Source organism: Lethenteron reissneri, chromosome 72 (assembly GCF_015708825.2).
Source record: "Lethenteron reissneri isolate LAM-NWPU_2019-01 chromosome 72, ASM1570882v1, whole genome shotgun sequence".
Classification (NCBI taxonomy): Eukaryota; Metazoa; Chordata; class Hyperoartia; order Petromyzontiformes; family Petromyzontidae; genus Lethenteron; species Lethenteron reissneri.
The window spans coordinates 6,560,785-6,632,873 of record NC_083850.1 but is presented as its reverse complement, the minus strand read 5'-3'; the positions used below and the strand labels follow the sequence as shown (position 1 = coordinate 6,632,873).

At 46.8% G+C, this 72,089-nt stretch overlaps 1 protein-coding gene and 1 pseudogene across 3 annotated transcripts; one reads left to right on the top strand and one right to left on the bottom strand.

Moving 5' to 3' along the window:
* Window positions 1–23,061: 23,061 nt before the first annotated feature.
* LOC133361271 (zinc finger protein OZF-like) lies at window positions 23,062–60,076 on the bottom strand. Of its 3 annotated transcripts, none has more exons than XR_009757348.1 (4): window positions 43,978–44,688; window positions 43,626–43,692; window positions 26,400–29,654; window positions 23,062–26,337 (listed from the first exon to the last, which is right to left on the bottom strand). XR_009757348.1 is itself a non-coding variant. In XM_061580189.1 (4 exons), the coding sequence occupies exons 3-4, from the start codon at window positions 56,135–56,137 to the stop codon at window positions 28,043–28,045; spliced, it is 2,172 nt and encodes a 723-aa protein (XP_061436173.1). In that variant the 5' UTR covers window positions 56,138–56,165; window positions 57,119–57,182; window positions 60,031–60,076; the 3' UTR covers window positions 23,062–28,042. The 3 variants fall into 3 exon arrangements, 2 of the variants coding, with proteins under 2 accessions (XP_061436173.1, XP_061436172.1); XM_061580189.1 differs by lacking the exons at window positions 43,626–43,692; window positions 43,978–44,688 and adding exons at window positions 55,485–56,165; window positions 57,119–57,182; window positions 60,031–60,076 and having other exon boundaries at window positions 23,062–29,561; XM_061580188.1 differs by having other exon boundaries at window positions 23,062–29,654.
* On the top strand, window positions 59,099–66,424 carry LOC133361356 (uncharacterized; annotated as a pseudogene).
* Window positions 66,425–72,089: the final 5,665 nt, after the last annotated feature.

The window sequence follows — 72,089 nt, the reverse complement described above, 5'->3', positions numbered from 1 at the left end:
GCCCCCCTCTCTCAAGCTTTTTACACCTTGCCACTCACCGTTTCCACTCATGGACATGCTAATTTCTCTAACCCCTCCCTCTCTCCCCGCCCCCGCCCCCCTTTCTCTATTTAAGGCCTCAACACAGAGGCTTAGTTTCTCATTGTGCCTATGTTTGCTCTCTCTCTATGCATCTCTGTGATATCTGTCTGCTTATATGTCTGTCTATGTTTCTGGTTCTGTGTTTAATCTCTCTCTCAAATTTAGCATTCTCAGGAAGAAGGTAATCAACCAGATAGGGTGTTGACTGTTATGTTATCCGACTCTCTGTTGTATTACATTACATTTCTAAGTATACTAGATTTGTGTTTCTATTTAATTTATACCCGATGAAGATTGCTTGTGTTGCAATCGAAACGTCGTATGCTAGTATTTCATTTTATTTATTATTTTATCTTTATACGTGACTTTACCGAAAGAACCAAAGAATAATCTCTCTTTCCTATTGTCACCACTTGTCCCTTAGTAGATGCGCTGTCTTTACATCAACAACAGTTTTTAGAAGCCAAGTGCATCAGGGCAGCAGCTGTAGCAAAATTTCCTGTCGCCCAACAATCACAATCTTAACAGGCAACTGCAAGGGGTAAGCGGTGTGACCACACTCACTCGACAACATCAACAAACCAACACAATAACCACAACAATACATCTAATACATTTCCACGTTGTCCAAAGGAACCCTTCGATAATTCGTGGGTTGGGAGTGGAGCTTACTAGCGCAACCTTGCGCATTTTGACCTGGTTCTCAATGCCAGTCCCTCGCCCATTATGGAATATTGTGCCTTTCCGTCAAGGACTCACATCACAGCCTTGAAGGCTTAGGCAGGTCCTTGGCTTCTTTTGAAGAATATGACTGGGCACCTCGCACGTGGCGGATCCTTGAGGCACCCCGGGCCTCAGGGGCTCGGAAACTGTGGGCGCCACAACACATTTCATTTGGCGTACGGTTTCCGTTGCCGAGCGCCCCACCACGTCGGACACACCAGACTTGGGCTCTACAGGACATGGGGATGAGCTGTCTGGGTGGGGACGGACATAACTACATGCGTACACACTGCGGCCATTTCACCTCCATGACTTCTACCAGACCCCGCCATGGGCGGAGCAACTTGGGGGACGTACCCGGTGTCACCTTTGGGCAATACAACCTGTCTACGACCGCCCATGGAAGCACGTGTTCCCGCCGCCCCGTGTTCTTTTCATTAGCGGCTTGCGCTCTGGCAGGGAAAGTTCCTCGTTGTAAATCGTTTCACAACGTTCTGGTCCCGAAACCCGAAGTATACGGGGGATCACCTGTACTCTATAACATGTAAACTGATAACACTATGAACAATAACACTAAACATTAAACGACTTTAATTTTTTTTTATAATAGATTCCACCCTAAACGGAGTTACGGTATGAGAATGTCATTAGAAGCATTCTAATCGCTCATATGTATGTAAAGTGTAGGTTCAATCAAATCGGGGGACGGATATGCGAACTGTGGGGGTTTGCAGGGTTAGAATCGCATTAAAATTATTCTAGTAACAATATGTTCGTATGCGCATTTTACTGTGCTTGAATATATGATATGTGCAAATGCGAATCGTTAGTCATAAATGCTAGGCAGGGTTTAAAATGTGCATGTTTAATCCAGTGTTAACGTTAATCCAGTGTTAGCATTATATTATATTGTTAATATCAATTCGTCTGGACATGGCACGTGCCTTGTTCTAATCGATCAACCAAAATTAGTACAATGTCGGTCATACAGGAGTGTGATTTCATTCATGAGAAGTATTCACACAGCCCCGATGACACTAACCTACCTAAAGTTATGGTTAAACAAAGTAATCTTGAGTGACTTAATTCTCAGCTCAGACATGATCATCGCAATAATTTCCAAAGACGTGTGGGGTCCTGCGAGAGCAGGTCCCGACTACAAACAGCTGGGCAGCAGAATCGGAAGTAGCTGCGTCGCCCTCGAAATGTGATGTTGCTGCTGTTGTTGTCGCTGCTGTTGTTGCTGCTGTAGTTGCTTCTGTTGTAGTAATAAACGCAGGGACGTGGTGTTCCGTGATGGGATGACGCCTTTGATTAAAGCCTCTGATCAAACTCACCCGATTGACGCCCTTGATCGTCGCATTTGATCAACTCTGATATTGTAGACTCTCACATGTTAAGCTCTATCATAGTGAAACATAAAATTATAACCTATTAACTACAACCTATCCATTGTAACGCTGTAAAAGAATATTACCTATTGGGTTTCACTTCCTCGTCGAGAAGGCCGCTCTCTTCCTTTTCTAAAGTTACATCCTAATTTCTCTGCATTCACTTTAAATCGAGGACAAAGTTTTTCCATTTATTCAAAATAAGCGCACAATTACAAACTGAGATGCACTTACATATTCATGCATGAAGCACAATGGGCACATTACTCTTCGGTATGTTAATAAACATGCGGATTGTACCTTCAAAAATTAACAATCGAATGCAAATATCCTGAAAGACAAAGGATTTGATCCTAGGGGGGGAGTTATAAGGCGGCTCAGAAGCAGAGCTCAATGCCATTTCGAGAGGGAACTTGACGAGGTTGGACGCTCGACTCGTCGCTCTGCTGATCGCCCTTCAACCGCGAGACAACGCAGCCTGGCGAGCACAATTGCTGTGTCGACAGTTAGGCGACTTTGTGTCTGGAGAGTTCGTGGCGACATCTTCAGACGGGTTCTAGACATCGATATACCGTGAATCTCCAAGTAAGTGTCTATTTTCGCGGATGAACTCTTAAACGTGTTCGTCGTCAAATTAGCGGGATTTTTTTGCGTCTCGGTTCGACGCGAGTGTCGTTCTTGTTTTAGCAGTTAACAAAATCCAAAACTCAACGCTAAACATCCTTGCGGCCGATAGCGTACTTTTGACTCAATAACACCGCTACTGTTACTACGCTCACATGGAGCAGAGACGCTCTCCACAGCCCCACGCACACGGAGGCAAGAAGCCATTCAATTGCTCTGTGTGCGGGAAGGCATTTTCAAGGCTATCACATTTACAGAGTCACCAGAGAACACACACGGGCGAGAAGCCATTCCTGTGCCCTGTGTGTGGGAAGACATTTGCACACTCATCAACTCTTCAAACTCATCAGAGAACACACACGGGCGAGAAGCCATTCCTGTGCCCTGTGTGTGGGAAGGCATTTTCACAGTCGTCAAATCTTAACACGCATCAAAAGGTCCACAATGATTGGAAACTGAAATCAAAAGCTGAAGTTCAAGGTGCTGCAATGAGTCCTGAAAAATGTTCCACCTTCGATCCCATGCAGTTGGATCCCGAGAGATGGCTGGATGTAATGGAGTGGCTCGACGATCAAACCGAGAGTCAGGGATGACTGAACAAATATTACGTCAGGTAATATTTGTTAGTTTTACAGTTTTTGTGAGAGTTTAATGACGTGCACAATGGTGGTTTGTAATGTTATCGGATTACTTGCCGAAGTGGCGTGATGAGCAGTGGTTGTGATATGATTCAATTCCGGACAATATTGTAGTGGTTAAGTCTTCCTGTTGAGCTAAAGTTGGAATGCATCTTCAGTTAGATCTTTTCTCAACATTTTAAACGGGTTTTTTCAAGCACATAGCTTTTTTTGGTTGGTATTAATCGACTTTAGATAACCGATATCAGGATGTACATTGATAACGCGATTGTTGGATATATGACATTGACTTCAACATAGACGCACAGTGAACAAATGTGGTAAATTAATAAGGAAATCATGGGGAATGAAACTTTAACGCTTTGGTATTCCTGGAACGGAAATGGTTTGCATTTTACTGGAAATGTGTGAACATAGGACATAATAAATATTCCCTTCGAGTTTTGACGTAAAAATGATTGCAGATGAATAAAAAAGTTTGTTTTAACAAATGTGTGTCCGTTTATTTATTCATATCAACAACGTGTTTTAAGCGAGTTTCAGGCGGAGGATCTTCGTAACACAAATCTGCCCTTAACCGGCAGCATCTTGGCTGTCTCCCCATTAACATGTGTTCCTGGAGGGGAAAGGGCCCCATTATTAATCGATTCACAACGTTACGGTCCCTAATCATCAAGTATACAGGGAATCCTGTACGCTAAGACACGTGAACTGTAACACTATAAACGATAACACGAAACATTAAATACTATAAACTAGTTTAATCATTTATAACACCAAAAACAGAGGTACGGTATTATAATCTCATTACAAGCAGTAGAATTTCAACGTGATCGTATTAAAATCACACTCTGCGCATATGTATGTACAGCGTACGTGCAAGCGAACTGTGCTCGTATGCATGTAATATGCATCTATGGCCTTTGGACATGCGAACCGGTGGTCGGATATGCGAATTGGGGGGTGCAGGATTATGATCGGATTAAAACGATTAGAATATCACTTTGGTAGTATTATAATTACACTGAGCTAGAATGTATGTTAAATGTAGATGCACATCGGGAGTCGTAAATGCGGCCTGGGTGGTGCCAGATTTAGAATCGCATCAAAATTATTAAAATCGCACCATGGTCGTATTAGAATCAAGCTGCCCACTGCTGGTAGAATGTTCCATCGCAATGGCACCGAATAGCAATATACAGCATTGATATTGGGCGTGGAGCCTAAAAGCGCAACCTTGCGCATTTTGAACTGGTTCTCGCCGCCGGTCCCGCGCCCATGGTAGAATCTTGTGCATGTCGGGGCGTCAAGGGTTCACACCACAGCCTTGAAGGATTAGGCAGGTCCCTGGCTTCTTTTGGAGAATTTGACCAGGCTCCAGGCACCGGTTCCTCGCACGTGGCGGATCCTTGAGGCACCCCAGGCCTCAGGGGCTCAGAAACTGTGGGCGCCACAACACATTTCTTTTGGCGTACGGTTTCCGTTGCCGAGCGCCCCACCACGTCGGACACACCAGACTTGGCCTGTACAGGACATGGGGATGAGCTGTCTGGGTGGGGACGGACATAACAACATGCGTACACACTGCGGCCATGTCACCTCTATGACTTCTACCTGTCGCCGCCGTGGGCGGAGCAACTTGGTGGACGTACCCGGTGTCACCTTTGGGCAACACAACCTGTCTACGACCGCTCATGGAAGCACGTGTTCCCGCCGCCCCGTGTTCTTTTAATTAGCGGCTTGCGCTCTGGCAGGGAAAGTTCCTCGTTGTAAATCGTTTCACAACGTTCTGGTCCCGAAACCCGAAGTATGCGGGGGATCACCTGTACTCTGTAACATGTAAACTGATAACACTATGAACAATAACACTAAACATTAAACGACTGTAAAAATGTTTTTCTAATAGATTCCACCATAAACGAAGTTACGGTATGAGAATGTCATTAGAAGCATTTTAATCGCTCATATGTATGTAAAGTGTACGTTCAATCGAATCGGGGGACGGATATGCGAACTGTGGGGGTTTGCAGGGTTAGAATCGCATTCAAATTATTCTAGTAACAATATGTTCGTATGCGCATTTTACTGTGCTTGAATATATGTTATGTGCAAATGCGAATAGTTAGTCATAAATGCGAGGCAGGGTTTAAAAATGTGCATGTTTAATCCAGTGTTAACGTTAATCCAGTGTTAGCATTATATTTAAGGACAATATTGTTAATATCAATTCGTCTGGACATGGCACGTGCCTTGTTCGTCTCGATCAACGAAAATTAGTACAATGTCGGTCATAAAGGTGTGCGAGTTCATTCATGAGCAGTGTTCGCTGATCCCCGATGACACAGACCTATACACACAAACAAAGTACTCTTTATTAATTTAATTATCAGCTCAGACATCTTCATCTCAATCATTTCCAAAGACGTGTGGGGTCCCGCGAGAGCAGGGCCTGGCAACAAATATCTGAGCAGCGGAAGCAGCAGAATCAGAAGTAGCTGCGTCGCCCTCGAAATGTGATGTTGCTGCTGCTGCTGTATTTGTTTCTGCGTCGATCAAGATTGAGGCCCTTGATCAACTCTGACATTGTAAACTCTCACATGTTAAACTCTAACATAGTGAAATATAATATTATAACCTATGAACTACAACCTAGCCATTGTTACGCTTTAAAATACGATTAACTGTTATAGTGCAGAACCACATAATTGGAGGTGTGGGATTATAATCGCATACTAATCATTAGAATCGCACTGAGCTAATTAGAATCACACTGTGGTTGTACGTATGGTAAGTTAATATGCCAACCGGGGGTAGGATATGCAGGATTAGAATCGAATTACAATTATTCGAATCCCACTCGTATTAGAATCACACTTTCCACTGTTGGATGAATGTGTAGTATCAATGGAATCGAATAGCCATATAAGTATATACAGTATACGCAAATAAAGAATATAACTATCACACATTGTAACATAGATACAAGAAACATTATTTAAAAAACGTATTTACAAATATATATTCCACTTTTTAAAACTCAGAATGTCGTCGTCCATGTGGGGAGATGGAGCGCAGTGGATCGTATCGTCTAAGCTGCTTTTCGGAATCCGTGTGATAACCCAGTCAGACCTCCAGTTGCAGCACCTTACCAAAAATACTTCTCCCCAACAAGGCAGCCTTACCCATGCTGTGTATTGTGTTTATGGGATAACAGAGGTGTGTATTATCCCATACGCCTTGACCAAAACGACTGATTATCCGCTTAACACCATAGCCCGTAAACCACTATTCGTGACAGTGTTGTTTAAGAGCAGCTATTTTTTTTATTTTTTTTTTATGTTTTTACATACGTAACTTTACCGAAAAAACCTAAGAATATGAATCATTGCAGTCACGAAAGCTTCAAATCTAGAATGTAATTCGATTCTAATCCTGCATATCCTATACCCGGTTCGCATATTCACTTACCATACATACGACAACAGTATGATTGTAATTTGAGCACAGTGCGATTCTAATTATTCTTATGCGATTATAATCCCACTATAACAGTTAATAGTATGTTACAGCGTTCATAGGTTGTAATATTGCGTTTCACTATGTTAGAACTTAACATGTGAGAGCTTACAACTATCAGAGTTGATCAAATGCGACGATCAAAGGTAAGTTTGATCAGAGTCTTTGATCAAAGGCGTCATCTCATCATGGAACACCACCTCCCTGCGTATATAACAGCAACAGAAGCGAGTTCATTCATGAGTAGTATCCACTTAGCCCCGATAACACTAACCTACACACACAGTTATGGTTAAACAAAGTCATCTTTAGCCACTTAATTCTCAGCTCAAACATGATCATCGCAATAATTTCCAACGACGTGTGGGGTCCCGCGAGAGCAGGGCCCGGCTACAAAATAGGCGCTGAAATGAGTCCTGAAGAAGATTCCACCTTCGAGCCCATGAAGTTGGATCCCGAGAGATGGCTGGATGTAATGGAGTCGCTCGAAAGTCAAATCTAAAGCAACGGATAACTGAAATTATTTTGAGTTTGGTGAGACCTATTAAGCCACATTGTGTGCAATTGTGTATGTTTTAGACCAAGTAATACGTTACAATTGATGTATCAGTGATTTTGATACTCGAGTTTTGCAGTTTGTTAGAATATTTCGTCACGTGCAGTTGGTGGTTTGTGATATCGAATTACTTGCTGAAGTGGTGCGAGGAGCAGTGTTTGTGAGACCGTGCAATTCCTGACAATATTGTCGTGGTCAAGTGTTCCTGTTGGAATGAGTCTGTTGTTACAACTTTACTCGATATATTTTACTTGTTTTTTCCTTCATATCGCTTTTTTGGATGGTAATAAGCGACTTTAGATAACTGATTTCAGGATTCCACCTTCGATCGTATTTAAATCACACTCTGCGCATATGTGCTCGTATGTATGTTATATGCATCTATGGCCTTTGGACATGCGAACCGGTGGTCGGTGCAGGATTATGATCGGATTAAAATGATTAGAATAACACTTTATAATAACACTTTGGTAGTATTCTAATTACACTGAGCTAGAATGTATGTTAAATGTAGATGCACATCGGGAGTCGTAAATGCGGCCTGGGTGGTGCCAGATTTAGAATCGCATCAAAATTATTAAAATCGCACCATGGTCGTATTAGAATCAAGCTGCCCACTGCTGGTAGAATGTTCCATCGCAATGGCACCGCATAGCAATATACAGCATTGATATTGGGCATGGAGCCTACAAGCGCAACCTTGCGCATTTTGACCTGGTTCTCGACGCCCGTTCCTCGCCCATGGTAGATTCTTGTGCATGTCGGGGCGTCAAGGGCTCGCACCACAGCCTTGAAGGATTAGGCAGGTCCCTGGCTTCTTTTGAAGAATGTGACTGGGCTCCAGGCACCGGTTCCTCGCACGTGGCGGATCCTTGAGGCACCCCGGGCATCAGGGGCTCAGCAACTGTTGGCGCCACAACACATTTCGTTTGGAGTACGGTTTCCGTTGCCGAGTGCCCCACCACGTTGGACACACCAGACTTGGGCTGTACAGGACATGGGGATGAGCTGTCTGGGTGGGGACGGACATAACTACATGCGCACACACTGCGGCCATTTCACCTCTATGACTTCTACCTAGTCGCCGACGTGGGCTGAGCAACTTGGGGGACGTACCCGGTGTCACCTGTGGGCAACACAACCTGTCTACGACCGCCCATGGAAGCACGTGTTCCCGCCGCCCCGTGTTCTTTTAATTAGCCACTTGCGCTCTGGTGGGGAAAGTTCCTCGTTGTAAATCGTTTCACAACGTTCTGGTCCCGAAACCCGAAGTATACGGGGGATCACCTGTACTCTATAACATGTAAACTGATAACACTATGAACAATAACACTAAACATTCAAGACTTTAATTTTTTTTATAATAGATTCCACCATAAACGGAGTTACGGTATGACAATGTCATTAGAAGCATTTTTATCGCTCATATGCATGTAAAGTGTAGGTTCAATCGAATCGGGGGAGGGATATGCGAACTGTGGGGGTTTGCAGGGTTAGAATCGCATTAAAATTATTCTAGTAACAATATGTTCGTATGCGCATTTTACTGTGCTTGAATATATGTTATGTGCAAATGCGAATCGTTAGTCATAAATGCTAGGCAGGGTTAAAAATGTGCATGTTTAATCCAGTGTTAACGTTAATCCAGTGTTAGCATTATATTTAAGGACAATATTGTTAATATCAATTCGTCTGGACATGGCACGTGCCTTGTTCGTCTCGATCAACTAAAATGAGTACAATGTCGGTCATAAAGGTGTGCGAGTTCATTCATAAGCAGTGTTCGCTGATCCCCGATGACACTGACCTACACACAAACAAAGTACTCTTTATTAAATTAATTATCAGCTCAGACATCTTCATCTCAATCATTTCCAAAGACGTGTGGGGTCCCGCGAGAGCAGGGCCTGGCAACAAATATCTGAGCAGCGGAAGCAGCAGAATCAGAAGTAGCTGCGTCGCCCTCGAAATGTGATGTTGCTGCTGCTGCTGTATTTGTTTCTGCGTCGATCAAGATTGAGGCCCTTGATCAACTCTGACATTGTAAACTCTCACATGTTAAACTCTAACATAGTGAAATATAATATTACTAGCTGTACTACCCGGCTTCGCCCGGGACTTGTATCTACCACGGCCGGCCGCCTTTGTCTCCCCAGTGGCGATGTTAATACGCTACAGTAGTTAAGTTACTCGTTTGAGGCAGAGTCGACCTAGGGGAGGTTCAAATAATCGTCACCGGTGGTGGCCGTGAGCGGGAATCGAACTGGGTTTGCCGGGTTGGTAGCGCAGCGTAGCGTTAAGCACTACACCCACCGCTCCTCACACACCACACACGCACAGACACACACACAGACACACACACAGACACACGCAGACACACACAGACAGAAACACACACACAGACAGCACGCTAACCACTACACTACCGCTCCCCACACACCACACACGCACACACACAGACACACACACAGACACACACACAGACACACACACACAGACACACACACACAGACACAGGCAGCACGCTAAGCACTACACTACCGTTCCCCCTACACAACACACGCGCGCGCGTCCATAGGTACACATACACGCGCTTGCTGCAGACACACACGACTTTCAGGGTGCATACGGCAGTAAACGACTGAAATAATAAAGCGGCAATGCTGTGTAAGGAACGCCTTAGACCCGCATTATACATTTGTGTAATGCGAGCGTAAACACACAAACACACACAAACACATACACAATACACACACACATACATGCAGACACACAGACAGACACATAACACACATACATACACACACATACAAACACAGAAACACATACACACACATACATAGACACACACATACATACACACAAACACATCCACAGACGTACATACACACATACATACAGGCACGCAGACATACACATAAACACATAGAAAAAAACCCACATACATACACACACACATACATACACACAAACACATGCACACACATACATACACACATGCATACAGACACACAGACATACACATAAACACATACACACATACACATGACCCGGCTTCGCCCGGGACTTGGATCCACCACGGCGGCAAAACCGACATACATACACACACAGACATACACACAAACACATACACACACATACATACACACATGCATACAGACACACAGACATACACATAAACACATACACATGACCCGGCTTCGCCCGGGACTTGGATCCACCACGGCGGCAAAACCGACATACATACACACACAGACATACACACAAACACATACACACACATACATACACACATGCATACAGACACACAGACATACACATAAACACATACACATGACCCGGCTTCGCCCGGGACTTGGATCTACCACGCCCAGCCGCCTTTGTCTCCCAAGTGCCGATGTTAATACGCCACACCAGTTACTCGTTTGAGGCTGAGTGGACCTAGGGGAGGTTCAAATAATCGTCACCGGTGGTGGCCGTGAGCGGGAATGGAACTGGGTTCGCCGGGTTGGTAGCGCAGCGTAGCGTTAAGCACTACACCCACCGCTCCTCACACACCACACACGCACAGACACACACACAGACACACGCAGACACACACAGACAGACACAGACAGACACACACACACACAGACAGCACGCTAAGCACTACACTACCGCTCCCCACACACCACACACGCACACACACAGACACACACACAGACACACGCAGACACACACAGACAGACACAGACAGACACACACACACACAGACACAGACAGCACGCTAAGCACTACACTACCGTTCCCCCTACACAACACACGCGCGCGCGTCCATAGGTACACATACACGCGCTTGCTGCAGACACACACGACTTTCAAGGTGCGTACGGCAGTAAACGACTGAAATAATAAAGCGGCAATGCTGTGTAAGGAACGCCTTAGACCCGCATTACACATTTGTGTAATGCGAGCGTAAACACACAAACACACACAAACACATACACAATACACACACACATACATGCAGACACACAGACAGACACATAACACACATACATACACACACATACAAACACAGAAACACATACACACATACATAGACACACACATACATACACACAAACACATCCACAGACGTACATACACACATACATACAGGCACGCAGACATACACATAAACACATACAAAAAAACCCACATACATACACACACACATACATACACACAAACACATGCACACACATACATACACACATGCATACAGACACACAGACATACACATAAACACATACACACATACACATGACCCGGCTTCGCCCGGGACTTGCATCCACCACGCCCGGCCGCCTTTGTCTCCCCAGTGCCGATGTTAATACGCAACACCAGTTACTCGTTTGAGGCTGAGTCGACCTAGGGGAGGTTCAAATAATCGTCACCGGTGGTGGCCGTGAGCGGGAATCGAACTCGGTTCGCCGGGTTGGTAGCGCAGCGTAGCGTTAAGCACTACAGCCACCGCTCCTCACACACCACAAACGCACAGACACACACACAGACACACACACAGACACACGCAGACACACGCAGACAGACACAGACAGACACACACACAGACACACAGACAGCACGCTAAGCACTACACTATCGCTCCCCACACACCACACACGCACACACACAGACACACACACAGACACACACACACAGACATAGACAGCACGCTAAGCACTACACTACCGTTCCCCCTACACAACACACGCGCGCGCGTCCATAGGAACACATACACGCGCTTGCTGCAGACACACACGACTTTCAGGGTGCGCACGGCAGTAAACGACTGCAATAATAAAGCGGCAATGCTGCGCGAGGAACGCCTTAGACCTGCAACACATTTGTGTAATGCGAGCGTAAACACACAAACACATACAAACACATACATACACACACATACACACAAACACATACACACACATACACACACATACATACACACAGACATACACATACACACAAACACACACATACATACACACAAACACATACACAATACACACAGACATACATGCAGACACACAGAGACACACATAACACACATACATACACACACATACATACACAGAAACACATACACACACATACATACACACACACATACATACACACAAACACATACACACACGTACATACACACATACAGACACACAGACATAAACACATACAAAAAAACCCACATACATACACACACAGACATACACACAAACACATACACACATACATACACACATGCATACAGACACACAGACATACACATAAACACATACACATGACCCGGCTTTGCCCGGGACTTGGATCCACCACGCCCGGCCGCCTTTGTCTCCCAAGTGCCGATGTTATACGCCACACCAGTTACTCGTTTGAGGCTGAGTCGACCTAGGGGAGGTTCAAATAATCGTCACCGGTGGTGGGCGTGAGCGGGAATCGAACTCGGTTCGCCGGGTTGGTAGCGCAGCGTAGCGTTAAGCACTACACCCACCGCTCCTCACACACCACACACGCACAGACACACACACAGACACACGCAGACACACACAGACAGACACAGACAGACACACACACACACAGACACAGACAGCACGCTAAGCACTACACTACCGCTCCCCACACACCACACACGCACACACACAGACACACACACAGACACACACACAGACACAGACAGCACGCTAAGCACTACAGTACCGTTCCCCCTACACAACACACGCGCGCGCGTCCATAGGTACACATACACGCGCTTGCTGCAGACACACACGACTTTCAGGGTGCGTAAGGCAGTAAGCGACTGAAATAATAAAGCGGCAATGCTGTGCGAGGAACGCCTTAGGCCAGCAACACATTTGTGTAATGCGAGCGTAAACACACACACACATACATACACACACATACACACAAACACATACACACACATACACACACATACATACACACAGACATACACATACACACAAACACACACATACATGCACACAAACACATACACAATACACACACACATACATGCAGACACACAGACAGACACATAACACACATACATACACACACATACATACACAGAAACACATACACACACATACATAGACACACACATACATACACACAAACACATGCACACACGTACATACACACATACATAGAGACACGCAGACATACACATAAAGACATACAAAAAAACCCACATACATACACACAAACATACACACAAACACATACATACATACACACATACATAGAGACACACAGACATACACATAAACACAAACACACATACACATGACCCGGACTTGGATCCACGATGCCCGGCCGCCTTTGTCTCCCCAGTGACGATGTTCACACACGACAGCAGTTACGCGTTTGAGGCTGAGTGGACCTAGGGGAGGGCCAGGTCCGTTTCAAATAATCGTCAGCGGTGGTGGGCGTGAGTTGGAATCGAACTGGGGTCGCTCAAGCAGCTTAATGACTGTTTGTACAAAGAACATATAAAGAATCGATTATAATAACCAGGCAAGAGTCCACATTATAGACTGCCAGTACACGCACTCAGCTTCATAAGCAGGCTAGAGTGTACATGATAGAGTGGCAGTACGCTCACCGAGCTTAATAAGCAGGCTACAGTGTACATGATAGACTGGCAGTACGCTCACCCAGCTTAATGAGTATTTGTACAGTGAACATTAAAGTAATCGATTGTTGGCGCGTTGGGTTTAAAAGTAATATTAATAGCACACATTGTGGTGGGGGTGTAGTGAAGAGTAGGAAAAACTTTGATAAATTTACCTCAGAGTGGCGTGGTGGGTGTCGAGGCCTAGTAGCGTGCAAAGCCTGCGGCCTCGCCTAAAATTATCGGCTTGGAAGAGGCAGGGTATGGGTGGCGTTCCTTCCCCCCCCCCCTAGCGCTCCAACAATACTGTGTAATGGGTATTATTTAATTAAATACGGAGCTTATGAAAGTGGCGAAGGCGTGGCTAGCCGTTGGCAGGGGCAACCGCCGTCCAATGAAACTGCAGCCCTTGGCGAAGGCGTGGCTAGCCGTTGCCAGGTCCAATGAAAGCGGCGAAGGCGTGGCTAGCCGTTGCCAGGGGCAACCGCCGTCCAATGAAAGTGCGTATGGGCCAAAGTCCACACACACACAGACAGACAGACAGACATGAACGATTTTATATATATAGATAACCTATGAACTACAACCTAGCCATTGTTACGCTTTAAAATACGATTAACTGTTATAGTGCAGAACCACATAATTGGAGGTGTGGGATTATAATCGCATACTAATCATTAGAATCGCACTGAGCTAATTAGAATCACACTGTGGTTGTACGTATGGTAAGTTAATATGCCAACCGGGGGTAGGATATGCAGGATTAGAATCGAATTACAATTATTCGAATCCCACTCGTATTAGAATCACACTTTCCACTGTTGGATGAATGTGTAGTATCAATGGAATCGAATAGCCATATAAGTATATACAGTATACGCAAATAAAGAATATAACTATCACACATTGTAACATAGATACAAGAAACATTATTTAAAAAACGTATTTACAAATATATATTCCACTTTTTAAAACTCAGAATGTCGTCGTCCATGTGGGGAGATGGAGCGCAGTGGATCGTATCGTCTAAGCTGCTTTTCGGAATCCGTGTGATAACCCAGTCAGACCTCCAGTTGCAGCACCTTACCAAAAATACTTCTCCCCAACAAGGCAGCCTTACCGATGCTGTGTATTGTGTTTATGGGATAACAGAGGTGTGTATTATCCCATACGCCTTGACCAAAACGACTGATTATCCGCTTAACACCATAGCCCGTAAACCACTATTCGTGACAGTGTTGTTTAAGAGCAGCTATTTTTTTTATTTTTTTTTATGTTTTTACATACGTAACTTTACCGAAAAAACCTAAGAATATGAATCATTGCAGTCACGAAAGCTTCAAATCTAGAATGTAATTCGATTCTAATCCTGCATATCCTATACCCGGTTCGCATATTCACTTACCATACATACGACAACAGTATGATTGTAATTTGAGCACAGTGCGATTCTAATTATTCTTATGCGATTATAATCCCACTATAACAGTTAATAGTATGTTACAGCGTTCATAGGTTGTAATATTGCGTTTCACTATGTTAGAACTTAACATGTGAGAGCTTACAACTATCAGAGTTGATCAAATGCGACGATCAAAGGTAAGTTTGATCAGAGTCTTTGATCAAAGGCGTCATCTCATCATGGAACACCACCTCCCTGCGTATATAACAGCAACAGAAGCGAGTTCATTCATGAGTAGTATCCACTTAGCCCCGATAACACTAACCTACACACACAGTTATGGTTAAATAAAGTCATCTTTAGCCACTTAATTCTCAGCTCAAACATGATCATCGCAATAATTTCCAACGACGTGTGGGGTCCCGCGAGAGCATTGTAACATAGGCGCTGAAATGAGTCCTGAAGAAGATTCCACCTTCGAGCCCATGAAGTTGGATCCCGAGAGATGGCTGGATGTAATGGAGTCGCTCGAAAGTCAAATCTAAAGCAACGGATAACTGAAATTATTTTGAGTTTGGTGAGACCTATTAAGCCACATTGTGTGCAATTGTGTATGTTTTAGACCAAGTAATACGTTACAATTGATGTATCAGTGATTTTGATACTCGAGTTTTGCAGTTTGTTAGAATATTTCGTCACGTGCAGTTGGTGGTTTGTGATATTGAATTACTTGCTGAAGTGGTGCGAGGAGCAGTGTTTGTGAGACCGTGCAATTCCTGACAATATTGTCGTGGTCAAGTGTTCCTGTTGGAATGAGTCTGTTGTTACAACTTTACTCGATATATTTTACTTGTTTTTTCCTTCATATCGCTTTTTTGGATGGTAATAAGCGACTTTAGATAACTGATTTCAGGATTCCACCTTCGATCGAATTTAAATCACACTCTGCGCATATGTATGTATAGTGGACGTGCAAGCGAACTGTGCTCGTATGTATGTTATATGCATATATGGCCTTTGGACATGCGAACCGGTGGTCGGTGCAGGATTATGATCGGATTAAAATGATTAGAATAACACTTTATAATAACACTTTGGTAGTATTCTAATTACACTGAGCTAGAATGTATGTTAAATGTAGATGCACATCGGGAGTCGTAAATGCGGCCTGGGTGGTGCCAGATTTAGAATCGCATCAAAATTATTAAAATCGCACCATGGTCGTATTAGAATCAAGCTGCCCACTGCTGGTAGAATGTTCCATCGCAATGGCACCGCATAGCAATATACAGCATTGATATTGGGCATGGAGCCTACAAGCGCAACCTTGCGCATTTTGACCTGGTTCTCGACGCCCGTTCCTCGCCCATGGTAGATTCTTGTGCATGTCGGGGCGTCAAGGGCTCGCACCACAGCCTTGAAGGATTAGGCAGGTCCCTGGCTTCTTTTGAAGAATGTGACTGGGCTCCAGGCACCGGTTCCTCGCACGTGGCGGATCCTTGAGGCACCCCGGGCATCAGGGGCTCAGCAACTGTTGGCGCCACAACACATTTCGTTTGGAGTACGGTTTCCGTTGCCGAGTGCCCCACCACGTTGGACACACCAGACTTGGGCTGTACAGGACATGGGGATGAGCTGTCTGGGTGGGGACGGACATAACTACATGCGCACACACTGCGGCCATTTCACCTCTATGACTTCTACCTGTCGCCGACGTGGGCTGAGCAACTTGGGGGACGTACCCGGTGTCACCTGTGGGCAACACAACCTGTCTACGACCGCCCATGGAAGCACGTGTTCCCGCCGCCCCGTGTTCTTTTAATTAGCCACTTGCGCTCTGGTGGGGAAAGTTCCTCGTTGTAAATCGTTTCACAACGTTCTGGTCCCGAAACCCGAAGTATACGGGGGATCACCTGTACTCTATAACATGTAAACTGATAACACTATGAACAATAACACTAAACATTCAAGACTTTAATTTTTTTTATAATAGATTCCACCATAAACGGAGTTACGGTATGACAATGTCATTAGAAGCATTTTTATCGCTCATATGTATGTAAAGTGTAGGTTCAATCGAAACTGTGGGGGTTTGCAGGGTTAGAATCGCATTAAAATTATTCTAGTAACAATATGTTCGTATGCGCATTTTACTGTGCTTGAATATATGTTATGTGCAAATGCGAATCGTTAGTCATAAATGCTAGGCAGGGTTAAAAATGTGCATGTTTAATCCAGTGTTAACGTTAATCCAGTGTTAGCATTATATTTAAGGACAATATTGTTAATATCAATTCGTCTGGACATGGCACGTGCCTTGTTCGTCTCGATCAACCAAAATGAGTACAATGTCGGTCATAAAGGTGTGCGAGTTCATTCATAAGCAGTGTTCGCTGATCCCCGATGACACTGACCTACACACAAACAAAGTACTCTTTATTAAATTAATTATCAGCTCAGACATCTTCATCTCAATCATTTCCAAAGACGTGTGGGGTCCCGCGAGAGCAGGGCCTGGCAACAAATATCTGAGCAGCGGAAGCAGCAGAATCAGAAGTAGCTGCGTCGCCCTCGAAATGTGATGTTGCTGCTGCTGCTGTATTTGTTTCTGCGTCGATCAAGATTGACGCCCTTGATCAACTCTGACATTGTAAACTCTCACATGTTAAACTCTAACATAGTGAAATATAATATTATAACCTATGAACTACAACCTATCCATTGTTACGCTTGAAAATACGATTAACTGTTATAGTGCATAACCACATAATTGGAGGTGTGGGATTATAATCGCATACTAATCATTAGAATCGCACTGAGCTAATTAGAATCACACTGTGGTTGTACGTATGGTAAGTTAATATGCCAACCGGGAGTAGGATATGCAGGATTAGAATCGAATTACAATTATTCGAATCCCACTCGTCGTATTAGAATCACACTTTCCACTGTTGGATGAATGTGTCGTATCAATGGAATCGAATAGCCATATGAGTATATAGAGTATACACAAATAAAGAGTATAACAATCACACATTGTAACATAGATACAATACACATATTTAAAAAACGTATTTACAAATATATATTCCACTTTTTTTAAACTCAGAATGTCGTCGTTCATGTGGGGAGATGGAGCGCAGTGGATCGTATCGTCTAAGCTGCTTTTCGGAATCCGTGTGATAACCCAGTCACATCGCCTAACTCCAGTGACAGCGCCTTACCCAAACTACATATCCCCAACAAGGCAGCCTTACCGATGCTGTGTATTGTGTTTATGGGATAACAGAGGTGTGTATTTTCCCATACGCCTTGCCCAAAACGACTGATTGTCCGCTTAACAGCCTAGCCTGTAAACCACCATTGGTGATAGTGTTGTTTGAGAGCAGCTATTAAAGTCGCTGCGGCAAACGAGGTGGTGGCTGGCCAAATCATTTCTCGCTGTTTGTCTGTATTGCAAGTGTGGTCACTACGCGTCTGTATGCGTTCACTCCAGAAGCTGGGTAGTTTTTGGTCAACGCCACGGGGCTGCATTCACTTTAAATCGAGGACAATGGAGGGCATGGGAAACGTGTTTTTTCAGCGATAATCCCATTTATTCAAAATAAGCGCGCAATTACACACTGAGATGCACTTACATATGTAACACGATAACACTCATGACTATAAACTGGTTTTATAATGTATACACCACAAACGGAGGTACGGTATTAAATATCATGAGAAGTATTTGAATCTCACTGTGGTCGTATTACAATCTAACTCTGCTCATATGCATGTGTAATGTACGTGCAAGCGAACCGGAGGTCGGATATGCGAACTCGTGGGGGGGGGGGGGGTCTGTAGTGCAGGGGTAAAATCGCATGGAAATTATTAGAATAACACTGTGCTCGAATGTATGATATTTGTAAATGCGCATCGGGAGTCGCTAATGTGACTTTGGATAAGCATGATTAGAATTCCAGTACAACTATTACAATCGCATGGTCATATTAGAATCAGGATTGTGACTGCTAGATGAATGTTCCATCTCAATGACATCAAATAGCAATATTCAGTATGAATATGTAAAATAATCGCACAAACCCAATATTAGCCCGTGAGATAATGAATCGTTACAATTGTAATGACTCCAGACTCAGACTGCAGAGGGTTCTTTTATTTAGCCTTTAACGCGGTTTCAGACCCCAGGCGTCACGATATAGCAACGATGACGACGAAACAGCAACCAGCCAACACAGCCCCAAACCTCGTTCCTCCCCCTCTCTCATTCTCGGCGTGAACCTCCGCCCACACTTGGTCTCGCCTTCCCTTCTCGAACTCTCTCTATCTTGTTGTCACCACTTGTCCCTGAGTTGATGCACTGTCTTTACATCACCCACCTCTATGACCTCTACCTGACCCCGCCATGGGCGGAGCAACTTGGGGAATTTTACCGGTGGCACTTGTAGGCAATACACCATGCCCTGTCCCCCACTGCCCATGGAAGCACGTGCTCCCGCTGCCCCGAGTTCTTTTCATTAGCGGCTTGCGCTCTGGTAGGGAAATGTCTTCGTTAGGAATTGTTTTGCAACGTTCAGGTCCAGAATACCGAAGTATACCGGGGATCACCTGTACTTAAAAACACGTAAACTGATAACACTATAAACAATAACACTGAACATTAAACGTCTATAAACTATCAACTGGCTTAATAATTTATACCACCATAAACGGAGGTACGATATTTTAATCTCATTAGAAGTATTAAATCGCACTCTATACATATGTATGTAAATTATCTGTTAAATCGAACCGGGGGTCGGATATGTGAACTGTGGGGGGTACAGGGCAAGAATCGTATTAAATTTCGATTCAAAGCTTTCGTGACTGCAGGGATTTATCTTCTTGGTTCTTTCGGTAAAGTCACGTAGAAGGGAAGTAATAAAATAATACAAATAAAACATGATTAAAATTCAGCCACAACGCAAGCAGCCGTCCTCAGGTGAAGAACGAAACACCACCAAGCTTGGAGCGTATATTTAAGCTGGGTTGGAGGGGGGGAGGTGGGAAGAAGAGCGCCTTGACAAAATAATTTGCATATCAAGAGGATTTTAACATATTTATGGTAAATGCGTAGGAGGTGGGCGGGGGGTTTCAAAGTCATATTATGTCCGTGCATTATGCAGGACCAGTAGCATCAAAGGGAGGGGATGGGGGTAGCATTAACAAAGGGATGGAATGTTAATAGTATGTAGCTGCAGTTACTAAACAACCACGTAAAAAAGACCGCAGTACACTCACTGGCATTGACGAAATATCTTGTATTCTCCACAGCGAATGGATTCTTTGCTCCCCTGCAAGTCTCCTTTCACCACTCTCCCATTGACATATTTCGTTGCTTCCTCTTAGTATCTTTCACGCGATGGTCAATGGTATAGCAGATTGTATAAATAGTATAAAATTGTAATGTTTAATACAATGTATAAGGTAATACACAGTATCGTAAATGTATAGTGAATATACAGCAGTGTGGTATACAGTAGGGTGGCTAGAATAATACTTAGGGTAATATTATAGTCGAAGGTATAGAGTGGTGTATAGTAATACAGTATATAATTTAATGTTGAGTTTGTCTATGGTAGTATATAGTACGGGGTAGACCCGTGTGATGTAAGAGAAAAAAGTTTAGCTGGAAGCATATTATATTTTTTGCGACGTAGAATTGTAATGTATTACTTACTTTTAGTAGCTCAGCTTATTGGAGAGTATATTTAGTATACTGATGATACTATGTAGTTTATACTTTAGTTTTTTACGTGGTTGTTTATTAACTGCAGCTACATACCATTAACATTCCTTCCCTTTGTTAATGCTACCCCCATCCCCTCCCTTTGATGCTGCTGGTCCTGCATAATGCACGGGCATAAGTAGTACTAATCACATACCTGCATTTCCCATATCCCCTTCGTTTGATGTTGCTAATCCTGCATAATGCACGGGCATAAGTAGTACTAATCACATACCTGCATTTACCATGAATATGCTAAATCCCTCTTGATATGCGAATTCCTTTGTCAAGGCGCTCTTCCCCCTCCAACCCAGCTTAAATATACGCTGCCAAGCCTGGTGGTGTTCATTCAGACGCTGTCTTTCTGACAGACCTGTTCTTCGCCTGAGGACGGCTGCTTGCGTTGTGGCCGAAACGTCGTGAGAATTATTTTATTATTTTTATTTTTATTCTTTTATTATTTCCATTCTACGTGACTTTACCGAAAAAACCAAGAAGATGAATCCCTGCAGTCACGAAAGCTTTAAATAGAAATTTGGTGGAACATGTTTTTTGTCGTTTATTGTGAAATTTCGGTCACAGTTCCTATGATCACTGTTACATTGCTTATGGCTTTATTTTGGTGATTTCAAAAATATTTTTGGTTTAGCCATGTTTGTTGTAGTACGGAGTTAGAATGATGGCTTTAATCTAAGTTGTCTTGTGGTTGTTGTTGTTGTTGTTTGACTGGCATCCCACTGGGATTTTTGCACAGCGTTGGTGTACGGTGCTTTTTTCTGGAAGACTTTGCAGTTTTTCCATGGATTTTTCTGTTTGCGCAGTCACTTTGAGATGTTTTCTAGTTCATGTTTTTTATTTGTTGCGGTTGCACCCGATTCAAGAGCCGAATGGCTCACAGGGCTATACCAAACACATGAAAATGAAATGAAACTGTTAAGGCTATATGGGGGATCTTTCTGTTTGTGTTAGGTGCTCGCTAACAGCACTTGCCCCTACAGTCTGTCCAGGCTATATGGGGGGTCTTTGTCTTAGATGCTCACTAACAGCACTTGCCCCAACATTCTGTGCAGGCTATACGGGGGATCTTTGTGTTTGTGTTAGGTGCTCGCTAACAGCACTTGCCCTGACATTCTGTCCAGTCTACACGGGAGATGTTTGTCTTTGTGTGTTGGGAGCAAGTTTGAGTGGCGTGTAGCAGTGGGAGTTGAACGGGAGCCTGCTGCTACTGACAGTCGTTGACTCCGGTTGGACAGACGCTGATAGACAAACACACACAGACAAGACAAGTGGACAGACACAGACAAGAGGAACACAGAGACGACATAGACACATGCAGAGAGAAACACACAGAGGCGAACAGAGACACAGACGGGCAGAAGGATGTTGAATCGAACTAACTGAACTCGCTCCATTGAAAGTTTCCTCGATATTTGCGCATCCCCAGAAGTCGTTCTAGTTTCTATTTATTTCATTGTGTGTGGTGTGAACGTGTAAGCAATGTGGGATATCGATGTACACGGATATGAACAAGATCAGCAGACAAGACGTCTTTCATCCTCTTTGGTTCTTTCAGTAAAGTCACGTAGGTAGAACAAATAAAATAATAATAAATAAATCACGACGTTTCGATCGCAACACGAGCGATCGTTCTCAGGCGAAAACATCCAGACATTGTCGCGGCAGATGTCACGTGAGCTACGGCACGTGACAAAGATGAGGTGAGCCCCCCCCCCCCCTCCCGGGCTCGCCTCGCTCAGCTGAGCATTGTTTCAATGCGGTGGGCTCACGCGAAATTGATTTCTGTAAAACGAAGGTACTTTGAAAACCCACTGGCTATACTCTTTTATATAAGTGTTGTGTCCTTAACTAACCACACGGGGACGTCTGGTTGAGGCAACACGTTTATTATAACTCTTTCGAACTCGGCTCTACACACGACTGAAACACGAAGGGGTACGACCCCTTCCAACCGATAGCCTACGGGAGTGACAGCCTCGTTTCTATCGCAGCCTGCACACTCCGGGCTCTGCCACCCACGGGTCCCTTAGCCCGGCGTTAAGGGAAGACTGGACGACCCGTCCCAGCCAGGGTACTAGAGCTCACCTCTGGTCCGCTACAACCCGGCTCTGGCTAGAGCTGGGGGAAGGTCCCAGAGTGTCTGAGCTCACCTCGGGTCCGCTACAACCCGGCTCTAACAAGAGCCTCGGTTGAGGGTCCCCGGGTACTGTTCCAGTCTTCAGGTCTTCGGATGTCCTCAGGCTTGAGTTGGTGAACACTGCCCGGTCCGTCCAGAGGGCCGGCCTTTTATCCCCAGGTCGAGATCACCCCTCCCCTCCTGACCCCCCCCCCGTCCCAGAACCTTCTGAAGGATCTTAATGGGCCTTAGGGATGAGTGGGGGGTCAGGGGTGTTAGTCTCCGGTCACGGTGGGGGGCCGGGGGTTTAACCTTTGGTCGACCCCTACACACCTCGCTCTCTCTCGCCTGCTCCCTTTTGACCAGTGCACGTGGTGGCAGGTCAGCTTACAGCGCCTTGTTATGGCGCTTGCGCACAACTTCGTGACGAACGCTGCACGTTCCGTCGCTTTCATGCAGGGGGCGCTGCAAACCTACGTGCCCCCTGCATGAACGACGGAGGGGCAGGGACAGACGTTCGATCGCGTTGGAATCGATCTGCAGACGGCGGTCTTATCGCACGGCCAGCTCTGTGTCGCCTCATCTCGATCCCGCGATCCCAAACAGGTGAAAGTCCGCATCAAACTGAACCCCCAGCAAGGCCATCTACTTCACGACGAGAGAAAATTCACACGAAATATCGTTTTCAATGAATAAGCTTTTAATGAAGAAGTACATTTATGTAATTCAAAACATAATACAATTCAAAGTTGTTTCATTTTCAAACTTCAAAACGGAGCATCGGGAGCTTGCGTGGATGCGTCGCTCGTGTGAAATTTTTTTCGTCACTTTACAATCAGCAAGGACCATTTCTCGTCCTAATTCAACACATAATACAAAATTATAATTCGTGTTGTAGAGAATGTTCCTCCTTTTCGTGTAACTTTTAATTGGTATGCCTTGTAACTGATTAATGATCCGAGCGTGCTCACTATTTAAAAGACAATGAGTTGCTCCAGAGGCAGACGCTTCCTGAAAACACAAAAGTACCCTTTGACCTGTATCACAAGAACAATGAGTCTCACCCGAGTGATCTGTACAGGTTACTTGCAAAACACAAACTTTGTCCTAACATCACTTATTCAATGTTTGACCCTTATAGACAAAATGTTACATGTGCGCACACCATCAGACAAGTAATCATTCTAAATTATTGACAATCATTTTAACTAATACTATTGCGCCATTCAAAACGAATGCTGGTGTCTGGGTCAAAATTTAGCAAATTCCAAACATTACCTACAAACTCCACAACCAAGGTGCCACATCAACCATCGCCCTCTACTGACAGGCTCTTGTCTACATGCAGGCCAGTGCAGGGCCACCACCTTGTGCCACTGTTGTATGTGTTGGAATTATGAAATTTTGATGAAAATAATAAAAATTAATAATTTTCCGAAAAATGCGCAATTCGCATTAATTATGATAGTGTGTGTATTAATATGCAGAAATTATGATAATGCATGTGATTATATGCATAAATTATGATAATCACGTAGATAATCGTAGTAATTTATGCGGAGGCTTGTGATTATGTTAATGTGTGCAGTTATGATAATTTGCTTAGTTTCGTTTATCCAGAGTTATCAATCAGGATAACACGATTATCATAGATTCATTTACCGATTATCCTAGTGTGTGTTATAATATTTTAGGTCTCCATTTTCATATCTCATCGCAGGATACAGCTCTTATGAATAAGATGGTTTTGCATGGACTTGGAAAGAACACTCAATATGCTTCTGTGATAACAATTTTATTCTAACAAACACGTGACATTCTATCATGCAGGTCAAACATGCGTCAATAATTCATGGGCAAGATTATGCAGTTAACTAATATGAACGACAAAAACTTATGCAGTTGTGAAATTATGCAATTATGCAATATGAATAACGAAACTCTTATGCATTTGACTAAAATGAATGAATAAACACTTATGCATTTGTGAAATTATGCAATTATGCAATATGAATAACGAAACTCTTATGCATTTGACTAAAATGAATGAATAAACACTTATGCATTTAACGAACTGAATGACTAAAAACACTTCTATCAATTGTAACCTCTACTTTTCCTACCAGGCATCTCATTAGTTCGCCCATGTATCGATCACAATCGGCGACTGGTCGAGTTTGAAAACAAGCATGACACACTTCCTATGGCGGTAATATAGCACTTATTATACCCAAGAGGCGAAAGTATATGTCAATAGATTCATCGGCAAGTATAAAAATCCTCTTAACGGAATGTTTGATACAATGGTGGGTGAGGGCGTGTGGGCGCGAGAGCGAATCTGGCTCTGTTTTAATTAATTCTTCGGCGAGACTCTGGGACAAAGGAAACTGGTTTGACAAGATATTCTCTCTCTGTGTTCGGTCGATTCGTAATGAGGATTCCGAGAGGTTGAGTTTGCCTCGACGAGTCTATTGATCGCCTATGTGATGAGCGGAACAAGGGAAAGACACGGTAACAACCTCACTCTTATCACCGACGGACTCTTAATCACTCGATGGGCCGCGATTCTGCATGGCCAGCTGATGGTTCATGTAGTTGATAATCAGTCTTCTGATAATTGACTAGGGTTGATACGATGGCAAGGGTGAACTAGATGGGATAGTCTCACAGGTGAGTGGGGCGTCGATGCGTGCGTGTGTGGGTCTATTGGTGGGGGAAGTTGTGGGTACGAACGACTTTCGGAGAAGGACCCTCTGGCTTGCGCAGCTGCGGCGAGAGGGTGAGCGGCTCGCTTTCCGACTCCTCCCTCGGCTGACCCCGTACGATGACTGACGGCGCGGCCACGCTCGTTTGCGTGGTCAGGCGATGCACCTCGGCGTGGCGACACGGCAGGGGAGCTGGGCTCGTACACTCGTGTGCGGCAGGCGATGCACCTCGGCGTGGTGACACGGCAAGAGAGCTGGGCTCGTACACTCGTGTGCGATAGGCGATGCCTCGGCACCGCGCGATCCTCGTCCTTCTGGATGACGAAAAGCTTCTTCGTTGGCGGCGACGAGAAGAGATGGAGCCGAAGCCCTGGAGATCTGTGATGGGGGCCAGAGCCCCTGACGATCTGCTTTGTATGGATTTTTCTTCGGTTTATATCTGGAAATTCCACTCGGCTTCCCGAGTTGTTCAAAGGCTGTGTCATAAAACCTTCCTGTGGGCTGAACCATCTGCGTCCGTGTGTGTGTCCGTCCGTGTGTTTCGCGTGCGTGTTTGTCCGTGTGTTTATTAGCTTTGAAGACACATATGTGTGTCGTTCTGGAAGAAAGGGGTGGGGGTGGGGGCCTCGTGACGGTGCCACCGAAGTTATCCATTAGCCAGACCGATGATTCGCGTCGAGTTATAAAAAAAAACATTCGAATCCATGTTTTGTTACTGAATAATATTTGTCGCGAAAACCTACGCGTTAAGCGAGCTTAATTATTCCCTTCCTTGCTCTGGGATCACATCCTTTGTCTCACACAGCTTAAGTTGGTTTGGTTTGGAAGTTGAAATGCGACTTATTTGCTGCTTGGTTATGCCGAAACCGTGTTCACGATGTTTCATCGTGACCCGATCTCTCACGGAAATGTTATTTCCTCGCGTGTGCAATTTTTGCTGTCCGTGTTGTGGGGAGACAAAGGCGGTTGTTTTCACGGTGGGAGCACCCGGCGCATGCGCTTATTTATTCGAAGACGTGTTAATTTCCTTTGAGCCATTGCCCCTTTTATGGGTGTCATTTCCTAGCTTTGTGCCTGCGTGTGGAGATCCTCTCGGAAAGACAAAGGCGGCCGTGTTGCTCGCTTCCCATGGGTTGTTGTGTTTGGTTAATTTTGAGAGCCTTCTCCGCCCTTGATTCCTCTTCTACTTTAATTCCGTACTTATTATTTGACTTCTTGTGATTATTTAATCTGATATCCCGGCTTATCTTTGTTCAGAATATAATTATCTCTTCCTCCGTGATGCCCGGCCCTGCAACCCCCCGCCTGCCATTCCCCCCTCCCTTGTTCCTCTTGTGTGAATTTAGGGGAGTTTTTATTACCTTATTGCCCCCCCTTTCATGTCCTCTTTCCTTTGAAATGAGGTGTGCGCGCATCTGTGGTAGTGTGGGGGCCTCTGTGGAAGTGTGGGGGCGTGTTCGTTCCCACGTGGCCGCGTCTATTAAAAAAAACGATATCATCTATGTTGGCAGAATAATTCTTAAAAAAAAAATAATATTAAAAAAAATAAAAAGGGGGTACATACACAACACCACACAGGGGCAGCTGCTACTTGGGGGTGCTCTTCGAGTGTTTGAAACGAGATACGATACAAAACTCCGAGTTGCCGAGGCGATTAAGTAAGCACCATATGAATGCAATTTATAACAGTGAATGCTTGGGAGCTTATTGGCTCTCGCTCCTGGTTAGAAATCTACCCAACACACAGGTCCACAAAGACTGGCCGCTCTTACCCTGCAGGTTGAAACTAAGAACCGAGTGTTCAACTTCACATTCTTGTCATTAAAGGCCTGTGACAAAGGTGCGTCTATTGGAGCGACATCGTCTCAAGCTTACACATCTCCCGGGTCTCCATTTGACTTTCTATTGTCACGGAGGAAGTCAACCCACACCTCCACTTCCACAAACTGCTGGGAGTTGCCTCGCTCTGTCTCACAGTGAGAATTATCCTCCTGCTTCACGTTGCCTCCATCGATGTGAAGGTCCGATTTTGGAGTTGAATCTTCATCTTCACATTTTACCTTCACTTCTTCGCTCTTCACCATCACTTCTTCACATTTCACCTTCACATCTTCACGTTTCACCTCGATATCTTTCAAAGTATCCAAGCTGGGATTTTCTTCCGGTTCTTGTTTCATGAGGGATACACTCATTGCATCACTTTGACTTTCACAAGCTGATTTCAGACTCCACTCCTTGTGGATATTGTGATGCTTGTGTGTTCTCTGGTGTCTTTGAAAATTTGGTGAAAGTGTAAACACCTTCCCACACACACTGCACTTGAAGGGTTTCTCTCCCGTGTGTGTTCTCTGGTGTTCTACAAGAGTAGATGACCGTGTAAACGCCTTCTCACACACACCACACTTGAAGGGTTTCTCTCCGGTGTGTGTTCTCTGGTGTTTTACAAGAGCAGATGACTGTGCAAACGCCTTCCCACACACACTGCACTTGAAGGGTTTCTCTCCTGTGTGTGTTCTCTGGTGTTCTGCAAGAGTAGATGAATGTGCAAACGCCTTCCCACACACACCGCACTTGAAGGGTTTATCTCCCGTGTGGGTTCTCTGGTGTATTACAAGAACAGATGACCGTGCAAACGCATTCCCACACACACTGCACTTGAAGGGTTTCTCTCCCGTGTGTGTTGTCTGGTGTGCTTCACGAGTAGATGACCGTGCAAACGCCTTCTCACACACTCTGCACTTGAAGGGTTTCTCTCCCGTGTGTGTTCTCTGGTGTATAACAAGAGTAGATGACTTTGCAAACGCCTTCCCACACACACTGCACTTGAAGGGTTTATCTCCCGTGTGGGTTCTCTGGTGTTTAACAAGAGTAGATGACTTTGCAAACGCCTTCCCACACACACTGCACTTGAAGGGTTTATCTCCCGTGTGGGTTCTCTGGTGTTTTAAAAGAGTAGATGACTGTGCAAACGCCTTCCCACACACACTGCACTTGAAGGGTTTCTCTCCCGTGTGTGTTCTCTGGTGTTCTACAAGAGTAGATGAAAGTGCAAACGCCTTCCCACACACGCCGCACTTGAAGGGTTTCTCTCCCGTGTGTGTTCTCTGGTGATTTACAAGAGCAGATAACTGTGCAAACGCCGTCCCACACACACTGCACTTGAAGGGTTTTTCTCCTGTGTGTATTCTCTGGTGTGCTACAAGAGTAGCTGACTGTGAAAATGCCTTCCCACACACACTGCACTTGAAGGGTTTCTCTCCTGTGTGTGTTCTCTGGTGTTTTACAAGAGTAGATGACTGTGCAAACGTTTTCCCACACACACTGCACTTGACGGGTTTCTCTGCTGTTTGAGTTCTCTGGTGCTGTGTCAAATGTTCAGTACGATCTGTGCTGTTGGCACGCAGGTCGCATTGTTGCCTTTTTGCACCGAGTCGCGCCGAGTGCCTTTGCTCCATCAGACCAATTCTGCAGAGGAAGCGACAGCTGCAGACAGAAAAATATATCCACACCATCTACACATCAGTATCAATGCATATATAGTCACACGTGACTTACACGTCTATACTTATACATATATTCATGATAGTGAAAAAGTGTCCCAAATTCATCACACGGGCTGTTATTGCACACAATGAGAGGGCAAATGGTTATAAACATGCCTGGAAGCCCTAGTATCTTCAAAATGAATGTTAACCCAAAACTCCGAGCACACGATTTCGGCTGTCTGGCTTCAAAATGACTATTTATGAAAGCTAAATTCAGCTGACATAGCAAAGGGTGTTGAAAAAAATACTATTTGTGTTATGCACAAATGCATAAATTAATGTTCAATTGCAACTTAGAGGTGTGAAGCAAGGCACAGATGTCCTTGAATGCTGGTATGAAGTTCCGACTTCAGCTGCACGTGTGCTGTGATAACTTCCTGACTCCAATCTTACAAAGACTTCCAGAGGAAAACAAAAATAAACTACCGTTTTGATATAACCTCCGTGCTCAATAGAATTAAAAGACTTTACTGCAAATACAAACTTGACACTGTCACACACTCAGGGGCGGAGTCAGTATTTTAAGGTAGGGAGGGGGGCAAACCCTCCAGCAATGAAAAATGATAGGAGTTAATAATAGGAGTTTTCCCCTTTTTTCTGGCAACAAAACTGAAACCTTACGAGGATTCATTTCTGTGTCGTGTTTTCTCCGGAGACACTTTGTTGGGGGCACGTCTTTATTATATACACGCGCCCTAACTACTAAACATAACTCCTCATACAGTTTATCTCGAGTACTTCCACTCGGTATATTATACGCCTCCTACGTAACATGCCTGCCCCGGCTGTGCTCCAGGTCCTCTGGCTATAATATCCTATGGGAGACCCAGGGTCCACCACTGGCCTCACAGAGCTTCAGCCCTTAAAAAGACGGCGAAGCTAGGGGTCCAGGGTCCTATTCTAGCAGGTCTTCTTGCTCCAACTGGTCGTCTTAAACTGCCAGGACCTCTCCAGAGGTCTGCCTTATATACGTTTCTCAGCCGAGGTGCGGACCTCCGTGAGGGACGCGGGTGACCCCAGAGTCCCTCACCGAGGTCTGCATGTCTGCCGTTGCAGGCCAGTACGTCCGTAGCCCCCCCGGCCATTGGGAGTGTTTGCGAGGGATCGTAGGACCCCTCACAACCCCCAACCGCAAAAACACACTATGATAATGTGTGAGCTGTACGCCTTTTGGCGTCCTCTGGTCGAGCACCAATTGGCGTCCTCTGGTGGAGCACCAATTGGGTCGAGGCTCAAAAAAAGCCGTCCCTTGGTGTGGACCAATCAGTTTCAATGACAATGCATATATATTCTTGGTTTTTTCGGTAAAGTCACGTAGAAGGGAAGTAATACCTAAAACCGGATTCCCACCACCATCCATCCCAGAAGAATTCCCTCATCAAGACTCTATACCATAGAGCCCAATGCATCTCCGACCAGGAACACATTGCCAGTGAACTCAAACACGTATGCCAAGCTCTTAAGACTAATGGTTACTCCGACTACACAATCCATAAAGCCATCACTCCAACCATCAAGAAGGATCCTGTTGAGGAGCCTTTCAAAACCATCACCTTACCCTACATTGCTGGGGTCACAAAAAAGATATCCAAAATCCTGATTAAACACAAGATTCAGGTCCGATTCAACACAGTACAAAAATCCGTGATCTGGTCCCGTCTGTAAAAGACGTGGTTCCAGACATACAGTACCCTGGCGTCTACAAACTAAGTTGCCTCTGTGGTAGCAGTTACATTGGAGAAACCAAACGACATGTCTCGGACCGCATCCATGAACATAAAGCAGACCTGAAACACGGTAGGACAAACACCTCAGCCGTGGCAGATCACTGTTACAATTCAGTGGGCTCACAGGACATTGACTTCTCCAAGACAGAGGTTCTCTGCAAGCCATCTGGCTACCATGAGAGATTCGTTCATGAGGCGATCCACATATACAAACACAGAGACAATTTCAACCGAGAAGATGGATTCTGGCTCAGCAATCATTGGAAGGACGTAATACACCATTTCGGATCTTAACTGATTGTTGTTCATGTTTACGGTGACTTTCAGACCGCAGTCCACTCACTGGCATTAACTGTGTATCTTGTGTTCTCCACAGGGAATGCATTATTTGCTCCGCTGCGGGTATCCTGCCACCGCTCTCCCATTCACATGTTTCATTGCTTCTACATACTATTAACATTCCCTCCCTTTGTTAATGCTACCCCCTGCCCCCTCCCTTTGGTGCTGCTGATCCTGCATAATGCATGGGCATAATATGACTTTGAAACCCCCCCGCCCACCTCCTACGCATTTCCCATGAATATGCAAAATTCCTCTTGATATGCACATTCTTTTGTTAAGGCGCTCTTCTTACACCCCCAACTCAGCTTATAAATAAGCTCCTAGCTTGGCAGTGTCTCATTCTTTACCTGAAGACGGCTGCTTGCGTGGTAGCCGAAACGTCGTGAGAATTATTTTATTATGTTTTATTTTTATTATTTTATTACTTCCCTTCTACGTGACTTTACCAAAAAAACCAAGATGAATCCCTGCAGTCACGAAAGCTTTAAATCGAAAAATGCATATATTATCATAGTGTGTTTTGTTTGCATTTGACTGCAAGTATTGTGGTAAATGCAGACATGAATCCTCGTAAAAGACGTTTGGTTGGTTCGATCTTGTTGGTTTTTGTCGTTAGGCTGTTAGTAGGATCCTACTAACAGCCTAACGACAAAGACCAACAAGATCATCAATAGGATCCGACTAACAGCCTAACGACAAAGACCAACAAGATCATCACGAGTTCGACGTCCCTAATCGAACCAACCAAACGTCCCTCCTTAAAACCCTCGGCTGCAAGACCTCCAAGATCTATAAAGAAGGCTCCCCACTACGACCGATAGTGTACAATCAACTCTCCTACCTACAAACTGGCCCGTTTACTATCAGATACTCTGCTCCCCTTCACTGGCAAGACCTCGACAGCAGTACTTAACTCAACCCAATTGGTCTCTATGGTCAAGGACATGGTACTGTCTCCTGACGATATCCTCGTCAGTTTTGATGTGGTATCTCTGTTTACCAAAGTCCCAGTTCTGGACACCTTAACAATAATCGAAGACTTGGTCCAACATGGACTGAACTCGGATGTACCTGCGCTGGTTAGGCATTGCCTCACCAAGACTTACTTTACCTGGAATGGCACCTTCTACAAACAGAATGAGGGTACCCCCATGGGCTCCCCCTTGTCACCAGTGATAGCCAATGTGTTCATGGAAAAGTTTGAATCAGAGGCTATCCAGACGTCCACCCTGCGTCCTTCCCTGTGGAAGATATATGTGGATGACACTTTCGTCATTTGGCCACATGGCCTCCCAGCATTGAACCATTTTCTGGACCACATCAATTCCAGACACCCATCCATCAAATTCACCATGGAAGTGGAGAAAGATGGCAAACTACCATTCTTGGATGTTCTGTTTGAGAGGAGACCTGATGGATCCTTGGGACATTGTGTTTACAGGAAGGCCACCCATCTTAAACAACTACGCTGGTTTGGTCGTCTGCGTGCGTATCTGGACGTTAATTTATTTACGGACCCGCCCAAACAGCTAGCTCTGATTCGTCGATAAAAAATAATAAAACAGCCGGCAAAAAACCACAGCTCACTTTCATTCGACAAATATAAATAAATAAACCTGCCGCACAACAGCGTCTCTTCGGCCAACAATTGCACCTACTTTCACGCAACACCATATTCACAGTGATGGTCGCAACGCAAAATCTTAAACAACTACGCTGGTTTGGTCGTCTGCGTGCGTATCTGGACGTTAATTTATTTACGGACCCGCCCAAACAGCTCGCTCTGATTCGATGAAAATAAAACAGCCGGCAAAAAGCCACAGCTCACTTTGATTCGATAAAAATAAATAACACGCCCGGAAGAGAGCGATAGCATAGGTTTGGCAAGGTCTGTGCCGCAGTGCTGCAGTGCACTGTGGGCGCAGACCCTGCGCTGTGCGAGTGTGGTGTGTATGCAAGTGTGCGAATGGTAGTTACGCTAATATTACGTATATTTATGTAAAAAATGGGTGCTGCGTGCTGCGATTAGTGGAGTCCCCAAACAACTTTACCTTACGAGTAGGCAGGGGTCGCTATACAGTAAGTCTTAGCGGACTGAGCTGTCAGCTTCACCTGCCGGGACGACGGCAAGTTGCGTAGCGCCCACTACAGTTTCGCCCATGGGTCAATACCCCCATGGGGCAACCCAGCTGACTGTTTGATGGGTACAATGGGTACTTTTCGGTTTATCCGGCTTATTACCATTATTATGTATTGACGTTGATCACGTCTCCATGGACGGCTTGCTGTCTACTTCGGTTGTGTAATTGGCGTTACTGTACATTTATGATGTCTTGGAGTGCCAATCCCATGCACTTTGAAATGTTATAAACTGTCTAAAAAGGTTGCAGCCCGGCCCCCGCCGCTGTCACTCTCTGGCCATTGCACAAGCCATATCGGAATTTGCGACATGCTAAAACAATGAGTACAGTGTGACACCACCCGGGTAACTCCCGAGATCAAAATGGGCATTGGAAAGTGATCGCTTTATTGAGATGATTATGGTACTACCACAGGGTATTGTGAACGGTTCAGGAGGAGGAGAGGTCTGGATTTGTAAGTCTCACAGTAACGGTAAGAAGCGCCGGGTGGGGGATGCCCTCCACTGGGGTACTAATTCTGTCATTATTAGTATACGATCATGCAATGTTTCTATCTGCAAGCTGTCATAATTGAAACGATCCCCGTTATTGTTCGATTGAGAGTGACCCACACCTCTGATACCATATGTGAGGAACCCAAAAATCTGATGCATGCGTAAAACACCCACAATGGGAATACGTAAACGTAAACACACCAACAAAATACATTTTAATATGAGAAAAAAATAGGTGGCCCCATAGCGCATCTGTCTGTGTGTGTACATACAGACGGAGGATGCAGGGGCCAACCTGTGTGCGATCGGAACGGTGCGATTGCTGACCAATGTCACTGTGGATGGCGCACACGCTGACGCACACCGGAGCTGTGTCTTTGCGATGCAAGGGCATGGTGGATGGTGGAGCGCATATGGATGGTGCGTTACGAATAAAATAAAACAAAACCAACCGCTGGAAGCAGCCATGCGAGCCGGCTACCTTGAGAGCGATCGCGAATGGGTTGCGTGTCTGGAAGAAGCCTCGCTCTTTCAGATGCCGTACCAGCTTCGTCAACTCTTCGCTACGATTCTGCTGTATTCCATGCCAGCAGATACGAAGGCTCTCTGGGATAAATTCTAAGACGAATTGGCTCGCGATTACGAGTACCAGTACCGCCAGCTGACCAACAAAGAAGAAATAGTAAACCTTCTTGGTTTCTTAAGTCACGTAGAAGGAAAGTAATAAAATAAAAAAAATTAAACATAATAAAATAATTCTCACGACGTTTCGGCCACAACGCAAGCAGCCGTCCTCAGGTGAAAACCAGGTCTGTCGAGGCGACAGCGTCTGAATGAAACAGCACACGTGCTTGGAGCATATAAATAAGCTGGGTTGGAAGGGGGGGAAAGGGCGCCTTGACAAAATAATTTGCATATCAAGAGGAATTTAGCATATTTATGGGAAATGCAGGTATGTGATTAGTGCTACTTATGCCCGTGCATTATGCAGGATTAGCAGCATCAAAGGGAGGGGATATGGGAAATGCAGGTATGTGATTAGTACTACTTATGCCCGTGCATTATGCAGGATTAGCAGCATCAAAGGGAGGGGATATGGGAAATGCAGGTATGTGATTAGTACTACTTATACCCGTGCATTATGCAGGATTAGCAGCATCAAAGAAAATAAAAGAAATGGTAAATTTCAAGACCCTTCACAGCCTCCACGAGTTCCTCGCGGCAGGTGGGATGGCTCTGTCAGACTTTGACGACCTCCTGCAGCTTTCCAAGTACCCACACTTGGTCTTGGACTCGCTGCTTGAGAACAACCATATCCGCCGCGAATTGGACACGAAGGACTTCCCATTTCGACTTCGGCGCAAACAGTTCCCCATTGTCCCAGCCTTCGCGATGACCATCAACAAGGCGCAAGGCCAAACTGTTCACAACCTGGGATTATATCTACCAACGCCATGCTTCTCGCACGGCCAACTGTACGTGGCACTATCGCGAGTGACGGCAAGATCCAACATCAAGGCGCTTATTGAGGGACCTGACGACGAGGAGGAAGACGGAGTGTACACGAAGAATATCGTGTATCGCCAGATATTTCAATAAATTGCATTCTATATTTGAATAATTGCATTCTTTAATATTGTCGATTGAGCGTCTCATAAAAATACATATAACCTCACAAAAATAAACATTAAACAATCACCAAAACATGTATATTGTGTCCAGCCACTTTCAACTCCCCACCAACCAAGCATATACACACCGCCCGCAAAGCGGGCGGCGACTGCTAGTACAGATTCCTACTTGAAACCTGATTCCCACCACCATCCGGCTCAAAAGAATTCTCTCATCAAAACACTATACCAGAGAGCTCATTGCATCTCTGACCAACACCACCTGGCCAGTGAACTGAAACATGTACATTTGGCCCTCAAGATGAACGGATACTTTGTCCGCACTATCCGCAAAGCTGTTTCTCCCACCATACAGAAACAACCACTTGAAACTCCGATCAAAACTGTCACGTTGCCATACATAGCAGGCGTGACCAAAAAGATCTCCAAAATTCTAAACAAACATAAGATCCAAGTCTGATTCAGTACAGTACATAAAATCCGGGATCTGATCCCATCCGTAAAGGATGTCATTCCGGACTAACAGTACCCCGGTGTTTACAAATTGAGTTGTACCTGCGGGGACTTGTATATCGGGGAGACGAAACGACATATTTCGGACCGAATTCGCGAACACAAATCAGATTTGAAACATGGCAGAACAAATTCTTCAGCCATTGCCAATCATTGTTACAATGCTGTGGGTGATCATGATATCGTTTTCTCTGATACGAAGGTACTCTGCAAGCCGGCTTGATACCACCAAAGATTTGTCCATGAAGCCATACAGATATACAAACACAGACATAACTTCACCCGAGAAGATGGATTCAAATTGAGCAATCATTGGAAAGATGTGATTAACCATGTTAAACTTAAATCGCCACTCCCCCCCGCTCTGCGTCCCTCCTCCACCATCCGTGACGCCGTCTTTTAGTTCCACCTTCACCTTCCTGGCTCCACCCACATCCTAACCCCCCCCCTCCCCCATCCTACACTTCATCCTCCCTCCAATGACTATTTAGATGCCGTTTTACTATATTCACCTTCCTACAACGTTTTACTATTTTCACATTCCTGGCTCCACCCACACTGCAACCCCCCCCCATCCTGCACCCGTCCCCCTTGGCTCCTCCCCCCTCCTCTTACCCTATATATTAAATGCCCCATTACAAATAACTCCCACTACAGTTATTTTGCTGTGCCTTTTGACACCTGATGAAGGAGGCTTGTGTTGCCTCCGAAGCGTCGTGATTTTAATTGATTTATTTTCATTTATTATTATTTTACTTAATCTTTTACCTACGTGACTTTACCGAAAAAACCTAAGAGTATGAATCCTTGCAGTCACGAAAGCTTCAAATCTAGAAATAATGATAGTTGTTAGTAAGGCGTTGTTAGTAAAGAGTTATTAGTAAGGACTTGTCCCTTGCTTTTTATTCGACGCGTGTGATCGGCATCGCGCTCGCTGAAGGTGTTTGCCTTCAGGGAAGCCGTGTACTGTATACGCAACTACGCACAATTCTCCGAGTCGCTTGTAACTGCTTTGCTGTTACTTATTGCAAATTATGGACTTGGACTGTTGTCCTTTCAAGAGTCCCTGGCACATAATAATATGCCACACGGTGGCGGTCGCAAAATGCTGATTTATCTATATATACAAAAGGGAAGTTTGTGAATGTCTGTTCGAAATGTTTAGCATACTTCCCGACATGCAACAAACTTGAAATTTGGCATGTGGTTAGCTTCCAGACTGTACACAATGCTAAAAGTATAAAAATAGACTTTTGTATTTTGGGGAGGGGGCGGGGGCGCAAAACAGTAATCCCTCGCCACTTCACGGTTCAAGTTTCGCGGCCTCAGTGCATCGCGGATTTTTCAAAAATATTCATTGAAAAATTTAAATTAAAAAATACCGCCATATCGGCAGCCGTATTGCGGAAAGCAGTGTTGTTTCATCGTGATGCCCGAGAGAAACGGTTTCCCAGGATGCCAGACAAATAGAGAAACTCTCTCAGAGGCTTTGTACATACCCACGGGCACTCAGACAAGGCACGTGATTGGTTCCCGGCGCGAGAGCGACGAATGAGAGCACGAGTGGATGTACAGTATCCCGTGAGCTGATTGGCTGCGCATCATCGCATCCTCTCCCAGCTTCTTCCCTTGTTGTATCTCGCCACTCTCGTTCACGCTGTCAACTGTGTCTCGCGTATCTTAGTGTTGTGTTCGAAATTAACTGGTGAGTGTAGAACACCATAATACGTATCGTATGAGAGAGAGAGTGAATGTATAATATTAAGGTTTTATAATTAAATAGATTTAAGTAAAATATATATATAAAGTATAAATATACATATTTTAAACATTCTGGTACCCACACACACATATACGGAAATTCCTAGGGGGGGCCAATCCTACTTCGCGGATTTTCACCAATCACGAGGGGTTCCGGTCCCCATTAACCGCGATAAACGAGGGATCACTGTAATGCATTTATTTTGCACGCAAGTGAGCGGTGACATCACATCTGTCATCACATCTGTGATGTCACACCCGCATGCGGCAGCGTTACGCAGTGTGCTTGCTGACGTCACCCTCCCCCCCCAAACACTCCACGTAGGCACTGTTTTAATCCAAGACAAGAATCCAAGTTACGGGCGAAGCCGGGTAGTAAAGCTAGTCTATCTGTATATATAAAATCGTGCATGTCTGTCTGTCTGTGTGTGTGTGGATTTCGGACCATACGCACTTTCATTGGACGGCGGTTGCCCCTGGCAACGGCTAGCGACGCCTTCGCCGCTTTCATTGGACCTGGCAACGGCTAGCGACGCCTTCGCCAAGGGCTGCAGTTTCATTGGACGGCGGTTGCCCCTGCTAACGGCTAGCCACGCCTTCGCCACTTTCATAGGCTCCGTAAATAATTAAATAATAGCCATTACACAGTATTGTTGGAGCGCTGAGGGGGGGGGGGGGAAGGCATGCCACCCGTACCCTGCCTCTGCCGGCTGGACAATTTTGGCGAGGCCGCAGGCTCTGCACGCTACTAGGCCTCGACACCCACCACGCCACTCTGAGGTAAATTCATCAAAGTTTTTCCTACTCTTCACTCCACCCCCACCACAATGTGTGCAATTTATATTACTTTAAAACCCAACGCGCCAACAATCGATTACTTAAATGTTCACTGTACAAATAGTCATTAAGCTGGGTCAGCGTACTGCCAGTCTATCATGTAGACTGTAGCCTGCTTATTAAACTCGGTGAGCGTACTGCCACTCTATCATGTACACTCTAGCCTGCTTATGAAGCTGAGTGCGTGTACTGCCAGTCTATAATGTGGACTGTAGCCTGGTTATTATAATCGATTCTTTATATGTTCTTTGTACAAATAGTCATTAAGCTGGTTGAGCGACCCCAGTTCCATTCCAACTCACGCCCACCACCGCTGACGATTATTTGAAACGGACCTGGGCCTCCCCTAGGTCGACTCAGCCTCAAACGCGTAACTGCTGTCGTGTGTGAACATCGTCACTGGGGAGACAAAGGCGGCCGGCCATCGTGGATCCAAGTCCCGGGCGAAGCCGGGTCATGTGTATGTGTGTATGTGTTTATGTGTATGTCTGTGTGTCTCTATGTATGTGTGTATGTATGTGTGTGTATGTGTTTGTGTGTATGTGTGTGTGTATGCATGTCGGTTTTTTTGTATGTCTTTATGTGTATGTCTGCGTGTCTGTATGTATGTGTGTATGTACGTGTGTGCATGTGTTTGTGTGCATGTATGTGTGTGTGTATGTATGTGTGTGTATGTGTTTCTGTGTATGTATGCGTGTGTATGTATGTGTGTTATGTGTGTGTCTGTGTGTCTGCATGTATGTGTGTGTGTATTGTGTATGTGTTTGTGTGTATGTATGTGTGTGTTTGTGTGTATGTGTTTGTCTCTGTGTATGTATGTGTGTATGTATGTGTGTGTATTTGTTTGTGTGTATGTCTGTGTGTGTATGTATGTGGGTTTTTGTATGTGTTTATGTCTATGTCTGTGTGTCTGTATGTATGTGTGTATGTACGTGTGTGTATGTGTTTGTGTGTATGTATGTGTGTGTATGTATGTGTGTGTATGTGTTTCTGTGTATGTATGTGTATGTATGTGTGTTATGTGTGTCTCTGTGTGTCTGCATGTATGTCTGTGTGTATTGTGTATGTGTTTGTGTGTATGTATGTGTTTGTGTGTATGTGTATGTCTGTGTGTATGTATGTGTGTGTATGTGTGTGTATGTGTGTGTATGTATGTGTGTGTATGTGTTTGTATGTGTTTGTGTGTTTACGCTCGCATTACACAAATGTCTTGCAGGTCTAAGGCGTTCCTCGCGCAGCATTGCCGCTTTATTATTGCAGTCGTTTACTGCCGTGCGCACCCTGAAAGTCGTGTGTGTCTGCAGCAAGCGCGTGTATGTGTACCTATGGACGCGCGCGCGTGTGTTGTGTAGGGGGAACGGTAGTGTAGTGCTTAGCGTGCTGTCTGTGTCTGTGTGTGTGTGTCTGTGTGTGTGTCTGTGTGTGGTGTGTGGGGAGCGGTAGTGTAGTGCTTAGCGTGCTGTCTGTGTGTCTGTGTGTGTGTTTGTCTGTCTGTGTCTGTCTGTGTGTGTCTGCGTGTGTCTGTGTGTGTGTCTGTGTGTGTGTCTGTGCGTGTGTGGTGTGTGAGGAGCGGTGGGTGTAGTGCTTAACGCTACGCTGCGCTACCAACCCGGCGAACCGAGTTCGATTCCCGCGCACGGCCACCACCGGTGACGATTATTTGAACCTCCCCTAGGTCGACTCAGCCTCAAACGAGTAACTGGTGTGGCGTATTAACATCGGCACTGGGGAGACAAAGGCGGCCGGGCGTGGTGGATCCAAGTCCCGGGCGAAGCCGGGTCATGTGTATGTGTGTATATGTTTGTGTATGTCTGTGTGTCTGTATGCATGTGTGTATGTATGTGTGTGTATGTGTTTGTGTGTATGTGTGTGTGTATGTGGGTTTTTTGTATGTGTTTATGTGTATGTCTGCGTGTCTGTATGTATGTGTGTATGTACGTCTGTGGATGTGTTTATGTGTATGTATGTGTGTGTCTATGTATTGTGTGTATGTGTTTCTGTGTATGTATGTGTGTTATGTGTCTGTCTGTGTGTCTGCATGTATGTGTGTGTGTATTGTCTATGTTTTTGTGTGTATGTATGTGTGTGTTTGTGTGTATGTGTATGTCTGTGTGTATGTATGTGTGTGTATGTGTGTGTATGTGTTTGTGTGTATGTGTGTGTATGTATGTGTGTGTATGTGTTTGTGTTTGTGTGTTTACGCTCGCATTACACAAATGTGTTGCAGGTCTAAGGCGTTCCTTGCGCAGCATTGCCGTTTTCTTTTTTCAGTCGTTTACTGCCGTACGCACCCTGACAGTCGTGTGTGTCTGCAGCAAGCACGTGTATGTGTACCTATGGACGCGCGCGCGTGTGTTGTGTAGGGGGAACGGTAGTGTAGTGCTTAGCGTGCTGTCTGTGTGTGTGTCTGTGTGTGTGTGTCTGTGTGTGTGTGTCTGTGTGTGTGCGTGTGTGGTGTGTGGGGAGCGGTAGTGTAGTGGTTAGCGTGCTGTCTGTGTGTGTGTGTCTCTGTCTGTGTGTGTCTGCGTGTGTCTGTGTGTGTGTCTGTGCGTGTGTGGTGTGTGAGGAGCGGTGGGTGTAGTGCTTAACGCTACGCTGCGCTACCAACCCGGCGAACCCAGTTCCATTCCCGCTCACGACCACCACCAGTGACGATTATTTGAACCTCCCCTAGGTCGACTCTGCCTCAAACGAGTAACTGCTGTAGCGTATTAACATCGCCACTGGGGAGACAAAGGCGGCCGGCCGTGGTGGATACAAGTCCCGGGCGAAGCCGGGTAGTACAGCTAGTCTATATATAAAAGGGAAATGTGTGGATACGTGTCTGTTCGAAATGTTTAGCATACTTCCCAACATGCAACACACTTGAAATTTGGCATGTGGGTAGGTTCCATACTGTACACAATGTAAAAACTATAAAAAATAGACTTGTATTTTGGGAGGGGGGGGGGAGAAATGACCATGGAGTGTGTGGCGTCAACCCGCAACACACCTGAGTTAAGCGCTCTGCAACGCTTACCCCTACCATATGGCTCTTCGTGCGCCGTACTTCTAGAGCTGTTAACAGCGTGCCGGGAGATTTTAGGTGGCGCTTCGCTCCTGGCCGATGAAGCCATTGGCTTCTCGGAGTTTCAATACATATCCGTGTGAAGAACAGGTACAACTGCTATCTTAAATATTAAGCAGAAATTACATGTTTGTTTGTGTGAAGCAGCAAAAACTCTCCAACGCCAAGCTCTGGCGTCATGAAATTTTCACAGCTTATGCTGTCTGGAATTGATAAGTGAACACGACTATTTTCAGCTCGCCACGTCATTCCCTTTCCGAGTTGCCAAAATCGACATTACGTAGAAGTGGGTTAAGGTTAAATTTCCTTCAGTGAAAAACATCCGATTTAGTTAAATTGATTTCTTTCAGCTTTTTTCTTTCTTACAAGAATCAAATTTTCAGGGTTTTTCAGTGACATGGTTCACAGGTGGTGGCGTGTCCAGACCCATGCCTGGCTACCTTCATCCGCTCAGTATGAATGCTTCCTCACTCCACCAAGTAATTCATTGAGGATCAACCAACACAGCCGAGGCTGCATGTCTCTCTCTCTGTGGTGAGATGTTAACTACCTGTCCTGGCATACAGGAAGTCGTGGGTTCGATCCCAACCCTGACGCCTGCTGTATATTTGGAGCTTACGTGTCTCTCTCTATCTTTCCCCGTGGTCGTGTGGATTTCCCTCCGGATCTCCCGGTTGTCCCCTCTCCACATGCAGAGAGTGAACACCGCCACGCGTCCAGAGTGAACACCACCACGCGTCTAGAGTGAACACCACCACGCGTCTAGAGTGAACACCGCCACGCGTCCAGAGTGAACACCACCACGCGTCTAGAGTGAACACCACCACGCGTCCAGAGTGAACACCACCACGCGTCTAGAGTGAACACCGCCACGCGTCTATAGTGAACACCACCACGCGTCTATAGTGAACACCACCACGCGTCTATAGTGAACACCACCACGCGTCTAGAGTGATTACCACCACGCATCTAGAGTGAACACCACCACGCATCTAGAGTGAACACCACCACGCATCTAGAGTGAACACCGCCACGCGTCTAGAGTGAACACCGCCACGCGTCTAGAATGAACACCACCACGCGTCTAGAATGAACACCACCACGCGTCTAGAGTGAACACCGCCACGCGTCTAGAGTGAACACCACCACGCGTCTAGAGTGAACACCACCACGCGTCTAGAGTGAACACCACCACGCGTCTAGAGTGAACACCACCACGCGTCTAGAGTGAACACCACCACGCGTCTAGAGTGATCACCACCACGCGTCTATAGTGAACACCACCACGCGTCTAGAGTAAACACCGCCACGCGTCTAGAGTGAACACCGCCACGCGTCCAGAGTGAACACCGCCACGCGTCCAGAGTGAACACCGCCACGTGTTGACGAGCCTCACCTTGTTGCTGTTGTGGGCAGGTCACTTCTGAAAACAAGAGCGGTATAGCAGCTCAAGCGGGCTTGGCCTGGTAAAAAAAGAAAAGAAAAACTGAGAATATATAAAGTAAAACAAAGTGACAAAGTTGCGAGCCAGGTGAAGAGAAATTAAACTTTAGCGAGAGATTTGAAGCAAACGCGATCAGGCGAGGGCAGGAGGCAAGGCCCCACGTTGATAAGTTCCAACCTGGACATCGCTTCCATGCTCGCTGCTACTCAATTAACATCCCTACGAGAGAGAGAGTGAGGCTCTACCTCAATAAACAACAACAACCACCACAACAACCACCACCACCGCGATGAGGATTTCTCACCTCGGATTTCAGTTCACGGGCGGAGCGGCAACTTCCTGGTCCCTCGCGACGTCACGCGGCAGCAGGTGACATGACGTCACTTGCGGGGTACGATGACACTCCCCTCCCACAATGAGCGGCTCTCAACTCGCGACGGCTTTCACGAATAAATTATGTTAATGAGCCGCCACGTGCCGGGCGTGGCTTTGCCCAAATAAGGATTGGCACTGGGACAGATAACGGCAGCGGCCGAGCAGAGATGACGTCACGCTCAAGAGTGCGGTGGTCGGGGGTGGGTGACATGACGTCACTAGCGAGGAACACCTCCCCCTGGCGTTTGACGCCGATGAGGTCACGCTGAGCGGTGACGTCAGAGAGCGGGGTCAGAGTTCAAGTTTGTTGACAGAAAGGGAGCGAGTTTCGACTTAGCCTAAAACGAGTACCCGGTGCGGTGTGTCAACATCGCCACTAGGGAGACAAAGGCGGCCGGACGTGGTGCTGGCCACCCACCCCCTCGTGTGCCGTGACGACCTCCATCGGTGCTGCTCGCTGTGAGCAGCACTTTGTAGATGTCGTTGCTTGGCTCTCCAGCACACCGCTGGCGACATTTCACGATGACATTTTCACGTCCATGAAAAGAAAATCGCCATACTAACCTCGGCCGTTTTTTGGCAAAATTGGCCCAATTTTCTTAGCTTTATTTTTCAACGAAAAGTGCATTCCTTGGTTGTGTTTAGCCCGAGTAATATTACGTTAAAAAGTGGGGAATTTCATGCATGAAATTTTGAAGTAAAAAAATCAAATCGGCATACTTAGCCTACTAGCAGTCGCCGCCCGCTTCGCGGGCGGTGTGTATATACTTGGTTGGTGGGGAGTTGAAAGTGGCTGGACACAATAGACATGTTTTGGTGATTGTTTTATGTTTATTTTTGTGAGGTTATATGTATTTTAATGAGACGCTCAATCGACAATATTAAATAATGCAACTTATTCAAATATAGAATGCAACTTATTCAAATATCTGCCGATCCACGATATTCTTCGTGTACACTCCGTCTTCCTCCTCGTCGTGAGGTCACTCAATAAGCGCCTTGATGTTGGATCTTGCCGTGACTCGCGATAGTGCCACGTACAGTTGGCCGTGCGAGAAGCATGGCGTTGGTAGATATAATCCCAGGTTGTGAACAGTTTGCCCTTGCGCCTTGTTGATGGTCATCGCGAAGGCTGGGACAATGGGGAACTGTTTGCGCCGAAGTCGAAATGGGAAGTCTTTCGTGTCCAATTCGCGGCAGATATGGTTGTTCTCAAGAAGTGAGTCCAAGACTAAGTGTGGGTACTCGGAAAGCTGCGGGAGGTCGTCAAAGTCCTACAGAGCCATCCCACCTGCCGTGAGGAACTCGTGGAGGCTGTGAAGGGTCTTGAACTTTACCATTTCTTTTATTTTCTTTGATGCTGCTAATCCAGCATAATGCACGGGTATAAGTAGTACTAATCACATACCTGCATTTCCCATATCCCCTCCCTTTGATGCTGCTAATCCTGCATAATGCACGGGCATAAGTAGTACTAATCACATACCTGCATATCCCATATCCCCTCCCTTTGATGCTGCTAATCCTGCATAATGCACGGGCATAAGTAGTAGTAATCACATACCTGCATTTCCCATACATATGCAAAATTCCTCTTGATATGCATTATTATTTTGTCAAGGCGCCCTTTCCCCCCCTTCCAACCCAGCTCATATATATGCTCCAAGCTCGTGTGCTGTTTCATTCAGACGCTGTCGCATCGACAGACCTGGTTTTCACCCGAGGATGGCTGCTTGCGTTGTGGCCGAAACGTCGTGAGAATTATTTTATTATGTTGTATTTTTATTATTTTATTACTTCCCTTCTACGTGACTTTACCGAAAGAACCAAGAAGATTTACCATTTCTTCTTTGTTGGTCAGCTGGCGGTACTGGTACTCGTAATCGCGAGCCAATTCGTCGTAGAATTTATCCCAGAGAGCCTTCGTATCTGCTGGCATGGAATACAGCAGAATCGTAGCGAAGAGTTGATGAAGCTGGTACGGCATCTGAAAGAGCGAGGCTTCTTCCAGACACACAACCCATTCGCGATCGCTCTCTAGGTAGCCTGCTCGCATGGCTGCTTCCAGCGGTTTGTTTTGTTTTATTTTATTCGTAACGCACCATCCATATGCGCTCCACCATCCACCATGCCCTTGCATGGCAAAGACACAGCTCCGGTGTGCGTCAGCGTGTGCGCCATCCACAGTGACATTGGTCAGAAATTGCACCGTTCCGATCGCACACAAGTTAGTCCCTGCATCCTCCGTCTGTATGTACACACACAGACAAATCCGTTATGGGGCCACCTATTTTTTTCTTATAAAAAATTATTTTGTTGGTGTTTTTACGTTTACGTATTCCCATTGTGGGTGTTTTACGCATGCATCAGATTTTTGGGTTCCTCACATATGGTATCAGAGGTGTGGGTCACTCTCAATCGAACAATAACGGGGATCGTTTGAGTTATGACAGCTTGCAGATAGAAACATTGCATGATCGTATACTAATAATGACAGAATTTGTACCCCAGTGGAGGGCATCCCCCACCCGGCGCTTCTTACCGGTACTGTGAGACTTAGAAATCCAGACCTCTCCTCCTCCTGAACCGTTCACAATACCCTGTGGTAGTATCATAATCATCTCAATAAAGTGATCACTTTCCAATGCCCATTTTCATCCCGGGAGTTACCCGGGTGGTGTCACACTGTACTCATTGTTTTAGCATGTCGCAAATTCCGATATGGCTTGTGCAACGGCCAGAGAGTGACAGCGGCGGGGGCCGGGCTGCAACCGTTTTTGACAGTTTATTAAATTTCAAAGTGCATGGGATTGGCACTCCAAAACATGATAAATGTACAGTAACACCAACTGCATCCGTGCCAAACATGATACGCGGACACATGCTGCATATTATGCAACACATGCCCTGACCAGCAGCAGCATGCACAACATCTGAATTATACAACCGAAGTAGACAGCAAGCCGTCCATGAAGACGTGATCAACGTCAATACATAATAATGGTTATAAGCCGGATAAACCGAAAAGTACCAATTGTACCCATCAAACAGTCAGCTGGGTTGCCCCATGGGGGTATTGACCCATGGGCGAAACTGTAGGGGTGCGCTACGCAACTGGCCGTGGTCCCGGCAGGTGAAGCTGCCAGCTCAGTCCGCTAAGACTCACTGTATAGCGACCCCTGCCTACTCGTAAGGTAAAGTTGTTTGGAGACTCCACTAATCGCAGCACGCAGCACCCATTTTTTACATAAATAATCGTAATATTAGTGTAACTACCATTCGCACACTTGCATACACACCACACTCACACAGCGCAGGGTCTGCGCCCACAGTGCACTGCAGCACTGCGGCGCAGACCTTGCCAAACCTATGCTATCGCTCTCTTCGGGGCGTGTTAATTATTTATTTATATCGAATCAAAGTGAGCTGTGGCTTTTTGCCGGCTGTTTTATTTTCATCGAATCAGAGCGAGCTGTTTGGGCGGGTCCGTAAATAAATTAACGTCCAGATACGCACGCAGACGACCAAACCAGCGTAGTTGTTTAAGATGCCGTTCTTGGCCAAAATTGGCCAAACTTTCACAGCTTTATTTGTCGACAAGTTAATTGCTCCATTGTATTTAGACTTAGTATGCTATGTATTAGATTAAAAGTGGAAAATTTCACGATGAAATGTTCACGTCCCAAACAGGAAATCGGCATTATTACTCATGCCAGTTTTAACCAAAATAATCAAAATTTTCAAAGCTTTATTTTTAAACAAAAAGTTCATTCATCAATTGTATTTACCCTTAGTATGCCATGTATTAGATTAAAAGTGGTACATTTTATGATGAAATGTTCACGTCCCAATATAGAAAATCGGTAAACTAACCCATGCCGTTTTTGGCCAATAATGGCCAAATTTTTACAGCTTCATTTTTCAACCAAAGTGCAATCCTCCGGTGTGCTTAGCCTCAGGAACCTATATATTACGTAAAAAAGTGGGAAATTTCACCATGAAATAAAAAAGGGTCTGACATGGTTTTCTTTGCCTTACAAAACAGACGGGCAAAGTGTGCATGACCCAAAACTTTTTTTCCAAGCAAGATACAACAGCAACAATGAGGCCATTTGCTTAATTCTTGGCTTCCATGACCTCCAAAATGGTCAACGCATCTACGTCACCAAAGGAAATGCCCAACAACAGGCCCTGGCTCTACAAGATACCACCCTTATGGCGTTCTTGGTTTTGTGTCCAAGTGACCCATTTTCTGCCAACCTGCTCTACCATTAAGTTCCCTCCTACTCTACATGGACTACTAAAAAAATGGAAGCGACTTGCTGCTGACGGTGAATCTGATGCCTTAGGACGAGTCAATACATTTCATCCCAACAATCAGCAGGGCTACTTTCTCCAAATGCTTCTCCATGTTGCAAAAGGGCGAAAATCTTTCCAAGACCTATACACAGTGGAACGAGTTATCAAATATACAGGGAAGCTCGCAATCTTCGTGCAATTCTTGCGCATGATCACCTTATTCATAAAGCTATGCCAGAAGCTTCTGTTGGTCAGTCCCCTTTCCAACTGACATTGATCTTCTGCATGAATCTTCAAGTTTGCAGCCCATCTAACCCCATGGGACTCTGGCAAAATACAAAGAGGGCATGAGTGAGGACATCCTCCATGGAGCTCAATAACAAAATACAAACCTGGACGTTAACTTTTCTGATGTCATCTTCAAACAGGCCCTCATCCTCCTTCACAACAAACTGCACTCCATTGCTGGAAAATACTTCACGTCTATGGGACTACCAACACCCTACAGGGACAACCTGCATGCCCTTGCTCGAGATCCTACGTGAAATATGCTATTATACTTTACAGATTCTTAAATTTACATAGGAAAATTAACCAAAGCTGATGAATGCACAAATAGAAGCCTACACGAAAATCTTGGAAGACATTGAGACTACAAATCGAGTCATTTTTATCCTTGGTGCACCTGCCAGTACTGGGAAGACCTTTGTTTTCAAACTGCTCCTTGCAAAGGCTCGCCAGAGAGAGAAAATTTCTCTAGCTGTGGCATCATCGGGGATTGCTGTGTAAGTCGATGTGTGTGTGTGTGAGTCAATGTGTGTTTGCGTTTAGGTCCATGTGTAAGTCGGTGTGTCTGTGTCTTTTTTTCCCGGTGTTGTATATGCCGGGTCTTGAATAAAAAAAAAAGAAAATGGATACGTAATTACCCGAATTTATGCTAATTCATGTAATTTTGTGCATCAATTATGCTAACTAGGGAGGTGTGATCATATTATGGTATTTAAATATGTGATTATGCTAATATATGTAGTTATGATAATTTGACTTACCTTCGTTGTCTAATGTTGTTTTATCAATCGGAATAATACAATTATTCTCGCTTTAACATTTAATCTCAATGATTACGTTGTTAAACTGGGTAACAGAACAATCAAATAATTCCTCAGAGTAACGTGAGCATATACGGCGATAGAAAAAGTCCTTAAAATGAATGTAACAATATTCATACAAACAGTAATGAAGGAACATGTTCTGAAAGCAAGAGTAGTTATCAATTAATTCATTGGCAAGATTATGCAATTAACGAAAACGAATGACTAAAATACATCTAACAATCGTATCTACGTAACTCAATGGCCAGACATGTTCTTCATGATCAGCTAATGGTTTATGCACTCTTAAAATTGGTCTTCTTATTATCAGTCCGGGTATGTGTTTATGTGTGTGTGGTGGTTTGGACTCCATCAATTCTTTGCGTCAGGCAGACGTTGGGCAATGCGTTGTTGTGTGTGTGGGGGAGGGGCATACAAATAGCTTCCTCGCTCGTTTCTCGCTCGGCGGCAGCTGCTGCCAGCTGCTGGATGACGAGTTGGCACGACGCTCGCCATCGGCGGTGCGCGATGATTCCGTCGTCAGATAGCGCCTGCAGCTCGTCTGCTGGCCGCCGTTCCTCACTCTTGTCTTGGTTCCCAGCTGGTGCTGGTCGGTGTGTGTGGGGTCGAACCCACGGCGCTCTCGTCGGCGCTCTCCTCTTCCTCACAGGTGGCTGGTCAGGCTCTTTCCCCTGCTGGATGAGCTGAGTTGGCACGACACTTGTCTTTGAAGGTGCTCGTAGTGCTCGCCGTTTGTCTGCTGGCAGCTGACACCCTTGCTCGGTGGCGCGGCTGGCGCTGCTGCGCGCTATGGCTCCGTGCTCTCTGGCCATGCCCGGTTGCACGTGCAGCTAGTTGCCGATGTTGTGCGATGCTCGCTTGGTCGATGTGTGATGCCACCGCCGCGAAGCCGCTCAGCGGGCGCCCCATCTACGACCTCGTCACCACCAAGCAACGGGGCCGACCCCACTTCCCCCTCACCGCCCCCCACATAAACACACCCTCACACATTTCCCCCCCATAGAGCTCCGAGGGGAGGTCACCTGGCCAGCAGGTTTTCACCCGAAAGCCCTCATAGGGATAACCTTCACGGTTTCCTGCGGCCAGGGAATTGGGCGACCTCCCCCGATGCTAATTCGCATCGCGGCGCTGTGGTCTGGGTTGAGATTTCATGGTCACGGCGGGGGCTGTACAGCCACCACGGTTGAAACGCACCCCCCACACATGTATCGGCAAGGCAGGCAGGGGTCCGCAGCCACTAATGAAGGGAGAAGCCAGGGGGGGGTGGCTGATTGGCATAGCGGGTGGGCTTGGGGACCGCCGTCGCGCAGCAGCCCACGGCGAGCCCTTTGTTACGGAAACCGCGGCTGATTAGCATAGCAAAAGCGCACGTGGACCACCGCCGCCGCAGTCAGCGGCGGACCCATTGTTAGGGAGACCGGGAATGCGGCTGAAGGGGCGTGGCGACCTGATTGGCCAAGAAGGCCCTCGGGTCGGCGTTCTTTGATGTAGGTTAAGGATAAAAGGGGGGCGCAGACAGGTAGAGCGGTCTATTGCTCCGGAAGTCAGCGCCCGGGACGGTTCCCAGTGCGGCCACTTGAACGTCCGTGTGACACGTCGAAGTGTGTCATTCGCCCTCCGACCCCTGACCCCCCGTTCAGAGCGTGTGATTGCTGCACGGGGCTGTGTGAGGGGAGGCGTCGCGTTTGATTGGCGGAGAGGCAACGCTGTGTTTACAGGCGTACGGGAGCCGGCGACGAGCCATGCCTCTCTCGCGAACTCACGGAGATGCGAACCAGGGAGGGGAACCGTCAGGCGACAGCCCTTACCCCGCGAGCGATGAGCCCAGCGGCGGCAGCAGCTGTTCGCATACCAGCGAAGGGTCGGAAAACGGCGGGACCCCTGCAGTCGGCGCCCAGCAGGGAGAGACCTCAGGGGCCAGCGGCCCCAACAGATGCTTGATGCTTTCCGCCCTTTATCCCGGTTGATTGCTCATCGTGGCTCGTCACTATCTCTTGGGCTGCAGCTGGTTCTCTGCGATGCTGGCTTGGTCGATGTTTGGCGCTTTCCGCCCTTTCTCGAGGTTGATTGCTTGACGTTGCTCGTCAGTTCAACTCGAGCTGCATCTGCCCGTGGGAGCTGGCACTCACTCTCAAAATTGTATTCGCACATCTCTTCATCTCCAGGCGCTGGCGACGGCTGGCGGCATGTGACGGAGCATATCGACTCGCTGCGTGCCGTCCTGCTTAACCTGGTGACAATGGTCGCGCCGACCGCGGCGCCAGGACGTCCGCATGGTATGCTGCCGAGTGGTGATGAGCAGGGCCCCCCTCGGGGGGTCTCAGAGGGTCCCCTCGGGCAAGCATCGGCCGCCATTGCGGCCTCGGGAAGGCTGTCCGCCATTGCAGCCACGCGGCAAGACGACACCATTTTTGGCGGGTCCGCGAGTGCGCTGCGGGAGCCCGCCATTTTGGCGGCGCCGCTTGGAACATGGCGCACGAAAGGCTGGGCCCGGTGGGGACAGCGGTGCGGGGCACAGCCATCGTCTTCCAAACATAAAATAATTCAGCGCGGGAGGGGACTGGAGCGCTTTCGCTTGGCGCTTCGAGTCCGCTTTTCACTCCGTCCGATGGACGGAGGCGGCGTTGGAGGCCTTGCCTACGCTCCTCAATGACATATCGCTCGCGGTATTCCGCTCCATTCCCGCTGAGAAGGCGACACTGTGGGAGGCGTTTGCCGAAATGGCTGAAGTTTAAGAGCCACCGTCCGATACTCACCGCAAGTTTGTGCAGCGTCAGCATGGTGCAGATGAATCGCCTATCGTGGCACCCTGGTGGCGCTTGCAATGGCTGCCTACCCTGACGCTAAGTCCGACATGCTCGACCCCCTCATCCTGGGCAAGATGTTGGAGCTATCTAAGGAACTCAGCATTCCGATGCCGGTGTGTGGCCATGAGCCGCTTACTTTCCGGTTGGCCGCCAAATGTCTCGACGCCCAGTTCAACTTGCGCCGCTGGGCGCAGATGGCCACCTGGACGGGCAACCCTGCTGTGGATGGTCACCCTACGGGATGGGTGCCGTCACGGGTCGTCCGCACTCCGGACGACGCGGGGACCGGCGACCTGGCGACCTGCGGGCTACTGGGTCCCGAGGAGGAGGACCGAGGCGCGTTCAGGTGCTTCGTCGGCGCCGCTCCGGGACGTCGGTGGGGCCGACCGGCGAGCCGGCATGGCGTGCTTTTGGTGTGGCCGGCCGGGCCACTTCGCACGGGACTGTCGGAGTCATCCCCGCCATCCGCCTCTTTCCGGATCCCCACCTCTGCAGCCGCCACCGTCTCGCGGTGGCCGGTGGCTTGGCCCTTGCCCGATCAGTCGGCGTCTTCCATCACGGAGGCATTTCTGTACGGGTACGTGATGGACAAGGGCGCGCCCGAACGGCTGCTTACACATCAAGGCCGCAACTTCTCGTCTAAGTTGTTGCGTAATGTGTGATGCATTGGGCACCAGGAAAGTACGTACTTCACCCTACCACCCGCAAACGGATGGGATGGTTGAGCGGTTGAACCATACCCTGTCGGCTATGCTCTGCCATACGGTTAGCGAGAAGCAGGCCGATTGGGATCTGCACATCCCTGGGGTGTTCTCCGCCTACTGGATGGCACCACACGCGTCCACTGGGTACTCACCTTTTTTCTTGATGTATGGATGTGAGAACGTGCCGCTTGTTGATGTGCAGTTGGGTGCGTGCGCGAAGGAGCCCACGCAGACTCTCCTCGAATACGTTCACGACATGGTTCGCCACGTCACAGAGGCGCAAGATGCGGCACGGATTACCATGTCTAAAACCCAGGCCCGTGACGAGCGGTGCACTCGGCGCTCCCAACGCGCAATGCCATGGGCTGTCGGGGACCGGGCCTGGCTCCATTGCCCACAGGTGCCGCTGGGGACCTCTCCCAAGCTGCACAGACCTTGGCAAGGTCCTGTGCAATTGATCGAGGTATCTAGTCCCCAGTGCGCACGCATCCGGGCAGTGTCGCGCCGTTGGTATGTCCACACTTCTCGGTTGAAACCTTTCTTTGCCCCGCGCGTCGATCCATCATCCCCAAAGGTTGCCTTGCCGGTGTCTGATGTGTCCAGCGAGCCGCCCCCCTTGCCTGTTGAACCTCCGAAGTGGCCTGTTGTGCCTCCCACAGACTCGGTGGCCCTGAGCCAACCGGACACAGGTGATCCTGCACTGGCCAGGCCTTCACCTGCGGCGAGGGATGTCGATTCCGCCGCTCTTCCAACCCCACCTGGATTGCAGTCAGCGAAGCCCCCTGTTCATGCAAGGGATGGTCCCGCGTCGCGTACCAGATCCAAGTCTTTTCCCTTCCATTGATTGCTACCGTTCCTTGTTGTTATGCGTTGCTCGTTCAAATTGTCCGTTACTGTGTTACTATGTCTCTCGCATTATGGTATTATCCTGAATTAGCCGGGACAGCTAGTCTTTTACACCGTCGCTCCCGCTACGTTCCAGCGGTTGAGGGAACTGGTGTTGACCGGGTTACAATGGGACACGTGTCTGATATACTTAGACGTGATTGTGTTCAGTCGTACGTTCAAGGAACACCTTCAGAGATTGAGGGCTGTTTTCAACAGGATGCGTTCCGCAAATCTCAAATTCAAACCTAAAAAGTGCCACCTCTTGCAACACTCCGTGCGTTATTTGGGACATGTCACCTCGGACGGTGTTGCCACGGACCCGGACAAGACATCGTGCGTCCGGGGACAGGGTTCAAGGGCGGAGCCCGCGGGTGCTCGGGGGTGGTATTATCTGGAAAGTTCTTAAGGGGTGTGGTGTAGGGCGGAGTCTGGGTGACGCGGGAAGGGGATACAAGGGAGAGCCGGAAGGGGCTCGGGGTCAGTTGGTGAGAGCTGGAAGCTGGGCTCGCGAGAGCGTGACGCTAGCTCCTGCGACGCACCGCAGAACGACTAAGAGAGCCGTCGTCGACCTGCTTTATTACACAAGTATTCATTCTAAATTGACAGGCATATTAACAAAATTTAATTACTGCACTGAAATATACTGCATCAGGTTACATCGCATTAACAAGAAGCGATTTTAAAAAGTATGCACTGTCCGCTTAACAGTGTATGTACAACATACTATTGCGCCATTCAAAACGCATGTTGGTGTCACGGTCAAAATTGGACAACAGAGATGGCACATCAATGACCGCCGCCTACTGAAAGGCCGGTGCAGGGCCACCACCTTGTGCCACACAGGGGCAGCTGCTACTTGGGGATGCTCTTGGAGTGTTTGAGACGAGATACGATACAAAACTCCGAATTGCCGAATCAATTAAGCAAGCACCATATAAATTCAATTATTAGAACATAGGGAATGCTTGGGTGCTTATTGGCTCTCGCTCCTTGTTAGAGATCTACCCAACCCACAGGTCCAAAAAGACTGGTCGCTAGCAATTGAGTGTTCAACTTCATTCTTGTCATTAATAGCCTGTAACAAAGGTACATCTATTGGAGCGACATCGTCTCAAGCTTACACATGTACCGGGTCTCCATTTGACTTTGTATTGTCTCGGAGGAAGTCCACCCACACCTCCACTTCCACCAACTGCTGGGAGTTGCCTCGCTCTGACTCAGTCAGAATTCTCCTCCTGCTTCACGTTGCCTGCTTCGATGTAAAGGTCCGATTTTGGAGTTGAATCTTCATTTTCACATTTAACCTTCACTTCTTCACTCTTCACCATCACTTTTTCACATTTCACCTTCACCTCTTCATATTTCACCTCGATACCTTTAAAAGTGTCCAAGCTAGAATTTTCTTCCGGTTCTTGTTTCATGAGGGATGGGCTCATTGCGACACTTTGACTTTCACAAGCTGATTTCAGACTCCACTCCTTGTGGATCTTCTGATGCTTGTGTGATTTCTGGTGTCTTTGAAGATGTGGTGAAAGTGCAAACGCCTTTCCGCATGGAAAGCACCTGAAGGGGTTCTCTATTGTGTGTGTTCTCTGGTGTGCTACAAGAGTAGATAACTGTGCAAACGCCTTTGGACACACACTGCACTTGAAGGGGTTCTCTCCCGTGTGTGTTCTCTGGTGTTTTTTAAGAGCAGATGTTTGTGGAAATGCCTTCCCACACACACTGCACTTGAAGGGTTTCTCTCCCGTGTGTGTCCTCTGGTGTACACGACTATTTGATGAACGTGCAAAAGCCTTCTCACACACACTGCACTTGAAGGGTTTCTCTCCCGTGTGTGTTCTCTGGTGTTTTTTAAGAGTAGATGACTGTGCAAACGCCTTCTCACACACACTGCACTTAAAGGGGTTCTCTCCCGTGTGTGTTCTCTGGTGTTTTTTAAGAACAGATGAATGTGAAAAAGCCTTGCCACACACACTGCACTTGAAGGGTTTCTCTCCTGTGTGTGTTCTCTGGTGTTCTATAAGAGCAGATGAATGTGCAAACGCCTTCCCACACACACTGCACTTGAAGGGTTTCTCTCCTGTGTGAGTTCTCTGGTGTTTTCTAAGAGTAGATGACTGTGCAAACGCCTTCTCACACACACTGCACTTGAAGGGTTTCTCTCCTGTGTGAGTTCTCTGGTGCCGTGCCAAATGTGCAGGACGATCCGTACAGAATGCACACCGGTCGCATTGATGCCTTGTCGTACTGAGCTGCGCCGAGTGCCTTTGCTCCATCAGACCAATTCTGTAGAGGAAGCGTCAGCTGCAGACAGAAAAAAATTTGATCCAGTAACACGTGACTTACACGTCTATACTCATTCATATCGTGAAAAGGTTTCCCAAATTCATCACACGGGTTGTTATGGCACACAATGAGAGGGCGAATGGTCATAAACATGCCTGGAAGCCCAAGTATCTTCAAAATGAATGTTATCCCAAAACTCCGAGCACACAATTTCGGCTGTCTGGTTACAAAACAAATATTTATAAAAGCAAAATTCAGCTGACATAGCAAAAGGTGTTGTAAATAAAACTATTTGTGTTAGGCATAATTGCATAAATGAATGTTAAATCACAACTTAGAGGTGTGAAGCCAGCCAGGCTCACGATGTCCTTGAATGCTGGGATGAACAGATCTGACTTTAACTGCATTGTGTGCTGTGTCAACTTCTTGACTGTTTCCATTCTTACAAAGAGTTCCAGAGAAAAACAAAAATAAACTACAGCTTTGATATAACCTCCGTGTTCAATAGAGTTAAAACTTTACTGCAAATACAAACTTTACACTGTCACACACTGGCATGATTAACAGGTGGTGTGTCCAGACCCATGCCTGGCCACCTTCATCCGCTCACTATTAATGCTTCCTGACTCCACCAAGTAATTCATTGAGGATCAATCAACATCGCTGAGGCTGCATGTCTCTCTCTCCGTGGTTTGATGTTAACTTCCTCTCCTGGCATACAGGAAGTCGTGGGTTCGATCCCAACCCTGACGCCTGCTGTATATTTGGAGTTTGTGTCTCTCTCTCTCCCCGTGGTCGCGTGGATTTCCTCCAGATCCCCTGGTTGTTCCCACTCCACATGCAGAGAGTGAACACCGCCACGCGTCCAGAGTGAACACCGCCATGCGTCCAGAGTGAACACCGCCACGCGTCCAGAGTGAACACCGCCACGCGTCCAGAGTGAACACCGCCACGCTGTTGACGAGCCTCACCTTGTTGTTGTGGGCAGATCGCTTCTGAAAATAAGAGCGGTATAGCAGCTGAAGCGGGCTTGGCCTGGTAAAAAATAAAAACTGTGTTAATATTTAAAGTAAAACAACGTTACAAAGTGGCAAGCCAGGTGAAGACAAATTCAACTTAAGCGAGATAACACTGGTCAACAAAAAAAAATTCTGGCCTGGACTTTTGCAGCTGTTTTAGACTAATTTTAGGGTGCTGAATCCAAATTTGATCTCAGATTTGCTCTATCACATTTCATTTTTATGCTATCGGCATACCCCATTTTCATTGATTTTACCCGAAATTAACTCTGTCACTTATGATTGCAAGTTGTTGCGAGTCAGTGACTGCTTTAGTGTTAAAATATGGTGCTGTATTTTTAGGATAGTGTGTTTTATAATATCATTTTATGTAGATATCCACATTTATTTAATATTTTTCTTCTGCAGGGCGTGATCTAGCAATGGCTACAACATCCGAAAGAAGGAAATGCAGTAATGACCCAGATATCTTCTGCTACATCTGTGGCAGCTTCACTTTGCAGGATCAAAGGCGCAACATCAATATCTTTGTCAAGAAGGTTTATCTTGCCTACTTTAAAGTACGAACTTGGAGACCAAGACAAAAATTGGGCTCCTCACAAAGTGTGTAAAACCTGTGAAACTTTGCGATCATGGTCTAAAGGAAAGAAAGCTAAGCTGAAGTTTGGTGTGCCAATGGTTTGGAGAAAACCTACAAACCATTTGGATAACTGCTACTTCTGCCTTGTCAATGTAAAAGGTTTCAATAAGAAAAACAAACAACACTTACAATACCCAGATATCCCATCTGTCAGACGACCAGTTGAGCACTGTGAGGAAATACCTGTGCCTGTATTTACTGAGCTACCAGCAATTGATGTTGAATCCCTGTTTACCTGCTTCTACAGATGATGATGCTCAAATCGAATATACGCCATCTGATGCAGATTTTGATAAAATGTCTCTGTTTAGTCAGCCTGAATAGAATGATCTTGTAAGAGATTTGTATTTGCTAAAGCAGTCTGCTGAATTGTTGGCTTCCAGGCTGCAAGAAAAAGGACTACTCAGACCTGGCACTAGTGTCTCCTTTTATAGTAACAGAGAAGCAGCACTGCGAAAGTACTTCCTTCAGATGGTCAACTTGTTTATTGTAATGATGTTGAAGGGCTTCTTCTCAATATGGGACTGCCCGCATATGATTCAAGTGAATGAAGACTTTTTATTGACAGTAGTAAAAGGAGTTTGAAATGTGTGTTACTTCACAACAGAAATATATATGATTCAATCCCAATAGGATACTCTGTAAAAATGAATGAAGAGTATGCCAACATCAAGATTGTTCTGGATAGATTGGAATACCATGTTCATGGATGGCTAATTTATGTTGATTTGAAAATGGTTAATTTTCTGCTGGGTCAGCAAGGAGGTCACACCAAATACCCTTGTTTCCTGTGCTACTGGGACAGTAGGGCTACATTAGAACACTGGGTTAAAAAGAACTGGCCACCAAGAATCAGTTTGACGCCTGGTGACAAGAACATCAAGAATGAGCCTCTGGTTGATAGGAATAAAATTGTATTTCCCCCACTGCACATAAAACTTGGGTTAATGAAGCAATTCGTCAAAGCTCTTGATCACACTGGAGACTGCTTCAGCTATATATGTTCAACCTTTTCAAGTCTCAGTGCCAAGAAGAAAAAGGCAGGAATATTTGATGGCCCTCAAATAAGAACACTCATCAGAGATACACACTTTGTTACAACAATGACTGCGGCAGAGGCTAGAGCTTGGAATGCATTCTCTGATGTGGTGTGGAATTTCCTTGGGAACAGGAAAGCAGACAACTATCGAGAGATTGTGGAGGAACTGCTCTTGAGTTTCCAAACACTTGGATGTAGAATGAGCATCAAGGTTCACTACTTACATAGTCACTTGGCCCAGTTTCCAGAGAACATGGGTCACGTGAGCGAAGAGCAAGGTGAACGCTTTCATCAAGACATTAAAGTTATGGAAGAACGTTACCAAGGCCGATGGGACTCAAACATGACGGCAGATTACTGCTGGTCCTTGATGAGAGGTATTCCACAAGCTGTACATCGGAGATCGTCAAAGAAGAGGTCGTTTAGGCAGATGTAACATCACTATTGTGAATGACCTTTTTGTACATATCTTTCTTATCTTCACAATTCAATTGTTACATGGTAATATGCATTCACTCAAATTGATATGCAGTCACTCTCACAACTTTGTGCTACGGCTCATTAAATGTTTGTTTCATTATTATTGTATATTGTATCTTATCTTATTCTTGTATGGATGTCTGTTTAGCTATTTGTATAGGAGCATAAATTTGCTGTTTTTATTGAAAATGAAATATTTGTTATCTCAAAAACCTGTGATAGACAAAAACTGATGCCAGATTTGGAATCAGCACCCCAAAATAACCTTAAACCCGTTGGAATACATTATGCCAGAAAAAGTGTGTTGACCAGCGCTATTGAAGCAAACGCGATCAGACGAGGGCAGGAGGGAAGGCCCCGCGTTGTAAAGTTCCAACCTGGACATCGCTTCCATGCTCGCTGATACTCAATTGACATCCCTACGAGAGAAAGAGCGAGGCTCTACCTCGGTAAGCAACAAAAACAACCACCACAACAACCACAACCACCACAACAACCACCACAACCACCACAACAACAACCACCACCACCACAACCACCACCACAACAACCACCACCACCACAACCACCACAACAACCACAACAACCACCACAACCACAACAACAACCACAACAACCACCACAACAACAACCACCACCACAACCACCACAACAACCACAACCACAACAACAACCACCACCACAACCGCGATGAGAATTTCTCACCTCGGATTTCAGAGCGGCAACTTCCTGGTCCCTCGCGACGTCACGCGGCAGCAGGTGACATGACGTCACTTGCGGGGTACGATGACACTCCCCTCCCACAATGAGCGGCTCTCAACTCGCGACGGCTTTCACGACACATTATGTTAATAAGCCGCCACGTACCGGGCGTGGCTTTGCCCAAATAAGGATTGGCACTGGGACAGATGTCGGCAGCGGCCGAGCGGTGACGTCACGCTCAAGAGCGCGGTGGTCAAGGGTGGGTGACATGACGTCACTAGCGAGGAACACCTCCCCCTGGCGTTTGACGCCGATGAGGTCACGCTGAGCGGTGACGTCAGAGAGCGGGGTGAGAGTTCAAGCTTGTTGACAAAAAGGGAGCGAGTTTCGACTTAGCTTCAAACGAGTACCCGGTGCGGTGTGTCAACATCGCCACTGGGGAGACAAAGGCGGCCGGGCGTGGTGCTGGCCACCCACCCCCTCGTGTGCCGTGACGACCTCCATCGGTGCTGCTCGCGATGAGCAGCACTTTGTACATGTCGTTGCTTGGCTCTGCAGCACACCGCTGGCGACATTTCACGATGACATTTTCACGTCCATAAAAATAAAATCGCCATACTAACCGATGCCGTTTTTTGGAAAATTTATCCAATTTTCCTAGGTTTATTTTTCAACGAAAAGTGCATTCCTTGGTTGTGTTTAGCCTGAGTATCTTTATATATCTTAAACAACTACGCTGGTTTGGTCGTCTGCGTGCGTATCTGGACGTTCATTTATTTACAGACCCGCCCAAACAGCTAGCTCTGATTCGTCGATAAAAATTAATAAAACAGCCGGCAAAAAGCCACAGCTCACTTTCATTCGACAAATATAAATAAATAAACCTGCCGCACAACAGCGTCTCTTCGGTCAACAATTGCACCTACTTTCACGCAACACCATATTCACAGTGATGGTCGCAACGCAAAATCTACTGTAGGTACAGTGTTGCTGTTGCACCCGCCGAACACTGCGTTCTGGTGGCGATATCTCCCCAACAAAGAACGTCCGCGGCTGCAACCAAGAACCCTCCACTAATCAGATAGCTACATACATTTTCAATTCCAGAACTTTCAATAAAATCTGTTCATTATTGGTGGGGTTCGGTTCGACGGCTCAGTGGACAAAACTGACCACTCTTTCGTACGCAGCTCCATCAATATTGCGCCCATTCCCTTGAAACCACTGTGCTTAATCTTTCATTGGGCCGAAACAAGTGTGTGCATAGTGGCCCTGCACAGTTCCCGGCCCTACATATCAAACCAGCGCTCGAGAAATTATGTCGGTGTTGCCTTCAATCTCATTGGACTAATTAATTATCCCTTACATTTAATTGCCTCAAAGTGGCCTGCGTGCTTTGTGGCGGCAGCACGCGTCAGTCAGTCAGTCGTCCATTTCCAAACAAGCAGAAGCACACAGAAGGTAAGCGCTGTGTGATAGCATAGGTCTGCCAAGGTCTGCGCCGCAGTGGTGCAGTGCACTGTGGGCGCTGTGTGAGTGTGGTGTGTATGCAAGTGTGCGAATGGTTGTTACGGTTATACACGTATATTTATGTATATACGTATTTTTCTGGAAAAATGGGTGCTGCGTGCTGCGATTAGTGGAGTCTCCAAACAACTTTACCTTACGAGTAGGCAGGGCTTGCTATACGCTGAGTCTTCGCGGACTGAGCTGCCAGCTTCACCTGCCGGGACCACGGCCAGTTGCGTAGCGCCTCCTACAGTTTCGGGACTTTCACCCATGGCTCAATACCCCCATGGGGCAACCGAGCTCACTGTTTGATGGGTACAATGGTTAATTTTCGCTTCATCCGGCTTATTACCATTTAGATGTATTGACGTTGATCACGTCTCCATGGACGGCATAACACCGACAAATAACATTTTCGAAATAAAAAAACAGCTGGCCCCATAGCGGATCTGTGTGTGTACATACAGACGGAGGATGCAGGGGCCAACCTGTGTGCGACCGGAACGGTGCCATTGCTGACCAATGTCACTGTGGCTGGCGCACACGCTCACGCACACCGGAGCTGTGTCTTTGCAATGCAAGGGCATGGTGGATGGTGGAGCGCATATGGATGGTGCGTTACGAATTTAAAAAAAAATAACAAACCGCTGCATCTGTAAGTGTGCCAGTGTGCGCTTATGGTGGATAGTGGTGCGTGCGGAAGTGAGGGTCATCTTTGGGTAAAAAAACACTCTGAACGCGCAAGAACATAGCTGGCGGTCGCGTAGGGACTTGGTAGCGAGCAGGGTAGAGGCACTGTGTGTATTATATATAAGGGCAGAGAGGCGTGTATACATACCGTATCCAAGGAGCGATGGGCCATTTCTTGGGATCTTTGTTACCGTATACGGATCAAGCCGGTCAGACAACGAAGCCCAAGTTTGCGCAGATTTACGTGTACGATCCAGATGTGGAAGCACGAGTGGCTCGCCGACAGGGGATTTTTTGTGGCCTGAACAGAGTCGCGCTGTTGGACTTGGAGCACATGATGGAGACGTGCAACCCGTTTGCGCGCGAGTTTCTTACGATGGGTCAGCGGATGAGAAGCATGATCGAAGCCGGCGACAACCCCGCCAACGTCATGTTTCGCCTGCGTGCCAACAACTATGCGGGACCTCGCACGCACAATCTCCCCACGGCCACGGAGGTTGATGCTGTGTTGGTTGATGACGGCAACGCGGCGAACAACCGAGACTTGCTTCTCTTCCCACGGTCAGGTGGGCTTTTGCGACTACGATTCACTTCAATGTCCTCTCTTGCTCCCTCTCAGGGAACTGGGTTGGACGTATACGGATGAGTACACGAACGGCGCTACATAACGGAACAAGATGCGAATGGCGCTTCGCGAACATGTTGCTTACCGACTCTACCAGAAGGAAAACGACCAGTCAGTTCTCCACCAAGGCGGGCGACTGTTCCAGCAGTGGGTGGTTGACCAACGTGCCAAGTGCGAACAGGAGAGTCTGCGCTGGCTCGCGGCAAACCAGAAGACACTTCGAGCGGATCTTTACAAGGGAGTTCTGGATGCGTACCTGCATGAGGGCGTGGTTGCATTAGGCGAAAACGAAGGCTTAGTGTCGGAATACGATCGTCACACAGGCATGTTAGTGCATCCAGAGCCAAGCCGCCGCCGTCACTTCCTTGATCAAGTCGGACAGCGCGTCGTACTTCCAGCGTCGTTCACGGGTGGTGAGAGATATATGTACTCGCAGTATCAGGACTCCATGGCGATGGTGCGCGAGTTTGGCAAGCCGGATTTGTTCATGACTGTGACGTGCAACCCTCTATGGGATGAAATCACAAAGACAATAGACAGAAACGGACCACACCGAACTGCTCAAGATAGGCCAGATATTGTCGCACGTGTGTGGCAACAGAAGCTCAAAGTAGTGTTGAAGGATCTCGATGATGGGGTGTTTGGGCAGCAAATCGCGCGAATCTATGTGCTCAAGTTTCAGAAGCGTGGACTGCCGCACCGCTCACATACTCATTCTTCTCGCCCATGAAGACAAACCCAGGACTCGCCATGACTTTGACAAGTTTGTGTCCGCGGAACTTCCAGATGCCGTGAAGAGCAGTGATCTGTACAACACAGTTTTGACCAGCATGATGCACGGGCCGTGTGGAGCCCTAAACCCCAGCTCTCCGTGTATGAAGGACGGCGAGTGCACCTAAGGTTTCCCCAAGGCACTGTCCGAGATGACACAAACCAACCAGAATGGGTTTCCTGTCTCCAGAAGACGCCTGCGAACGGACGGCGTGCTCAAGTTCAAGGGCAACAAATATGACAATGCGACAGTCAATCAATGGGTTGTTGTGTACAATACATTCTTCTCTCAGAAATACGATTGCCACATCAACGTTGAGGTGTGCTCGAGCATCACGGCGATCAAGTACCTGTACAAGTACGTCTACAAAGGCGCTGGCAGTTGGAGATGACGTGAGGGAGTCTGAACACCCTCGACGTGAGCCGAATGAGATCATCCGGTATGTAAAGGCACGCTACATTTCACCAGTGGAGGCTTGCCAGCGTTTACTCGAGTACCCAATTCAAGGCAAGACGCACACGGTTGTCACGCTCGACATCCACCTTCCCAACAGCCAGTTCGTAACTTACGCTGGAACCGCTCATCCACAGCAAGTCTTGGATAATGCTCGCCATACGAAGCTCACGAGGTTCTTCGAATTGGCCAAAATCAACGCCGAAGCGAAGGACATGTTGTACCAAGACATACCGACGCTGTTTCGCTGGGACAACAAGTACAAGCAATGGATCAGATACAAAAATCAGCGACGCACCATTGGGAGGATGGTGCATTGCTCTCCGCGTGATCACGAGCGTTTCAACTTGCGTGTGCTGTTGTGCCACATACCTGGCCCGGAGTCTTTCAAAGACCTGCGCACCATTCGCGGTGAACTATGCCCGACGTTCAAGGAAGCAGCCATGCGAGCAGGCTACCTTGAGAGCGATCGCGAATGGGTTGCGTGTCTGGAAGAAGCCTCGCTCTTTCAGATGCCATACCAGCTTCGTCAACTCTTCGCTACGATTCTGCTGTATTCCATGCCAGCAGATACGAAGGCTCTCTGGGATAAATTCTACGACGAATTGGCTCGCGATTGCGAGTACCAGTACCGCGATCTGACCATCAAAGAAGAAATGGTAAAGTTCAAGACCCTTCACAGCCTCCACGAGTTCCTCACGGCAGGTGGGATGGTTCTGTCAGACTTTGACGACCTCCCGCAGCTTTCCGAGTACCCACAGTTGGTCTTGGACTCGCTGCTTGAGAACAACCATATCCGCCACGAATTGGAAGGATATGATAGAAACGAGCTACAAGACATCGTAGAACGTGCTGACAGACTCAACACGAACCAGAGAGAAATGTACGATGAAATTGTTGGCTCAGTCGAAGACAGTCAACCCGATCAAAAGCTGTTTTTCATCGATGGTCCGGGTGGCACGGCGAAGTCCACGCTGCTCAACCATGTGCTGGCGAAGATACGTCTTCAAGGCAAGATTGCGATTGCTGTTGCTTTCAGCGGCATTGCCTCGCTGCTGCTTCCAGGCGGCCGTACCGCGCATTCCACGTTCAAGATCCCGTTGAAACCGACGAACATATCCACATGCTTCATTCGCAAACAGTCCAAGCTCAAAGCATTTATCAAGGAGGCAAGTCTTATCGTTTGGGATGAAGCCCCAATGACGCACCGGTTTGCGTTTGAAGCGGTGGATCGCACGCTTCGCGATATTTTGGACAATCTGCATGAACCGTTTGGAGGCAAAGTGGTTGTCCTGTCCGGTGACTTTAGACAGATTCTTCCAGTTGTCAAGAAAGGAACACCAGCTGATACTGTGGATGCGTGTTTCAAGTCGTCTGACCTGTGGTCCCACTTCAAGCAAGTTCATCTGACTGTGAACATGAGAGTCCAGTGTGCAGAGAACCAAGAATCAGCCGCAGAACTTGCTGCCTTTTCAGAATTTCTTTTGGAAGTCGGAGAGGGTAGGCATGAAGTTGATCCGGACCTCGGTCCGGATTGCATGAAGATTCTGCGTGCCATGGTGATCGACAATCCTGAATACGACCCAGACATCGACGGAGATGAGGACGGCAATCATCTGCCCGTTCCACTCGGGTTGAAGAGGATTGTCGATGCCATGTACAGTGCAGATGAATTAAATTACCCTACGGTGGCAACGAACGACTACTTCGCTCGCCGCACTATTCTGACGCCGACCAACGCCGCTGTGCAGCGAGTGAATGAGGCTGTCGCGGATCGCCTCAGAGAAGCTCCACAAGTGTACCTGTCTACAGATTCGGTTGAGGACGACGAGAGAGCAGGGTCAGCATTCTTTGAGACAGAGGTCCTCAACTCGGTGAACATCAACGGGGTTCCGCCACACAAGTTGATCCTCAACAAAGGCATCCCAGTGATGATGATGCGCAACTTGAACCCGGACGCTGGCCTGTGCAACAGAACACGGCTTCGCATCGTGGAAATGAAGCCACACGTCATTCGCGCGACTATCATGACAGGAACCCATAACGGTGAGGAGGTGTTGATCCCTCGGATCATCTTCATCAGCGACGACGACACGAAGGACTTCCCATTTCGACTTCGGCGCAAGCAGTTCCCCATTGTCCCAGCCTTCGCGATGACCATCAACAAGGCGCAAGGGCAAACTGTTCACAACCTGGGATTTTATCTACCAACGCCATGCTTCTCGCATGGCCAACTGTACGTGGCACTATCGCGAGTCACGGCAAGATCCAACATCAAGGCGCTTATTGAGGGACCTGACGACGAGGAGGAAGACGGAGTGTACACGAAGAATATCGTGTATCGCCAGATATTTCAATAAGTTGCATTCTATATTTTAATAAGTTGCATTATTGAATAATGTCGATTGAGCGTCTCATAAAAATACATATAATCTCACAAAAATAAACATTGAACAATCACCAAAACATGTCTATTGTGTCCAGCCACTTTCAACGCCCCGCCAACCAAGTATATACACACCGCCCGCGAAGCGGGCGGCGACTGCTAGTTACGTTAAAAAGTGTGGAATTTCATGCATGAAATTTTCGAATATAAAAAAAGTTAATCGGCATACTGTGCCGATTTTAGGCCAAATAAGCCCAACTTTCACAGCTTTATTTTTGGACGAATTTTAATTCCTCTATTGTATTTAGCCTTAGTATGCTATGTATTATATTAAAAGTGGGAAATTTCACCGTGAAATTTGAAGTAAAAAGATCAAATCGACAAAGTTAACCTCTGCCGTTCTTGGCCAAAATTTTCATAGCTAGATTTTCCAAGAAAAAGTGAATTCCTCCATTTTGTTAAGCATTAGTATCTAACCTATATAATTCATTTTTTGTCTGTCTGTCTGTCTGTCTGTTTGTCCGTCTGTGTACGCTCTCTTCCGGGGGATTTAGCTCTCGGACCGTGGGGTTCGCCGAGATTAAATTTTGCAGGTGGGCACGCCCCCGGCCCGCGGTAAACTTAGGCATTTCCGATTTTTCGTCTCTAAACTTTAAATCGGACCGATTATCGATTTAGTGCGATTGCTCTTTATTTAGTTATATAATTATTTATTTATTTAATATTGCCGGCCGGCGCGGACCACGGCGGTTGCCCCTGGCAACGGGTAGCAACAACTTCGCTGCGAGGTGGACGCCATTTTGAATTCCCGTTACAAATATGCGCACGCATTAACACGCGATTCTGAGGTAAATTCATCAAAGTTTCACGTCCTCTTCACTCCCCTTCCAACCCAATGTGTGCAATTACTATTATAGGGTCGGTAGATAATAAAATTATAGTGATTAGACAGTATTATTGTACATACACTCCACTCTCACACTCTCAGACTCACACACATACACTCACTCTCACACACACACATACACTCACACTCACACACAAACTCACTCTCACACTCAGACTCACACACACAGACTCACTCTAACACTCAGACTCACACACACAGACTCACTCTAACACTCAGACTCACACATACACTCGCTCTCAGACTTTCAGACTCGCACACACTCGCGGCGTTGCTCCGTGTTCGGTGGGGGGGGGGGGATGTCACGAGTGGGCGTGTTTACCTTCCCCCCACCCTCCCCGATATCTTCAAACAATCGCGGAGAATCTTATTCCCGTCGAAAAGCTACGAGGTTAGTCACGCAACTTCACAGCTCAGTTAAAACATTTAAATATTTATGTTTACTATTTTGTATCACTCTTATATAGGGATTAAGTTATGTTTGATGATAGTAAATATACACTATGCACCACGATTTTTCCCTGGGTAAAAAGTGTTATTTTTATATTGCTTAAGCCTCCTAAGTATATAAGATGGCTATTATTCCCCATACATGTTGCTTTTGTGACCAGAACTTTATATAAATGAAAGAATTACACAAATGCACAGGTTTTTCCTAGCAAAATAGCTCCATTTGTAAATATCACTGTCCGTGTCAAAACAAATTAAGTTTGAGGGGAATTTTCTCCCATTTGTAACTTTTGAGATGTCAGCGTATAGAAAATAACACTTACTACCCAGAGACTAACACATGTGTAGTTTTTGGTAAAAAAAATATATATTTTTACGATTAAAAGTTTGGTCACTGTGTCTCAAAAACTAAGTTTGAGGGGAATTTTCTCCCATTTGTAACTTTTGAGATGTCAGCATATAGAAAATAACACTTACTACCCAGAGACTAACACATGTGTAGTTTTTGGTAAAAAAAAAATATATTTTTACGATTAAAAGTTTGGTCACTGTGTCTCAAAAACTAAGTTTGAGGGGAATTTTCTCCCATTTGTAACTTTTGAGATGTCAGCGTATATAAAATAACACTTACTACCCAGAGACTAACACATGTGTAGTTTTTGGTAAAAAAAAAAAATATTTTTACGATTAAAATTTTGGTCACTGTCTGTGTCTCAAAAACTAAGTTTGAGGGGAATTTTCTCCCAATTGTAACTTTTGAGATGTCAGCGTATAGAAAATAACACTTACTACCCAGGTACTAACACATGTGTAGTTTTTGGTAAAACATGTTTTTAATATTTACAATTTTTGACAACTTTTTTTATTTAAATAAATAAATCTCTTGACACTTTCGCTCCAGCTTCTTCACATTTGCACTCTCAGTACGGGCGATATTCAAAGAGATTATGTTTACTCTCACAATCTCAGACTCACCACTCACTCTCTCAGACTCACACACACACTCAGACTCACACACACACATACACTCCACTCTCACACTCTCAGACTGACACACACACACATACACTCACTCTCACACACACACATACACTCACACTCACACACAAACTCACTCTCACACTCAGACTCACACACACAGACTCACTCTAACACTCAGACTCACACATACACTCGCTCTCAGACTTTCAGACTCGCACACACTCGCGGCGTTGCTCCGTGTTCGGTGGGGGGGGGGGATGTCACGAGTGGGCGTGTTTACCTTCCCCCCACCCTCCCCGATATCTTCAAACAATCGCGGAGATTCTTATTCCCGTCGAAAAGCTACGAGGTTAGTCACGCAACTTCACAGCTCAGTTAAAACATTTAAATATTTATGTTTACTATTTTGTATCACTCTTATATAGGGATTAAGTTATGTTTGATGATAGTAAATATACACTATGCACCACGATTTTTCCCTGGGTAAAAAGTGTTATTTTTATATTGTTTAAGCCTCCTAAGTATATAAGATGGCTATTATTCCCCATACATGTTGCTTTTGTGACCAGAACTTTATATAAAGGAAAGAATTACACAAATGCACACGTTTTCTCCTAGCAAAATAGGTCCATTTGTAAATATCACTGTCCGTGTCAAAAAAAATTAAGTTTGAGGGGAATTTTATCCCATTTGTAACTTTTGAGATGTCAGCGTATAGAAAATAACACTTACTACCCAGAGACTAACACATGTGTAGTTTTTGGTAAAAAAAAATATATTTTTACGATTAAAAATTTGGTCACTGTCTGTATCTCAAAAACTAAGTTTGAGGGGAATTTTCTCCAATTTGTAACTTTTGAGATGTCAGCGTATAGAAAATAACACTACCCAGGGACTAACACATGTGTAGTTTTTGGTAGTGAGGGTGAGTGGTTGTTGTGAGGGTGAGTGGTGAGGGTGAGCAGTGAGGGTGAGCAGTGAGGGTGAGTGGTGATTGGTGAGGGTGTGATTGGTGAGGATGAGTGGTGAGTGGTCAGGGTGAGTGGTGAGGGTGAGTGGTGAGCGGTGAGGGTGAGTGTTGAGGGTGAGTGGTGAGTAGTGATGGTGAGTGGTGAGGGAGAGTGGTGAGGGTGAATGGTGAGGGTGAGTGGTGAGTGGTGAGGGTGAGTGGCAAGTGGTGAGGGTGAGTGGTGATTGGTGAGGGTGTGATTGGTGAGGATGAGTGGTGAGTGGTCAGGGTGAGTGGTGAGGGTGAGTGGTGAGCGGTGAGGGTGAGTGTTGAGGGTGAGTGGTGAGTAGTGATGGTGAGTGGTGAGGGAGAGTGGTGAGGGTGAATGGTGAGGGTGAGTGGTAAGTGGTGAGGGTGAGTGGCAAGTGGTGAGGGTGAGTGGTGATTGGTGAGGGTGTGATTGGTGAGGATGAGTGGTGAGGGTGAGTAGTGAGGGTGAGTGGTGAGCAGTGAGGGTGAGTGGTGATTGTTGAGGGTGTGATTGGTGAGGATGAGTGGTGAGTAGTGAGGGTGAGTGGGGAGGGTGAGTGGCGGTTGTGAGTGGTGATTAGTGAAGGGTGAGGATGAGGTTGAGTGGTGAGGGGAGGTTGAGTGGTGAGGGTGAGTGGTGAGCGGTGAGGGTGAGCAGTGAGGGTGAGTGGTAATTGGTGAGGGTGTGATTGGTGAGGATGAGTGGTGATGGTGAGTAGTGAGGGTGAGTGGTGAGCGGTGAGGGTGAGTGTTGAGGGTGAGTGGTGAGTAGTGATGGTGAGTGGTGAGCATGACTGGTGAGTGGTGAGGGAGAGTGGTGAGGGTGAATGGTGAGGGTGAGTGGTGAGGGTGAGTGGCAAGTGGTGAGGGTGAGTGGTGATTGGTGAGGGTGTGATTGGTGAGGATGAGCGGTGAGTAGTGAGGGTGAGTGGGGAGGGTGAGTGGCGGTTGTGAGTGGTGATTAGTGAGGGGTGAGGGTGAGGTTGAGTGGTGAGGGTGAGTGGTGAGCGGTGAGGGTGAGCAGTGAGGGTGAGTGGTAATTGGTGAGGGTGTGATTGGTGAGGATGAGTGGTGAGGTGAGTAGTGAGGGTGAGTGGTGAGGGTGAGTGGTTGTTGTGAGGGTGAGTGGTGAGAGTGAGTGGTGAGGGTGAGTGGTGAGCGTGAGTGGTGAGGGTGAGTGGTGATTGTTGAGGGTGAGTGGTGAGGATGAGTGGTGAGTAGTGAGGGTGAGTGGTGAGGGTGAGTGGTGAGGGTGAGTAGTGAGGATGAGTGGTGAGTGGTGAGGGTGAGTGGTGAGGGTGAGTGTTGAGTGGTGAGGGTGAGTGGCGGTTATGAGTGGTGATTAGTGAGGGGTGAGTGGTGAGGGTGAGCGTGAGTGGTGAGTGGTGAGGGTGAGCAGTGCGGGTGAGTGGTGATTGGTGAGGGTGTGATTGGTGAGGATGAGTGGTGAGTGGTCAGGGTGAGTGGTGAGCGGTGAGGGTGAGTGGTTGTTGTGAGGGTGAGTGGTGAGGGTGAATGGTGAGGGTGAGTGGCGGTTGTGAGTGGTGATGGGTGAGTGGTGAGGGGTGAGTGGTGAGGGTGAGTGCTGAGTGGTGAGGGTGAGTGGTGAGAGAGTGGTTAGTTTTGAGGGTGAGTGGTGAGGTTGAGTGGTGAGCGGTGAGGGTGAGTGTTGAGGGTGAGTGGTGAGTAGTGATGGTGAGTGGTGAGGGAGAGTGGTGAGGGTGAATGGTGAGGGTGAGTGGTGAGTGGTGAGGGTGAGTGGCAAGTGGTGAGGGTGAGTGGTGATTGGTGAGGGTGTGATTGGTGAGGATGAGTGGTGAGTGGTCAGGGTGAGTGGTGAGGGTGAGTGGTGAGCGGTGAGGGTGAGTGTTGAGGGTGAGTGGTGAGTAGTGATGGTGAGTGGTGAGGGAGAGTGGTGAGGGTGAATGGTGAGGGTGAGTGGTAAGTGGTGAGGGTGAGTGGCAAGTGGTGAGGGTGAGTGGTGATTGGTGAGGGTGTGATTGGTGAGGATGAGTGGTGAGGGTGAGTAGTGAGGGTGAGTGGTGAGCAGTGAGGGTGAGTGGTGATTGTTGAGGGTGTGATTGGTGAGGATGAGTGGTGAGTAGTGAGGGTGAGTGGGGAGGGTGAGTGGCGGTTGTGAGTGGTGATTAGTGAAGGGTGAGGATGAGGTTGAGTGGTGAGGGGAGGTTGAGTGGTGAGGGTGAGTGGTGAGCGGTGAGGGTGAGCAGTGAGGGTGAGTGGTAATTGGTGAGGGTGTGATTGGTGAGGATGAGTGGTGATGGTGAGTAGTGAGGGTGAGTGGTGAGCGGT

Coding starts and splice junctions, on each gene's coding strand:
- LOC133361271 (XM_061580189.1), bottom strand. CDS start 56,137: ATGGAGCAAAGGCACTCGGCGCAGCTCAGTACGACAAGGCATCAATGC. Junction 29,562..55,484: donor TGCAGTGTGTGTCCAAAGGC/GTTTGCACAGTT, acceptor GCGTGCCAACAG/CACAGATCGTACTGAACATT.